We start from the raw sequence: 72,089 nt of genomic DNA, 5'->3' as shown, positions 1-72,089 counted from the left end.
GGCTATGTGTCCTAAGTCACAGCCTGAGAAGGATCGCATGAGTGGAATTCCATACGCTTCGGCTATTGGGTCCATCATGTATGCCATGATATGTACGAGACCAGATGTCTCATATGCTTTAAGCATTACGAGCAGATACCAGTCTGACCCTGGAGAGGGTCACTGGACGGCAGTCAAGACCATCCTTAAATACTTGAGAAGAACTAAGGATGCGCTTTTGGTCTATGGTGGGGTTAATGAGCTTACAGTGAAAGGGTTCACTGATGCCAGCTTTCAGAATGACAAAGATGACTGCAAGTCACAGTCAGGGTTCGTATTCACCTTAAATGGTGGGGCAGTATCTTGGAAGAGTTCCAAGCAGGAGACAACAGCAGATTCAACGACAGAAGCTGAATATATAGCTGCTTCAGAAGCGGCTAAGGAGGTCGTGTGGATCAAGAAGTTCATATCTGAACTTAGGGTGGTTCCAAGCGTGGATGAGCCCATACAGTTGCTATGCGACAACACTGGAGCCATTGCGCAGTCAAAGGAACCTAGGTCTCATCAAAGATCTAAGAAGTGCTCCGCAGATATCACCTGATTAGAGAAATCATTGATAGAATGGATGTAAAGATGGATTATGTTCTCACAGATGATAACCTGGCCGATTCTCTGACAAAGGCTGTTTCTCAGAGAAAACATGATAGTCATTATGAGGCTTTGGATATACAACTTAGGTTTGATTGGCTCTAGGCCAAGTGGGAGCTTGTTAGTATTTGGGTGTCCTAGAGACAATCTTATGATTAAATAAGGACATAGATGTAGACCTTTTTAATATTGTCGCAAATAAATAAAAGCACTCTTTATCTTGTTTCATAATTATGTCTCGATATTAATATTAATATATTATGAATAACTTGATAAACCCCGTGGAATAAAATAGGTATCTCTTGAGTATCTGTGATGAGATCACAATCATGAGGATTCAAGAATACCGGATGTTTATTCCTAATTTTATGTTCCTAGTCTAGAGATACTGAGAATGGGGTCAGTAATCTCGGGTAAGACTAGCACGACTTATCTACTTGTATATGGATACAAGGTATAGACCTCATGTGCTACAAATATGGAGATGTCTTAGCTAAAGTCGTGGGTGGACCTATAAGGGTATAGCTCGCACTGAACAGACCCACAAAGAGACTCTATGAGGAACTCTCACAGAGAGTATCATTAGAGTAATCTCTTTATATTTGGGTATGTCTTTCCTAAGACCAGAAGTTATTACCTAGACTGTGTTCTAGAAAGCGTGCTTTGATTGTGCACCTCGTCTGCCTGAAACATGGAGACTCATAGCTATACTGTTGGGCTTGTCCTGAAAGAACACAGGGCTAGGGTGATAAGCTGAAGGAATTCGTCAAATCTCTGTGAGAGATTAGGTTATCTGTAAACCGGAGAAATCGGGATGACATTTACAGGGACTCGGGAATCTATGCATAGTAAAAGAGATCATGAGATGATCTGCCTTTAGAGTCTGTAAATTGAAGATTCCCTATTTCGAATAAAGCTTACCCTAAACCCGCAGGGGTTGATACGCTTCCTTACCCTAGGTTTTATGGGAAGGTAACCGAGACGAAAGGAAATATATACGGCAACCAAATATGTGCAATAGGATGATCAAGTCACTAATCTAACTAGTTCTGGGGCAACAAAGCATTGCTAGTGCTCTGTGTATTCATTAGATGGGTTGTGGGCTTATTGGGCCCAAGCCCATTTATGTCAGTGGCTATGTTGGACCTAATGGGTCACACACTAACACCTAATTGTCTAGATGCTCTAGCATTAATGGTATTGGGCCTAACAATTGTTATTAGCCCAAGAAGTAGTTTGGAACTCCACAGATAGGGTGGAGGGCGCATGGATCTATGTAATGGGTTTGGATTGTCCAAGAGATTACTAATTAATTTAATTAGTTAAATTAATTATCAAATGTTTAAATTTTGAATTTTGAATTTGAAATTTGAAATTTGAATTTTGAATTTTGAATTTTGAATTTGAATTTTGAAATTCGAATTTTGAATTTGAAATTCGAATTTTGAATTTGAAATATGAATTTTGAATTTTGAATTTTGAATTTTGAATTTTGAATTTTGAATTTGGATTTTGAAATTTGAAATTTGATTTTTGAATTTTGAAATTTGAATTTGAATTTGGAATTTGAATTTGAATTTAAAATTTAAGTGTTTGAAAGTTTGAATTCAAATGTTTGAAATTCGAATTTGAATTGGCTATGAAAAGTTGTTTCATAACAAAAGGATAAGATTTGATCTTGTTGGAACATATCAAGAGGAAATCTTTTGGACATAATCTAAGAAGATTTGGGGTGCTGATTTTGCTGTTGGTTAGTCATCAGAATCAGCTCCAGAAGATACGATCTGTTGGGAGAATATTTAAGTGATTTGATTCAAGTTTGAATGCAACTACTCAAATGTATCTGGTCATTATTTAGGCTATATGGGGCGCACCATATAACTGATTATATGATGATTTATGATCAGATATTTGATTAGGTTTTGAACCTAATATATCATAAAGATATGATAGGATGTTGTTGGCAAGATTTGATGAGATTTGATTTGCAACAAATCCTATTCTCTCTCTCTTTGATGGAGCGCCCTTTTGGAAGGGATTTTTATTGATTAAAAATCTGATTTGTTTTTAACAAATAGGCTCCTCTTGTGCGCCTCTATATATATGTTTCTTGTAGGGTTTTTAGAAAACCAACCAAGCCATTCTCTTCTCCTCTCCTACGCCACTTTTGTGAAGTTTTCACATTGAAAGCTTCACTCTTTCAAACACTTTTATCTAGCCTTTCTCTTCACACAGTGTGCGCTTAGCAAGCCTCATTGTAGTGATCACTTGGCGGTTTCACAAGAAGGAGTTCTTGCACCTAGACGCAGTGGGTGGTATGGATCAATGTTAGAGGGTCTGAACCCTTCAGACCTACCTTGATCATCACGAGTTTTCACGAACAAGGTAACATCATGCTTTCCTAAAGAATGATCTTGAATGCATGTGTGTTCCGCAATGAAAAAGTTTTGTTTTTCCCTCTAGCATGCATCGGCCTTCAAGGCCATTTCCAACTTTCATTTTATGTCATTGTGAACTTCGAGGTTTGACGGTGACTTCCTTGTTTGAGGATGCACCTCTCAAGATTGAGACTGAGAGTCGAGAATGAGCTTTTGGAGAAGAACCAGGACGGTGTGTCGTGGAATGAGGATGGACATTGTTTTGTGTGTCTTTTGTCGTGACGTTTTAAGGTGAAGATAGAACACCAGAAGCCGTTTGGTAAGCTTCAACCTCTCGAGGTATCGCAGTGGAAGTGGGAAAGTATTTCCATGGACTCCGTGATGGGTTTGTCTAAGACTCAGGCTAGCTGTGACTCTTTTGGGTCATCGTGGACAGATTGTCAAAGTCTGCCTACTTTCTTCTGCGATAGGGACCCGAAGTTCACATCTCGGTTCTGGGAGGCACTGCAGAGAGCTTTTGGAACTCAGTTAAGACTGAGTACAACCTATCACCCTCGGACTGTTGGACAGACTGAGCGGACCATCTAGATCTTGGAGGACATGCTGAGACTTTGCACTTTGGGGCAGGGCTCGGCATGGGATATGTACCTAGCATCGGTTGAGTTTGTGTGAAAGTGTGTTTTCCTTGCTAGCCTGGACATGGAACCCTACGAGGCGCTGTTTGGTAGGAGGTGTAGAACTCCTACCTGTTGGTCTGAGGTTGGAGATAAAGAGTTGTTTGGCATGGACCTTGTCCAAATTGCCACCAACCGATTCAGATGGTCTGAGGAAAGTTGGAGCAGGCGCTGTATCGCCAGGAGAACTGTGTTGATGATAAGCATCGTCCACTGGAGTTCCGTAAGGGTGAGCACGTGTTGTGAAAATTTCACTGTCACCGGTGTTGGACGGGCACTCGGAGTGAGGAAGCTGAGCTCGCGGTTTATTGGGCCATACCAGATTCTTGGTAAAGTAGGACCTGTTGCCTACCGGCTTGCCTTGCCTCCGAACTTGGCCAACATCCACGACGTATTTTACGTGCCTCAGCTACGGAAGTATGTAGCGGACCCTTCGCATGTGGTGCAACCGGATGATGTGGAGGTTCAGGAGAACTTGAAAACTCCCGTCGGACCACTCAAGATTCGCGATCGTGGCAAGATGAAGCTGAGGAGCAAGACCATTTTGATGGTCATATTACGATGAACGGGAAGAATCCCCAAGGGTAATTCTGGGAGCGAGAAGACGAGCTTCTCCGGCAGTACCCGGCGCTTCGAGACAGGTATGTTTCTGATTTTGAGAACAAAATCCTAAAAAGGGGGGTGAATGTAAGAACTCACACCGTTAATTAAGAAAATTAATCAGTTAATTATGATTTTAATGAGATAATTTCATAATTGACCCTAATAATTATTATGAGGCTTTAATAAGTATAGTAAGTGAGTAACAATGCTGAAAGTCGCTTTTCGGAAGAAAAGTGCAAATAGCGGTTCTGCTAGTCGGTATAAAAGCGTACCGAAAAAGTATCCCAGAAAATTATAAAAAGTACATGATAATTACTAGAATAATATGTAGGACTTGTAAAACGAGTTTCAAGTTAAAATAATGAGAACTGGTGCCAGAAACTCGTACTGGCTATGAAAAGCGCGTACCGGAAAGGTGCTCCGAAATATATAAGAAAAATATGATAAATCTTGTAAAAATGAGTAGGTTAAGAATCCCGAGTTTGGGATTCAAATGCTAAACGTAGCTATAATTGCTAATAATGTGTGTTTAAAACTTAAGTGCCTATATATATGCATCTTGCACCAAACCCTAGGCCATGTGTGATGTGCCTAAGTGGGTTTTCTGATTTCTCTCCAGCCTTGTGCCTCCCATTGCCACCTTCACCTTCCTTCCCTCTTGTGAGCCAAAGGTGTCACATTTCTCCTTGTTCTTGCCACTTAAACACTTGAGTGTGTGTGGGGTAACCTTGGTGGTGAGTTGTGAAGCATTTCTAAGGATATGCTTGATGTTGGTTGGGAGTGTTAGGAGATGTTTAGTCTGAGTTTGTGTGAGTGGGGCTTGTTCTTGGCTTCTTGAGCTTCAAGAAGCCACCTTTTGGCATAAAGGGTCAAGCTTGAAGTGTATTTTCGTAGCCTTGTGAAGTTAGAACTTGGGTGCTGTGTTGGAGGCTTCCCTTTTGTTTTATTTTCAAAGTTTTGGTGCCTTGGAGGTATTCATGATCATCCTTTGTGTATTTTGAGGTCTAAAGCTTACTTAATCGGTTAATAAGTGAAACTTTAACCATTTGAGTAAAGGAATGTGTTTTTGGGTTCATAACATGTTGGTGGTTATCTGTTTAGGGAGTCATTGGACTCCCAATCGCTTTTGGATCCTTAAATTTGGCATTATGCAGAAGTTGGCTCGAATTTCTGCATTCTGTTGGAGAAGTATTCGAATACTTTCCGTGTAGTATTCGAATACTTGTCCTTGGTAATCGAATACTCCTTGCAGGAGTATTGGAATACTTTTCTGGGAAGAAAAGTATTCGGATACCTTTGAAGAAGTATTTGAATACTGGAAGGTATTCGAATATAGTGAGGTTTGGTATTCGGATAATGAGGATTCGGATACTAGGGGAAAAGTATTCGGATACTTGTGAGTATTCGAATACTTTAGTGAAAGTAATCGAATACTTTCTGGAGAGCTGGAGTATTCGAATACTACTCGTGGAGTATTCGAATACTTCCTGCAGAAACAACATGTAATGAGTTAAAATGAATAGGAAAGACTTAATCACTTAATGTAATCTGAGCTATGATTATTGATGAGTACTTATTGTATGGGCAGATTGTGATTGTGCTGTTTGTGGGCCTTGAGCTGTGTGGACTCTTGGTTTGGATAGCTAGCTTACAAGGTAAGCTTTCGTGTCCTCGGGTTATCCATTGTCTGTTCCACCATACTCCTTGGGGGGATGGCTTATATGCATGATGTGTTTTCATGTATTGTTTTTCTGAGATGCTAACGAACTGTTAAGTGCAAATGCTATATGATATGTATGTGGTTTTTCGTCTAAATAGGATGCCATGGGGTATTCCTGTGGGCGGGTACAGCATGAGCTGGCATTTATGTGGGTAATAGACGTATTCCTGCATTTCTCTGATCAGTAGAATTGTTATAACACACATAACATGAATATCTGTTGCATTGAGCTGATTTTGGAACTGATATTGAAATACTGCCTTTAGAACTTATATTGCACACGTAAGTGAGCTTGGGGTGGAAGATCTTTGAGGACCCCTTGTCTTACTGAGATTTCTTGTTTAGAGATCTCACCCCACGTTTGGGGAATGCTTATTTCAAGTTCAGGTAGTATGGGGATTGTTGCCTCTGGCGGCAGGAGGCCAGAGCTTAATTGATGATTATTGCTGTTATATTTATGCTGGCATGACTGGATTAGATGATGTTTATGTTTTCTGTCATTTATGGTTATTGAGTTGAGACTTATGTTGGGCTTTGTTGCCTTATTTGGGTGAGCATGGGAGTTGTCCATGCCACTATTTTGTTAGAACTTTTAGCTTGAGTTGTATAAACTACTAGTTGGTCCGGTCTACGTGTTGTAGTTCTGTGACTAGAGACATATATCTGTTAGTTCTATTAATGAGGTATTTCAGTTAGCTGTCTTTCGCAATTTACATACAGACATGGTTTTATTTAAATGGTTGATTAAGCAAGTTGGTAATGATAATGACGTCATAAATGAAAAGAAAAAGATATTCTGCATTTTTAATTAAGCGCAGCTTAATACGATGATATGATAACATTACCGGATATATACGGGGTGTTACATGAACCGAATAGGACGATGCTGGTTGGGCAACATAATTGTTTGGCTGTCGAGCGGAGGACATCACGCAGGAGTTTTGATGGAGTACAAGTTGTTGCGGGATAGAACTTGAGGAGTAAGAGGAGATAATGGATATGATTGGATATAGTTCATCTGAGGAGCAACGACCATTGAGAAGGCATGAGATCCTGACATTATGACATGGTGGCTATGTTATTGTATAATGGCTTAGTTTCCGATCAGTATTGCAGGGTCAACCAGAGGTAGTGTCTAGGCTATAAGGTTCCTTGGCATTTGTTGGGGCATTCTATAATGAGCTTGTGATAGGGCGGGTTGTATCGGTCATACACTTTCAGCTTGCACTTCTTCTTGGAGGATGGGTGGGAGATTCTGGCGAGCTGCTTGACACAGATACTGAATCTCCTTACTCATTTATTCCATCATGAGCTAAGTGGTTGGTCTATGACGACGGCTACGACCATGGTTGGACCACATATGGTTAGTCTTATGGGAGGAGTGATAACACATATTTTGTTACACTTATTTATTACTCTTGGCTGATATTTTTAGGTTTTATTTGAATTAAATAAAGGTCTTTTGGGTCAAATCAGAATTATAGATTTTAATTGAGTTTAATTGATTTTCGTCATAATTTTTCAGATTTACACTACTTTCGTATTTTGACCATATCTCACTCTACAGATGTCCAATTGACTCCGTTCTTGTTGTGTTTTGCAGCTAACAGATACGGTTACAATCTCTATTTCCGCTACTGAAGCCCAATTCGGACGGGAAGATGGTCGAAACCTGAGCCCAAGACAGACATGTTTTGCTGGAAATTTATTTTAACGTTTGGACTTAAGTTATAATTTTGAACCCAATGTACATGAAGCCGAGAGCCATTAATTCTGTTTTGTTTCCTTTTATTTTGGGTTGAATTTGTAGAGCCTGAAGCCCAGCTTGATTAGGGGTTAAAAGGGCGAGAGTAAGGACCTTGTGGAACATCTTTCATTTGAGTTTGAATTTTACAGTTTTGAAATTAATATAATTTCCGTCTTTGTTCTCTCCTCTTTTCTTTAATCAACCCAAGGGTTGAGGATTCTATGGTTGAATCCTGAGGACCTGCGCCTCATTTTGAACCAAATTCGTTTCTCTTTCCCACTCGGTTTGGCATTGTGCGATTGTGGGTGTTCAATCTGAGATACGCGATTGCGTTCTTAGGAAAGAGATTAACCATTAGATTGAATGGTTAGGTGGATTAAGCCAATGAACTCAAGTCGAAAGCGTTTATACTTCGCGATTGCGCGAGTAGACGCGTCGTATTCGACCAAACGCTAAGCGATCGCTTAGAGAAGGTTCTCAATTGGAAATAAGGATTCTGATTCAATTGAGATCAATCGCGATTTGGTAATTATTTGTCCAATGATGGATATCCTTGGCATCCTAATTCTTGGGTTGATTGCTTTTAATTTGATTACTTTTTATTTTATTTTATTTCTGTTTAAATTTACAATCATATTAAACCCCCCCTCCCCCCCCCCCCCCACATTTTAGTTTCCCTTTTTCATTAGTTTCTGTTTCTCCTTATTTTCTCTTTTCATTTAGTTTCCATTTTCATTTGCTTTCCATTTTATTTTTATTTTTATTTTTATAACTGAGCGATTAAGATCCTTGCAAACTCCATCAGAGACGACTTAGGTTGACGCTTTACTACAAATTTTTAATAAACCTAATTTAATTAATTTGCGCGAGTTCGACAGCTCGTGTTAAATTTGGCGCCGTTGCCGGGGAGTTTGCATCGTTCTCTATCGTTTGTTACCCTCTTCCTCCTTTTGTTTCAATTATGCAGAAAATTAATCATAGGGAGTGGTGTGATAAGTAGTCAGAGAGGATCTTCACATGTGGATGGACATTGTTTCAAGCCTTTTTATGAGGGACTCCAGCAGCAGCTTGTGGAGGCACAAATCAGGCTCACTGATGCCATTTACCTTCCCTAAGGAGGATAGGGAGTCTTCTTTTCCTTTTTCTTTATTTCCTTTTTCATTGCAATTTTTGTTTCAACTTTAATTGTGAATAAGTGAATTTTTCTTTTCTTTCTGATAATTGTTGAGTTATACATGGAATGAACTTGGACATATTTCTTTTGATAGATTATTCTGATCAGGCTTAATTCTTGACTCTTGGATTATATTACTTGTTGACTGATATTGTTATGCTGATTGCGTAATTTGGTTTTACCCTTGTGAGATTTTGGTCCTGTATGAATGGATTACATCTTTTGCCATTCTCTCTTTCTTGTGTGTTTCTGCTCATGATCTTTATTCTCTAGAACTTGATCTTATTCTTTTTGAAACTGCATTTTTCATTTACATGCATGAATATGATAGAGACATTTTTTTCTTTTATTTTTCACTTTAGCCAGATAGCCATCCTTTACATTATTATCCCTTGGTGAGCCCCTTTGAGCCTTTATATCCTTTATTTCTTAAGCCGCATTACAAGCCTAAGTGAAAAACCAATTAATTCCACACCCTGGAGATTTAATGAGCATTGGTTTCACTGTAATTTTGTGTTTAAGCGTGGAGGTTTCCCGGGACGTGCAATACTTTAAGTGTGAGGGAGGAGTATTCATTTAATGTTTTAATTTTTTACTGTAAAGAGAAAAAGAAAAGAAGCAAAGCAAAAAAAAAAAAAATTGAAATTAAAAAAAAATGAAAAAGAAACGAAGCAAAGCAAAAAAAAAAAAAAATTGAAAAAAAAATAGTTCTCATCTTTATGTTGTGTTTTTCTGTTTTTATTTCAGTTATGTTTTGTTAGTATAATTTTTATTTTGCTAGTGCTCTTTTAAGTTTCTTGGGTATTTAACCTTTCTTTTCCATATTTTATCCATACCTTCACCTTAACCCTATTACAACGCTACATAAAGTCCTCTTGATTTATGCATGCATTTGTTAGTAGCAGTGGAGAAGTAAAATTTGAGCAAGCCTATGGTAGAATAATTTTCTTAAGTAGATTTGAATGATACACTGATTACCTGATACACTGATTACCTGATACACTTGAGAGAAAAATATTGAGAGCATCCTGTGAAGAACCATTTTCTGTAATTGGCATGTGCAGTTGAAATTAGCAGGTCTTGTGATTTGAGATTAGGGAATTTATATCCTGCTTGGTTTATCTGTTGAAGATTTGTGATCTTTGTATATTTTATGTATCCTTTGTAATTGTTAGAAGGGATTAGTTGATCTTAGTCTTTGCTTTCAATTTTAGTTTTTGCCCAGGAGTGCAAAAAGATAAGTGTGTGGGAATTTGATAACACATATTTTGTTACACTTATTTATTACTCTTGGTTGGTATTTTTAGGTTTTATTTGAATTAAATAAAGGTCTTTTGGGTCAAATCAGAATTATAGATTTTAATTGGGTTTAATTGATTTTCGTCATAAATTTCCAGATTTACACTACTTTGGTATTTTGACCATATCTCACTCTACAGATGTCCAATTGACTCCGTTCTTATTGAGTTTTGCAGCTAACAGATACGGCTACAATCTCTATTTCAGCTACTGAAGCCCGATTCGGAAGGGAAGATGGTCGAAACCTGAGCCCAAGACGGACATGTTTTGCTGGAAATTTATTTTGACGTTTGGACTTAAGTTATAATTTTGAACCCAATGTACATGAAGCCGAGAGCCATTAATTCTGTTTTGTTTCCTTTTATTTTGGGTTGAATTTGTAGAGCCTGAAGCCCAGCTTGATTAGGGGTTAAAAGGGCGAGAGTAGGGACCTTGTGGAACATCTTTCATTTGAGTTTGAATTTTACAGTTTTTAAATTAATATAATTTTCGTCTTTTTTCTCTCCTCTTTTCTTTAATCAACCCTGTTAGTATTTGGGTGTCCTAGAGACAATCTTATGATTAAATAAGGACAGAGATGTAGACCTTTTTAATATTGTCGCAAATAAATAAAAGCACTCTTTATCTTGTTTCATAATTATGTCTCGATATTAATATTAATATATTATGAATAACTTGATAAACCCCGTGGAATAAAATAGGTATCTCTTGAGTATCTGTGATGAGATCACAATCATGAGGATTCAAGAATATCGGATGTTCATTCCTAATTTTATGTTCCTAGTCTAGAGATACTGAGAATGGGGTCAGTAATCTCGGGTAAGACTAGCACGACTTATCTATTTGTATATGGATACAAGGTATAGACCTCATGTGCTACAGATATGGAGATGTCTTAGCTAAAGTCGTGGGTGGACGGACCTATAAGGGTATAGCTCGCACTGAACGGACCCACAAAGAGACTCTGTGAGGAACTCTCACAGAGAGTATCATTAGAGTAGTCTCTTTATATTTGGGTATGTCTTTCCTAAGACCAGAAGTTATTACCTAGACTGTGTTCTAGAAGGCATGCTTTGATTGTGCACCTCGTCTGCCTGAAACATGGAGACTCATAGGTATACTATTGGGCTTGTCCTGAAAGAACACAGGGCTAGGGTGATAAGCTGAAGGAATTCGTCAAATCTCTGTGAGAGATTAGGTTATCTGTAAACCGAAGAAATCGGGATGACATTTACAGGGACTCGGGAATCTATGCATAGTAAAAGAGATCATGAGATGATCTGCCTTTAGAGTCTGTAAATTGAAGATTCCCTAATTTCGAATAAAGCTTACCCTAAACCGCAGGGGTTGATACGCTTCCTTACCCTAGGTTTTATGGGAAGGTAACCGAGACGAAAAGAAATATGTACGGCAACCAAATATGTTTAATAGGATGATCAAATCATTAATCTAACTAGTTCTGGGGCAACAAAGCATTGCTAGTGCTATGTGTTGTCATTAGATGGGTTGTGGGCTTATTGGGCCCAAGCCCATTTATGTCAGTGGCTAAGTTAGACCTAATGGGTCACACACAAACACCTAATTGTCTAGATGCTCTAGCATTAAAGGTATTGGGCCTAATAAGAGTTATTAGCCCAAGAAGTTGTTTGGAACTCCACCTAAAGGGGTGGAGGGCGCATGGTTCATTGTAATGGGCTTGGATAGTGCAAGACATTACTAATTAATTTAATTAGTTAAATTAATTATCAAACATTTAAATTTTGAATTTTGGAATTCGAAATTTGAATTTTGAAATTTTGAATTTTGAATTTGAATTTCGAAATTCGAATTTTGAATTTGAAATTTGAAATTTGAATTTTGAAATTTGGATTTGAAATTTGAAAATTTGAATTTTGAATTTGAATGTTTGAACATTTGAATTTGAATATTTGAATGTTCGAATTCAAATATTTGAATTTGAATTTGAATTGCCTATGAAAGGTTGTTTCATAACAAAAGGATAAGATGAGATCTTGTTGGAACAAATCACTAGTATCATGAGAGAATCTTTTGGACAAGATCCAAGGCCATATATGGCGCTGATTTGGGTTGTTGGTGAGCAAGATTTGCTCATCAAAATCAGCTCCAGAAGATTCAGTCAGTTGGGAGAAAATCTGAGTGAGTTGATTCAAATTTGAATGCAACTACTCAGATGTATCTGGTCACCTTTTTGGGCTATATGGGGCGCACCATATAGCTGATCTTATGAAGATTTCTGATCAGAATTTTGAATAGGTTTTGAACCAATTCTCAAGAGAATATTCTAGGAGACTGTAAGCAATTTTTGAAATAAAACAGCTCCACTTCTCTCTCCTATCTGGCGCCTAATGATCAGATTTTTAGGAGAAAAATCTGATTGGTATTTTATTTTAAATACTCTCCTCTTATGTGCCTAAGTGTTCAGTTGTTCCTCCAATGATCATATAGAGTATCGCGATATGTATGCTTTATGGCTTATGACGTCTAGTGTGCATGTGTTGGACTAAATCGCGTTTGTATGATTATTATGCAAGTCCAATTGCGACTAGTTTAAATCGTTAGATGTATGACATAGGTTACGACTAGCATGATAATATATTAATGCGTTTGATGAGACTTAATAAACCCTTAATAAAATGAACCCTTAAAAGGAATAAAATTATTACGCACATGATTACCTCCCACCACCAATATTACTCAAACCTCATCTAAATAGTGGTGCTCTACAACCCAGTTGGGACCCACTGTTTCGTTGAGTAAGAGTAGTATTAGAAGTGTAAGACACTTGGGGTGCTGGTTAGTGCTTAACTGAGACATAAGCTGCAGGCCCAGCCGGGCTTATGTGCTTAGGGTAATAGTTCTAGGTTGGTTGCATGAGATGCACCACTAAGTGACAAGGAGTTGTCAACCTAATACCACTAGTATCATGAGAGAATCTTTTGGACAAGATCCAAGGCCATATATGGCGCTGATTTGGGTTGTTGGTGAGCAAGATTTGCTCATCAAAATCAGCTCCAGAAGATCAGTCAGTTGGGAGAAAATCTGAGTGAGTTGATTCAAATTTGAATGCAACTACTCAGATGTATCTGGTCACCTTTTTGGGCTATATGGGGCGCACCATATAGCTGATCTTATGAAGATTTCTGATCAGAATTTTGAATAGGTTTTGAACCAATTCTCAAGAGAATATTCTAGGAGACTGTAAGCAATTTTTGAAATAAAACAACTCCACTTCTCTCTCCTATCTGGCGCCTAATGATCAGATTTTTAGGAGAAAAATCTGATTGGTATTTTATTTTAAATACTCTCCTCTTATGTGCCTAAGTGTTCAGTTGTTCCTCCAATGATCATATAGAGTATCGCGATATGTATGCTTTATGGCTTATGACGTCTAGTGTGCATGTGTTGGACTAAATCGCGTTTGTATGATTATTATGCAAGTCCAATTGCGACTAGTTTAAATCGTTAGATGTATGACATAGGTTACGACTAGCATGATAATATATTAATGTGTTTGATGAGACTTAATAAACCCTTAATAAAATGAACCCTTAAAAGGAATAAAATTATTAAGCACATGATTACCTCCCACCACCAATATTACTCAAACCTCATCTAAATAGTGGTGCTCTACAACCCAGTTGGGACCCACTGTTTCATTGAGTAAGAGTAGTATTAGAAGTGTAAGACACTTGGGGTGCTGGTTAGTGCTTAACTGAGACATAAGCTGCAGGCCCAGCCGGGCTTATGTGCTTAGGGTAATAGTTCTAGGTTGGTTGCATGAGATGCACCACTAAGTGACAAGGAGTTGTCAACCTAATGTTAAGAAAGGGTATGAGATACCATTTATAAAGATCAATCCATTATTTAAATTAATCTTGCGGTCTCAGACGGGGGTTAAAATAAATAATCGCATTCTTAATCCCACTAAGGTAAATTCTAAAAGTAGAATAACCCTAAGTCAAAAGGAAGGGTCATTGACTTAGATAAAATAGTGGGAGGGGCAAATTAATAAAAGTCTTTAATAATTTGTTTTTACTACATGTCCAAATATTAATTAATTTTTATCTTTACATTTTTCAGTTAATTAGTATGACTAATACACTATCACTGCGCTCCATACTTGATACGAACAAGCTGACCGGTCCAAATTTTATGGACTGGTATCGAAACCTAAGAATTGTTCTAAGGGCCGAAAAGATTGCTTACGTCCTAGATGCTGAATTACCCGTAGCTCCTAGGGAAGGGGAAGATGGGTTCGCGGAATTTGATTTCGGGGCCCACAAACAGCACATGGATGACAATGTGTTGGCTGTCTGCATCATGTTGGCATCCATGTCGCCTGAACTGCAAAAGCAGCATGAGCATATGGATGCTCCCTCTATTGTCTTACATCTCAAGGAGTTGTATGACATTAAAGGCAGGCATGAGAGGTATGAGGCCTCAAGAGAATTGTTCTCTTGCAGGATGTCTAAGAGCATGTCTGTTGGCAGTCATGTTCTTAAGATGATCGGTCTGATTGAGAAGCTAGGAAATCTAGGCTTTATCATGGATGCCGAACTAAGTAATGACTTAGTGCTCACCTCACTTCCACCTTCCTTTAGTCAATTCATCATGAATTACCACATGCATGGGATGCAAGTGAGCTTGCCTGAGTTGTTAAGTATGTTAACAACTGCTGAAGTGTCTATCAAGAAGGATAAGACACAAGCTCTTCTGATTGGTGGGCCTAGCAAGGCCAAGGGTAAGGGTAAGGGGCCTGCTAAAGGTGACTCCCTTAAGCCCAAAGGAAAATCCAAGAAGAAGAAGGGCAACAAGAAGGGTAAGAAAGCATCCAAGGACAAAGGCGATGCTGAGTGCTTCCATTGTGGCAAGAAAGGCCATTGGAAGAGGAACTGTCCAGACTACCTGAAGAGTGTGAAGGACAAGAAGCATGGTGATGCTTCTACCTCAGGTATTTTCATGATTGAGATAAATTATTCATGTGCTAATCCAACTTCATGGGTATTGGATACCGTTGTGGTTCTCACATCTGCAATATGTTGCAGGTACTTAGGAGCCCCAGGAGATTGGAGAGGAACGAGGTGGACCTTCGCGTTGGAAATGGAGCAAGGGTTGCTGCTCATTCTATTGGAGAAGCCGACCTCATTTTGCCTACGAGCCTTATTTTGCATTTGAATAAATGTCTTTATGTTCCAAGTATTTCTAGAAACATTATTTCAATTTCTTGTTTAGAACAAGATGGATTTATTTTTAGTATTAAGAATGGTACATTTTCTATCATTATGAATGATATTGTTTATGGTACTGCTACCTTAATAAATGGATTGTATGTTCTGGAAATGGGAACTGAAATGCTCAAAATAGATGTGAAACGACCTAGGATGGATAATCAATCATATCTTTGGCACTGTAGACTAGGGCACATAAATGAAACAAGATTGTCTAGGATGTATGCAAATGGATACCTAGATTCCTTGGATTTGGAATCCTATGGACAGTGTGAATCTTGTCTAGCTGGGAAAATGACTTGTCACAAGCCCAAGAGGCTAGAAAGTCATAGGGCTAGTGAGTTATTAGAACTCATTCACACTGATGTTTGTGGGCCAATGTCTATAGAGGCTAGAGGAGGATACTCCTATTTCATTCCCTTTACTGATGACAAATCAAGATTTGGGTACGTGTACCTAATGAGATATAAATCCGAAGCCTTTGAAAAGTTCAAGGAGTTTAGGAATGAAGTAGAGAAACAGCGTGGCAAGATGATTAAGACATTACGATCAGATCGTGGTGGTGAATATCTGAGCCATGAGTTTCAGGATTATCTGAGAGAAAATGGAATTCTCTCGCAGTTTACTGCACCTTACACACCACACCAAAATGGTGTCTCCGAAAGGAGAAACAGGACCTTGTTAGACATGGTCAGGTCTATGCTGAGTGAGACTCAACTTCCAAAATCGTTTTGGGGATATGTCCTTGACACAGCGGCATACCTTCTAAATAGGGTACCGTCAAAATCTGTTCAGACCACACCATATGAGATATGGAATGGTAAGAGACCCAACCTGAGTTACCTCAGGGTATGGGGATCGCCAGCTTATGTCAAAGCGTTGGCATCAGACAAGCTTAGTGCTAAGAGTACTAAATGTCTATTTGTGGGGTATCCCAAAGGTACTAAGGGATACTACTTTTACTCCATGGAAGAACACAAAGTGTTTGTGTCAAGAAAGTTGAGTTCCTTGAGAAGGATTTGATCTCTCAAAGAGCCAGTGGGAGTAAGATTGATCTTGAAGAAGTTCAAGAACCACATGAACAGATTGAGGAACCCAAGTCTGCTCCGCAGGCGACGTTCTCCAATGGAGAAGTAAACGCACAAATCCGTAGGTCAACGAGGGGCATCCATCCACCTGAGAGGTATGGGTTTGTGATTTAGAATCAGCAAACCGTCGAGGATGATGAACCAAGTAACTACGAAGAGGCAGTCAAGGATGTTGACTCTTCTAGATGGCTTGAAGCCATGGAATCTGAAATGGATTCGATGTAGACCTTTTTAATATTGTCGCAAATAAATAAGGACAGAGATGTAGACCTTTTTAATATTGTCGCAAATAAATAAAAGCACTCTTTATCTTGTTTCATAATTATGTCTCGATATTAATATTAATATATTATGAATAACTTGATAAACCTCGTGGAATAAAATAGGTATCTCTTGAGTATCTGTGATGAGATCACAATCATGAGGATTCAAGAATACCGGATGTTCATTCCTAATTTTATGTTCCTAGTCTAGAGATACTGAGAATGGGGTCAGTAATCTCGGGTAAGACTAGCACGACTTATCTATTTGTATATGGATACAAGGTATAGACCTCATGTGCTACAGATATGGAGATGTCTTAGCTAAAGTCGTGGGTGGACGGACCTATAAGGGTATAGCTCGCATTGAACGGACCCACAAAGAGACTCTATGAGGAACTTTCACATAGAGTATCATTAGAATAGTCTCTTTATATTTGGGTATGTCTTTCCTAAGACCAGAAGTTATTACCTAGACTGTGTTCTAGAAGGCATGCTTTGATTGTGCACCTCGTCTGCCTGAAACATGGAGACTCATAGGTATACTGTTGGGCTTGTCCTGAAAGAACACAGGGCTAGGGTGATAAGCTGAAGGAATTCGTCAAATCTCTGTGAGAGATTAGGTTATCTATAAACCGGAGAAATCGGGATGACATTTACAGGGACTCGGGAATCTATGCATAGTAAAAGAGATCATGAGATGATCTGCCTTTAGAGTCTGTAAATTGAAGATTCCCTAATTTCAATTAAAGCTTACCCTAAACCGCAGGGGTTGATACGCTTCCTTACCCTAGGTTTTATGGGAAGGTAACCGAGACGAAAGGAAATATGTACGGCAACCAAATATGTTTAATAGGATGATCAAATCATTAATCTAACTAGTTCTGGGGCAACAAAGCATTGCTAGTGCTCTGTGTTGTCATTAGATGGGTTGTGGGCTTATTGGGCCCAAGCCCATTTATGTCAGTGGCTAAGTTAGACCTAATGGGTCACACACAAACACCTAATTGTCTAGATGCTCTAGCATTAAAGGTATTGGGCCTAATAATAGTTATTAGCTCAAGAAGTTGTTTGGAACTCCACCTAAAGGGGTGGAGGGCGCATGGTTCATTGTAATGGGCTTGGATAGTGCAAGACATTACTAATTAATTTAATTAGTTAAATTAATTATCAAACATTTAAATTTTGAATTTTGGAATTCGAAATTTGAATTTTGAAATTTTGAATTTTGAATTTGAATTTCGAAATTCGAATTTTGAATTGGAAATTTGAAATTTGAATTTTGAAATTTGGATTTGGAATTCGAATTTTGAAATTTTAAAATTTGAATTTTGAATTTGAATGTTGGAACATTTGAATTTGAATATTTGAATGTTCGAATTCAAATATTTGAATTTGAATTTGAATTGCCTATGAAAGGTTGTTTCATAACAAAAGGATAAGATGAGATCTTGTTGGAACAAATCACTAGTATCATGAGAGAATCTTTTGGACAAGATCCAAGGCCATATATGGCGCTGATTTGGGTTGTTGGTGAGCAAGATTTGCTCATCAAAATCAGCTCCAGAAGATTCAGTCAGTTTGGAGAAAATCTGAGTGAGTTGATTCAAATTTGAATGCAACTACTCAGATGTATCTGGTCACCTTTTTGGGCTATACGGGGCGCACCATATAGCTGATCTTATGAAGATTTCTGATCAGAATTTTGAATAGGTTTTGAACCAATTCTCAAGAGAATATTCTAGGAGACTGTTAGCAATTTTTGAAATAAAACAGCTCCACTTCTCTCTTCTATCTGGCGCCTAATGATCAGATTTTTAGGAGAAAAATCTGATCTGATTGGTATTTTATTTTAAATACTCTCCTCTTATGTGCCTGAGTGTTCAGTTGTTCCTCCAAGGGTTTTTCTGAAAACCTAGCCTATTCTCTCCTCTCTCCTGCGCCACTTGTGAAGCTTTCACATTGAGAGCTTCACTTTTTCAAACACTTTCACCTAGCCTCCATCTTCACACATAGAGCGCCTAGCAAGCCTCTTTGTGGTGATCATCCGGTGGCTTCACAAGAAGGAGTTCTTGCACCTAGACGAGTGGATGGTGTGGATCAACGTTAGGGTCTGAACCCTTCAGACCGGCCTTGATAATCTGGTGATTTCACGAACAAGGTAACATCATGTTTTCCTAAAGCATGATCTTGATGTGCATGTATATTCCGCAAAGAAAAATTTTGTTTTTCCCTCTTGCATGCATCGGCCTTCAAGGCCATTTCGAACTTTCAAACCCAAGGGTTGAGGATTCCATGGTTGAATCCTGAGGACCTGCGCCTCATTTTGAACCAAATTCGTTTCTCTTTCCCACTCGGTTTGGCATCGCGCGATTGTGGGTGTTCAATCTGAGATACGCGATTGTGTTCTTAGGAAAGAGATTAACCATTAGATTTAATGGTTTGGTGGATTAAGCCAATGAACTCAAGTCGAAAGGGTTTATACTCCGCGATTGTGCGAGTAGACGCGCCGTATTCGACCAAACGCTAAGTGATCGCTTAGAGAGGGTTCTCAATTGAAAATAAAGATTCTGATTCAATTGAGATCAATCGCGATTTGGTAATTATTTGTCCAATGATGGATATCGTTGGAATCCTAATTCTTGGGTTGATTGCTTTTAATTTTATTACTTTTAATTTTATTTTATTTTCGTTTAAATTTACAATCATATTAAACCCCCCATTTTAGTTTCCGTTTTTCTTTAGTTTCTGTTTCTCCTTATTTTCTCTTTTCATTTAGTTTCCATTTTCATTTGGTTTCCATTTTATTTTTATTTTTATTTTTATAACTGAGCGATTAAGATCCTTGCAAACTCCTTGAGAGACAACTTAGGTTGACGCTTTACTACAAAACTTTAAAAAACCTAATTTAATTAATTTGCGCGAGTTCGACAGCTGGTGTTAAATTTGGCGTCGTTGCCGGGGAGTTTGCATCGTTCTCTATCGTTTGTTACCCTCTTCCTCCTTTTGTTTCAATTATGCAGAAAATTAATCATAGGGAGTGGTGTGATAAGTAGTCTAAGAGGATCTTCACATGTGGATGGACATTGTTTCAAGCCTTTTTATGAGGGACTCCAGCAGCAGCTTGTGGAGGCACAAATCAGGCTCACTGATGCCATTTACCTTCCCTAAGGAGGATAGGGAGTCTTCTTTTCCTTTTTCTTTATTTCCTTTTTCTTTGCAATTTTTGTTTCAACTTTAATTGTGAATAAGTGAATTTTTCTTTTCTTTCTGATAATTGTTGAGTTATACATGGAATGAACTTGGACATATTTCTTTTGATAGATTATTCTGATCAGGCTTAATTCTTGACTCTTGGATTATATTACTTGTTGACTGATATTGTTATGCTGATTGCGTAATTTGGTTTTACCCTTGTGAGATTTTGGTCCTGTATGAATGGATTACATCTTTTGTCATTCTCTCTTTCTTGTGTGTTTCTGCTCATGATCTTTATTCTCTAGAACTTGATCTTATTCTTTTTAAAACTGCAATTTTCATTTACATGCATGAACATGATAGAGACTTTTTTTCTTTTATTTTTCCCTTTAGCCAGATAGCAATCCTTTACATTATTATCCCTTGGTGAGCCCCTTTGAGCCTTTATATCCTTTATTTCTTAAGCTGCATTACAAGCCTAAGTGAAAAACCAATTAATTCCACTCCCTGGAGATTTACTGAGCATTGGTTTCACTGTAATTTTGTGTTTAAGCGTGGAGGTTTCCCGGGACGTGCAACACTTTAAGTGTGAGGGAGGAGTATTCATTTAATGTTTTTTTTTTTTTACTGTAAAGTGAAAAAGAAATGAAGCAAAGCAAAAAAAAAAAAAAAAAATTGAAATTAAAAAAAATGAAAAAGAAACGAAGCAAAGCAAAAAAAAAAAATTGAAAAAAAATAAGTTCTCATCTTTATGTTGTGTTTTTCTGTTTTTATTTCAGTTATGTTTTGTTAGTATAATTTTTATTTTGCTAGTGCTCTTTTAAGTTTCTTGGGTATTTAACCTTTCTTTTCCATATTTTATCCGTACCTTCACCTTAACCCCGTTACAACTCTACATAAAGTCCTCTTGATTTATGCATGCATTTGTTAGTAGCAGTGGAGAAGTAAAATTTGAGCAAGCCTATGGTAGAATAATTTTCTTGAGTAGATTTGAGTGATACACTGATTACCTGATACACTTGAGAGAAAAATATTGAGAGCATCCTGTGAAGAACCATTTTCTGTAATTGGCATGTGCAGTTGAAATTAGCAGGTCTTGTGATTTGAGATTAGGGAATTTATATCCTGCTTGGTTTATCTGTTGAAGATTTGTGATCTTTGTATATTTTCTGTATCATTTGTAATTGTTAGAAGGGATTGGTTGATCTTAGTCTTTGCTTTCAATTTTAGTTTTTGCCCAGGAGTGCAAAAAGATAAGTGTGAGGGAATTTAATAACACATATTTTGTTACACTTATTTATTACTCTTGGTTGGTATTTTTAGGTTTTATTTGAATTAAATAAAGGTCTTTTGGGTCAAATCAGAATTATAGATTTTAATTGGGTTTAATTGATTTTCGTCATAAATTTTCAGATTTACACTACTTTCGTATTTTGACCATATCTCACTCTACATATGTCCAATGGACTCCGTTCTTGTTGCGTTTTTCAGCTAACAGATACGGCTACAATCTCTATTTCAGCTACTGAAGCCCAATTCGGACGGGAAGATGGTCGAAACTTGAGCCCAAGACAGACGTGTTTTGCTGGAAATTTATTTTGACGTTTGGACTTAAGTTATAATTTTGAACCCAATGTACATGAAGCCGAGAGCCATTAATTCTGTTTTGTTTCCTTTTATTTTGGGTTGAATTTGTAGAGCCTGAAGTACATCTTGATTAGGTGTTAAAAGGGGGAGAATAGGGACCTTGTGGAACATCTTTCATTTGAGTTTGAATTTTACAGTTTTTAAATTAATATAATTTTCGTCTTTTTTCTCTCCTCTTTTCTTCAATCAACCCAAGGGTTGAGGATTCCATGGTTGAATCCTGAGGACCTGTGCCTCATTTTGAACCAAATTCGTTTCTCTTTCCCATTCGGTTTGGCATCGCGCGATTGTGGGTGTTCAATCTGAGATACGCGATTGCGTTCTTAGGAAAGAGATTAACCATTAGATTTAATGGTTAGGTGGATTAAGCCAATGAACTCAAGTTGAAAGGGTTTATACTCCGCGATTGTGCGAGTAGACGCGCCGTATTCGACCAAACGCTAAGTGATCGCTTAGAGAGGGTTCTCGATTGGAAATAAAGATTCTGATTCAATTGAGATCAATCGCGATTTGGTAATTATTTGTCCAATGATGGATATCGTTGGAATCCTAATTCTTGGGTTGATTGCTTTTAATTTTATTACTTTTTATTTTATTTTATTTCCGTTTAAATTTACAATCATATTAAACCCCCCATTTTAGTTTCCGTTTTTCTTTAGTTTCTGTTTCTCCTTATTTTCTCTTTTCATTTAGTTTCCATTTTCATTTGGTTTCCATTTTATTTTTATTTTTATTTTTATAACTGAGCGATTAAGATCCTTGCAAACTCCTTGAGAGACGACTTAGGTTGACGCTTTACTACAAATTTTTAATAAACCTAATTTAATTAATTTGCGCGAGTTCGACAGCTCGTGTTAAATTTGGCGTCGTTGCCGGGGAGTTTGCATCGTTCTCTATCGTTTGTTACCCTCTTCCTCCTTTTGTTTCAGTTATGCAGAAAATTAATCATAGGGAGTTGTGTGATAAGTAGTCTGAGAGGATTTTCACATGTGGATGGACATTGTTTCAAGCCTTTTTATGAGGGACTCCAGCAGCAGCTTGTGGAGGCACAAATCAGGCTCACTGATGCCATTTACCTTCCCTAAGGAGGATATGGAGTCTTCTTTTCCTTTTTCTTTATTTCCTTTTTCTTTGCAATTTTTGTTTCAACTTTAATTGTGAATAAGTGAATTTTCCTTTTCTTTCTGATAATTGTTGAGTTATACATGGAATGAACTTGGATATATTTCTTTTGATAGATTATTCTGATCAGGCTTAATTCTTGACTCTTGGATTATATTACTTGTTGACTGATATTGTTATGCTGATTGCGTAATTTGGTTTTACCCTTGTGAGATTTTGGTCCTGTATAAATGGATTACATCTTTTGTCATTCTCTCTTTCTTGTGTGTTTCTGCTCATGATCTTTATTCTCTAGAACTTGATCTTATTCTTTTTGAAACTGCATTTTTCATTTACATGCATGAATATGATAGAGACATTTTTTTCTTTTATTTTTCACTTTAGCCAGATAACCATCTTTTACATTATTATCCCTTGGTGAGCACCTTTGAGCCTTTATATCCTTTATTTCTTAAGCCGCATTATAAGCCTAAGTGAAAAACCAATTAATTCCACACCCTGGAGATTTACTGAGCATTGGTTTCACTGTAATTTTGTGTTTAAGCGTGGAGGTTTCCCGGGACGTGCAACACTTTAAGTGTGAGGGAGGGGTATTCATTTAATGTTTTTTTTTTTTTAATGTAAAGAGAAAAAAAAAAAAAGCAAAAAAAAAAAAAAAAAAATTGAAAAAATTGAAAAAAAAATAGTTCTCATCTTTATGTTGTGTTTTTCTGTTTTTATTTCAGTTATGTTTTGTTAGTATAATTTTTATTTTGCTAGTGCTCTTTTAAGTTTCTTGGGTATTTAACCTTTCTTTTCCATATTTTATCCATACCTTCATCTTAGCCCCATTACAACCCTACATAAAGTCCTCTTGATTTATGCATGCATTTCTTAGTAGCAGTGGAGAAGTAAAATTTGAGCAAGCCTATGGTGATTACTTGATACACTGATTACCTGATACACTTGAGAGAAAAATATTGAGAACATCCTGTGAAGAACCATTTTCTGTAATTGGCATGTAGAGTTGAAATTAGCAGATCTTGTGATTTGAGATTAGAGAATTTATATCCTAATTGGTTTATCTGTTGAAGATTTGTGATCTTTGTATATTTTCTGTATCCTTTGTAATTGTTAGAAGGGATTGGTTGATCTTAGTCTTTGCTTTCAATTTTAGTTTTTGCCCAGGAGTGCAAAAAGATAAGTGTGTGGAAATTTGATAACACATATTTTGTTACACTTATTTATTACTCTTGGTTGGTATTTTTAGGTTTTATTTGAATTAAATAAAGGTCTTTTGGGTCAAATCAGAATTATAGATTTTAATTGGGTTTAATTGATTTTCGTCATAATTTTCCAGATTTACACTACTTTCGTATTTTGACCATATCTCACTCTACAGATGTCCAATTGACTCCGTTCTTGTTGCGTTTTGCAGCTAACAGATACGGCTACAATCTCTATTTCAGCTACTGAAGCCCAATCTGGACGGGAAGATGGTCGAAACCTGAGCCCAAGAGGGACGTGTTTTGCTGGAAATTTATTTTGATGTTTGGACTTAAGTTATAATTTTGAACCCAATGTACATGAAGCCGACAGCCATTAATTCTGTTTTGTTTCCTTTTATTTTGGGTTGAATTTGTAGAGCCTGAAGCCCAGCTTGATTAGGGGTTAAAAGGGCGAGAGTAAGGGACCTTGTGGAACATCTTTCATTTGAGTTTGAATTTTACAGTTTTGAAATTAATATAATTTTCGTCTTTTTTCTCTCCTCTTTTCTTTAATCAACCCAAGGGTTGAGGATTCCATGGTTGAATCCTGAGGACCCGCGCCTCATTTTGAACCAAATTCGTTTCGCTTTCCCACTCGGTTTGGCATCGCGCGATTGTGGGTGTTCAATCTGAGATACGCGATTGCGTTCTTAGGAAAGAGATTAACCATTAGATTTAAGGGTTAGGTTGATTAAGCCAATGAACTCAAGTCGAAAGGGTTTATACTCCGCGATTGCGCGAGTAGACGCGCCGTATTCAACCAAACGCTAAGCGATCGCTTAGGGAGGGTTCTCAATTAGATATAAGGATTCTGATTCAATTGAGATCAATCGCGATTTGGTAATTATTTGTCCAATGATGGATATGCTTGGAATCCTAATTCTTTGGTTGATTGCTTTTAATTTGATTACTTTTTATTCTATTTTATTTTTGTTTAAATTTACAATCATATTAACCCCCCATTTTAGTTTATGTTTTTCTTTAGTTTCCGTTTCTCCTTATTTTCTCTTTTCATTTAGTTTCCATTTTCATTTGGTTTCCATTTTATTTTTATTTTTATTTTTATAACTGGGCGATTAAGATCCTTGCAAACTCCTTGAGAGACGACTTAGGTTGACGCTTTACTACAAATTTTTAATAAACCTAATTTAATTAATTTGCGCTAGTTCGACAGCTCGTATCAAGGAGAGAGGGCAGAGGGATTGTGTAACACCCCATCTCGAGCAGGTGTATTATCATATAGTATGGTATTAAGTGGTGTTACAATCGCAATAATTGATTAAAATACGGATAAACTTTTTATTATTTTCTTTTTCTATTTACTGCAATTAAATTATTTCTTATTCTTTTAATTCAAATACCTCAATTATAACTCATACATTACACGTAAGCATCATACATTAACTTAATACCATCAACCATGTAGTTCCCATACAGTAGCATGGTGTAAAATTTACTTCATAATTTCAATCTTAAGACTTTACTATACCTTGAGTAATGGGTAATCATATTGGGACGCTATATCATAGTGGGTGAGGTTATCTAACTCTCTTAGGATCCCGTACCCCTGAAATATATATTAATCGTACAGTAGAGTCTATAAGTCATTCCCATGAAGAACACTCAAAAGAAATAGACTCTATAGTCTTGCTCGGTACTAAATCGTTCTTATAATTTGCATGACTGAAACTATAAGGCTTCGTCATTAGTTTTAACATTTTATTATGTAAAACTAGAGGTCTTGGCCTTTCCAAAATGGTATAGTATTAATCATTTGGGTAAGTATAGCCTGAGTTATGAAACTTGCAAGGCCATTGTTTTAAATCGGACTTCCGAAAATAAAGCAACAATTTCCAAATAGAACTACTAGTAATCCACTCACCCAATGGATCTAAGATTTCATAAGGTTATAGCCCTATGTGGTATCTTCATATGGGTCCAAACCTCACTCAATTTAGAGCTATGTAGCTTAAGATATGGTTATTTTACCACACTATATTTTTTATTGCCATGCAGACATGCTATTGGTAATCGGTAACTGAACTAGGTAATCAATTACCATGCTTGGGTAATCGATTACCAGCCCAAATAGAAGCTGATTTGTGTCCCCTGTTATGTGTAATCTATTACTAACCTGGGATGCAGACGCGAGAATGGAGAAATTGGGTAGATTGTCTTACCACATCGACAGACACATATGAAGACGACCAAAGCCACCAAATACCACCCACAAATCCTTGAGCCTCTTCTAAGGCATATTTATCAAACCTAATTTTCTTCAATAACCGCTTGCAATTTATCCCAGAGGTGCGAGTCTCTACAAGAGCTAACAACCGAATCGAGTATTTGACTACTAAAATCTTCAGGTGCCTACTAAGCTCCTTCTTGGCAACCCCTTTCACGTTCCATACAAGGAATGAGCGCATCATTGAGACGGAGGAGTAGCAGGCTTGACGTGTGTAACACCCCGTATATATCCGGTAATGTTATCATATTATCATATTAAGCTGCGCTTAATTAAAATTGCAGAATATCTTTTTCTTTTCAATTATGATGTCATTAACCATTACCAACTTGATTACTTAACCATTTTTTCAAAACATCGCCTGTATGTATATTGCAATAAACAACTAACTGAAATACCTCATTAATTAAATAACATAAGTATGAGTCTCTAGTCACGGAACTACAAAACGTAGACCGGACCATCTAACAGTTTATACAAATCCAACTAAAAGTACTAACCACAAAGTGTTATGGACAAACCCCATGCTCACCCAAATAAGACAACAAAGCCCAACATCAGTCTCAACAAAAGCAACATAAGCATATAAGTGCAGAAAACATAAACAGCATCCAAATCCAGCATTCACACAGGTCAGCATAACTAACAGCAATAATCATCAACTAAGCTCTGGCCTCCTGCCGCCAGAGACATCAGTCCCCATACTACCTGAACTTGAAATAAGCAATCCCCAAACGTGGAGTGAGATCTCTAAACAAGAAATCTCAGTAAGGCAAGGCGTCCTCAAGGATCTTCCACCCCAAGCTCACTTACATGTGCAATATAAGTTCAAAAACAGTTCATTAGTATCATTTCTAAAACAGTGCAATGCAGCAGATAATCATGTCATGTGTGTCAATACTATTCTACTGGCCAGAGAAATGTAGGACGTACGTCTACAACCCCACAATAAGTACAAGGAATACCGCTTGCACCTCACCCACAACCTCACCCTCTTGTATGTACCACATACTCAGGCTTACCGTATAGGTGGAACACCACATGCATATTATAAAGGCACTCGCATATAACAGCTCAACAGCATTTCACAAATCAATATATCATGAAAAAAAGATCATGCATATAACTATACCCCCATGGGACATGGTGGAACCAACAATGGCTAAACCGAGGACACGAAAGCTTACCTTGTAAGCTAGCTATGCAAACCAAGAGTCCACACGGCTCAAGGCCCACAAACAGCACAATCACAATCTGCCCATACCATAATTACTCATCAATAATCATAGCTCAGATTACCTTAAGTGATTAAGTCTTTCCTACTCATTTTAACTCATTACATGCTATTTCAGCAGGAAGTATTCGAATACTCCACGAGTAGTATTCGAATACTCCAGCTCTCCAGAAAGTATTCGATTACTTTCACTAAAGTATTCGAATACTCACAAGTACCCGAATACTTTTCCCCCTAGTATCCGAATACCTCATTATCCGAATACCAAACCTCACTGTATTCGAATACCTTCCAGTATTCAAATACTTCTTCAAAGGTATCTGAATACTTTTCTTCCCAGAAAAGTATTTCAATACTCCTGCAAGGAGTATTCGATTACCAAGGACAAGTATTCGAATACTACACGGAAAGTATTCGAATACTTCTCCAACAGAATGCAGAAATTCGAGCCAACTTCTGCAAAATGCCAAATTTAAGGATCCAAAAGCGATTGGGAGTCCAATGACTCCCTAAACAGATAACCACCAACATGTTATGAACCCAAAAACACATTCCTTTACTCAAATGGTTAAAGTTTCACTTATTAACCTATTAAGTAAGCTTTAGACCTAAAAATACACAAAGGATGATCATGAATACCTCCAAGGCACCAAAACTTCGAAAATGAAACAGAAGGAAGCCTCCAACATAGCACCCAAGTTCTGACTTCACAAGGCTACGAAAATACACTTCAAGCTTGACCCTTTATGCCAAAAGGTGGCTTCTTGAAGCTCAAGAAGCCAAGAACAAGCCCCACTCACACAAACTCAGACTAAACAGCCCCTAACACTCCCAACAAACAGCAAGCATATCCTCTGAAATGCTTCACAACTCACCACCAAGGTTACCCCACACACACTCAAGTGTTTAAGTGGCAAGAACAAGGAGAAAGGTGACACCTTTGGCTCACAAGAGGGAAGGGAGGTGAAGGTGGCAATGGGAGGCACAAGGCTGGAGAGAAATCAGAAAACCCACGTAGGCACATCACACATGGCCTAGGGTTTGGTGCAAGATGCATATATATAGGCACTTAAGTTTTAAACACACATTATTAGCAATTATAGCTACGCTTAGCATTTGAATCCTAAACTCAGGATTCTTAACCTACTCATTTTTACAAGATTTATCATATTTTTCTTATATATTTCGGAGCACCTTTCCGGTACGCGCTTTTCATAGCCAGTACGAGTTTCTGGCACCAGTTCTCATTATTTTAACTTGAAACTCGTTTTACAAGTCCTACATATTATTCTAGTAATTATCATGTACTTTTCATAATTTTCCGGGATACTTTTTCGGTACGCTTTTATACCGACTAGCAGAACCGGTATATGCACTTTTCTTCCGAAAAGCGACTTTCAGCTTTTGCTATGTCATCTTTCCTTTCAAATTGTACAAGAAAGAAGTTATTCGCTATGTCTGTTACCAAATTTCTTCCTTCTTTTGCCCACATGCGTTCCAGCCGTTATTTCATAAAGTCATAAGACACTTTTTTCCTAGCAGATTCACGATCAATGTTTGCTGCCATTGTCACCAAGCTTTTTGCTTAAACGCGTTTGACATTTTGAAGTTGGCAACTCCGTTGTCGTTTCTACAAATCTGGATGTCGGGCTCTAACTTATGCCTTGCCTCCAATGGTTCTCCAATAATAGAAACATGATCATCTTCGTCAGGAATAATCTCATCCCATTTACTGTGTTGCACCCCATTCGCATATGGCCTCTTTTTCACAGCCACCAAATACTTTCCAACCACATTCTATTGATCACCATCTCTGTCTTTGTCGATTTCCGCTCTTTCTTTGCCTCCATGGAGATTGCCGCCAAACCCTAGCAGAGCCTGGTATTATGTTAGTTAATTTTGTTAAAAAGTTAAATTAATAATTAATATATCATTATTTTATATTAAAAATTATATATTTTAATCTACAGAATTTATATAAAAAATATGAAGTTTATGAGTCTGTGATCCTTCATTCAAGGGGGAAACCTCTACAATACCTTACAAAATTATGTATAGATTATATAGATATTTAATAATATTTTTTAAGATAATTATACTTATTTCATTTAAGTTAATGTTTATTATACCCAATACGAAGAGACTTCACTGTAGCAGTATAGCCCTACCTATAATTAATAATTTTGCATTTAATTTTGTATTGCGATTAATAGTTGACCCTAACCTTCAGCAACTTTAAAAGAAGACCGATCATAAGCAATATTGTTAAAACCACGATTCAGATACCAAGAAGAATCACATTCTAGTAGGATCGTCTATCATCGCTTTGCTAACTCCTAAAATCAGCGGGATAGTGTATCCTTATATTTCTGCGCTTTGATTAAAAAACCCCGAAATACTAAAATTTTAAACCCACAAACCCATGATCCGAAAATACCTACAACCTCTAATACTCGGACACACAATTTTTTAGAAAAAGGGCGTGTCGAACACGTGTACGATATGGACACGTTCCGACACGCGGTTAATATTTTGGGACACATGATCAACTCTTTCGACACGTTCGGACACATTTTTTGACACGTAATCAACTTTTTTCGACACGTGATCAACGCTCCGACACGTTTTTTTAGTCTTGATTTTATTTTATTAATAAAAAAAATTATTTATAAATTAATTTTTTTTCTGTTATAAAATTTGACATGAAAAATTAACAAGGTACGAAAAAATATTTTTGTGTATATTTATGTTATAAAATTTGAATATTTGATTAGTTATATAACTTATTATGAACTCTTATATGTATTAAATATAAATTATATTATATATATTAAAAATACTATTTAATATCACAACGTGTCAAAATATGTCATTTTTTAAAATTAACGTGTCGACTTGTCGTGTCCCATGTCAATGTCGGTACATCATAGCCTACAACCAAAAAACACTTATGAAGCAGAGGAAAAATGTTTGGGGTTTTAAGTAACATGTATTTGTGTTATTTTAATTGAGAAAAAGATATAATTTATTATTTTTATTTAAAATTTAAATTTTTAAAAAAAATTAACCACTCTTTATGCTATAATTTCGATTATTTATATTTTTCTCTCATTAAAATAATTAACTATAGGGAAATTATTTTCTCTAATGGTAGAATGTCACGTAGACATAAAAAGATATGCATATAATTTTTTTTCTTTTTTATTTTTCTTTAACTTATGAACTCTCCATTTTTTTATCAGTGTAGAAAAAAAAAAATTAAAGTGAAGTATTATCCTGCACTGTATATCCATTAAATAAACAAACAGAACCCTAAAACAAAAGCCCTATAGTCAGAAACTCTAACGTTTTATCCAAAAGAAAAAAAAAAAAATCTCTAAATGGCTCTCTCCTCCTTCTTGTGACGGATAACTGCAAGTCTGCAACTGCCTGCCATCTCCCTCTTCTTTCGACGAACGACTGTGGCTGTGACTGGACTGTGAATCTTCTGTCACCCCCTGCGCAAAACAACCTTCTCTTCCTCTCCTTATTGCGCGAACCAAAGGTGTTTCACTCTGCCATTCTGGTTCTGATTGTAGTTTTTGGAAGATATTTGGTGTCTTTTTAACTTTGTTCAGCTGACCATATCATTGGAATTTTTTTTTGAACGAAGGGAATATTTTATTTTTTAATGCTTCTGTCTGTAAAGCATTTTGTGTTGGTATTCTCCCATTCTGACCATAACTATGTTTGAAACCTTTTTTTTAAGCGATTCTATAATTTTTTAATTTTTTAATGCTTCTGTTTGGATTTTTCAAATTTTAAAGCATTATGGTTTAGTACTTCAGTGATTTTGATCTATTCAACAGAAGCTATATAGTATGAATTGTGATTTTAGTAAATAGAAAACATGAGGAATTAGGATTGTGATGGTTGATAAGCTATTTTACGGACATATATATGGTTGAATATAATTTGTTATGTTAGATAGTAGGATTTTGTAAACATGTAGAGACACTTTTTTTTCTTCAAAAGAGTCAATCAAAATGCACTTTAGATCAAGTTTACTTATTTATTTCTTTTTTTCTTTTTTCTTTTACTGCAAATGTAGATAGGTACATAGAAATATAATCTTTTTGAAGCTTACTGTATTTTTGGAAAATGTGTATAGAAAGTGTTTTCGTACAATTTGTGAAACACCTTTGATATTTCTACACTGTGGGTTGAGGTGTATTAGCCCTTTGTTCAATTGCTTCTGATGGTTTTGACTTTAGAATATGTGTAAGTCATTTTAAATTTTATGTTATTCACAGGTTAGAAACTGAGAATGGGGGAAGAGAATGAAGAAATGAAAACATTTAAGGATTTGGGCTTATCTGAGTCACTGGTGGAAGCTTGTGAAAAATTGGGTTGGATAAATCCATTAAAGATACAGGTAGAAGCGATTCCTCTTGCACTGGAAGGTTAGTATTTTTATGAGTTTTGTCATGTCAATACTGGTTTTCTGATCTTTAGATTTTTCAAATATAATTTTGTTTGCTACATGGAGACAGACAAAAAGAATGAATGCAAAATCATTATCATTGTTATACGACACTGATGATAATTGGATGTTGAACATGAAATTTTATATATCAATGTTATAGTGTTTATATTTGCTCTAGTTGATTGCATTATTTTTTCAGTAGTGTCCCATTCCAATCACAATATTTTCCCCTATCTATTGTTCTAGAGTATGGCATGACGATAGTGATTGTGAAACCTTTTTAAATTGCTGGTTATTCTTTGTGGTTTGTGTTTCTCAGGAAAAGATGTGATTGGACTTGCCCAAACGGGTTCTGGTAAGACTGGAGCTTTTGCCCTCCCCATATTGCATGCCCTCTTAGGAGCACCACGCCCAAAAGATTTCTTTGCTTGTGTGTTGTCTCCCACAAGGTTTGATACTTTGATACCTGATCATGGTTTTGATTTCGGTATACTTTAAATTTTACTGAATGTAATTGTTCTGACTGGTATATAACTGGTTTATTTCTTCTATTGTTCACCTTTTTCTTGATCTAGAGAACTTGCTATCCAAATTGCTGAGCAGTTTGAAGCTCTAGGTTCTGAAATTGGTGTCAAGTGTGCCGTGGTGAGTTTCAATCTATTTTTCTGAAATGATTCATTATGCATGAATTTTATGGCTTCCTGTTTACTGTATTGCTTTGAGCTTGTTTTATTTTCCTCCCTTGAGACTCTTGCTAGCATGATACTTAGTTTATCATATGATGGTTTGCTGGCACTGTGTTAGTGTTCTATTTATCACACACTTTGCTCTAAGCAATCTATTTGATTGGCATCTTTTCCTTTTTCTCTAGCTTGTTGGAGGGATTGACATGGTACAACAATCCATCAAGATAGCGAAGCAACCTCATATCATTGTAAGTGTTACTGTTGCTAACATTCACCATTCTCTGGATCTAGCTGTAAAACAAATGCCTGCTTAGCCTTTTCAAATTGATCCTATTTGTAGCGATAGTGACCTATGCCAACTCTCAGCTGCTGGGAAATTGGGATACACTTGCAATACCCTCATATACAACCCAAGTTAATCAAAATATCGTCATTGTTGTACATTTCAAAATAGTAGCTGTACACCCGTGCTGGACACTTCACAGGCACTTTGGATACTCTTAGCTGCATTTTACTAATATTTCTATTTATTTTTTGAACTTTTATACCAATACATAGGAGAATACAACATTAATCTGATAAATGATAGCATTTTATCATGTCTACAATGATTTGTGCTAACTTTTAAAACATCAATTCTCTCTTTCGATTTTAGATTTTTTTTTTTTTGTATTAATTTATACTAATTTTATATGTTGTACTATAGACGTGTTGTGTCATATAATTTTTAAATTTTACCATTTGTCCATAGCCTCGTTGAATCATATGTGTTTGGTGTGATATCTTTACTTTGTAGTCAATAATTATACAATTGACTGGTTCAAGAGAAAAGTGAACTTATGCACATTCTGTATGTACAAGATTGAAATTGTACTTATGATTTAGCAATGCCTTTATTTTTCATGTATTTCTTAGTCTTCTCATTTCATCAGTATTTTGTTTATTATTTATGTTGAATTCTTACGTTTTGCAGGTTGGGACACCTGGACGAGTTTTAGACCACCTAAAAAACACCAAAGGATTTTCTCTAGGTAGATTAAAATACTTGGTATGATTTCTACATTATTTTGATTTGAGCTCAAGTTTTCCTTATTTTTGACATCCAATGGCTGGGTACATGTCTTGTGTAACCAAATTTGTTGTTTATATATTGATATTAATTTCTGTATCATAAGGATATTGCAATATTTATATGTTAGTCTACTGTTTGTCGAATGCTTTATTCTTAGTTTCTTTTTTTTTCCCTGATGAATTCTGTGAATGTTTTTAATGGTTATGAATAGGCATGCTTTGATTTCATTTGTTATATAATAAATTCATTTCATTTGTTTCCTGTACTTTGATAGCATTCGGTAATAGTTGAGTTATATCCAAATGTTGTGTTTGTGGATAAAATATGTCATGCCTGACGAAATGCACTCTAATTCTTTGTTCTTTTTCATTGGTTTCCTAATCAATTTCTTGCTTATTTAACTCATCATGGAATATTGATGAGAACTTTTAATCAACATTGTGTTGATTATATGATTCATCTTTGATAGGAACCAAGATGTAGAAATAAGAAATGGAAGAAAAATCTGAAACGTGTGTACTATTGATTAAGGCTGGAATTTCAGCAACAACAATTCAACAGAGATAGGATTGATTAGTAACCATATTGTCCTATATTGTTACTATCTTGGATGCAGATGTACCCAGAGAGATATTATAATGTTTTGTAGTTGGTAAACAATCCATTAATGTTAATAGTATTAGCATAAAAAGATTTAATAATTCTATTATTGGATTGAATTCTTTCTGCTGGTTTTGCCTTCGTATATTTGTTAGCACTTTCGCTTTCAAATATTGTTGTTTCACTGTTTACAAAGTTCTTTTAACTGTTTCTTGTTGGCTGAGTATAGTTTTGTCCTTGCTAACATTCAACTCTTGTCTGCACAAAGCAAATAAATAGATCAAAGTATAGTTGTAATTCCCCCTCTCCCTTTTTAATTGCTCGAAACTTGTAAAAAGTTACAATTTTATTATTTTCATGCAATAAAGTGTTAGCGTTGTGGTTTGTGCACTTCTTGGCACCTGTATCTTGTACGAATCCTGACCTCTTTACTTGGGCTGTGATAGGAACCAAGTGGTTTATTGCAGAGAAATAGGGGGGGAACCCTGATTGCAAAGATCAAAATCACCTACAAAACAAGAAAACAAAGATAGAACTGCAGAACTGCAGAACTACCTCAGTGCCCAAAGGCCCCAAAATTCAACGATGGATGGTCCTCTCCCCTACCCTTCCCTCCCTTTTATCTTTGCTTCTAACCGTTTCCCCTTCCTTCCCACCCGTCTTGCCATGAAGCCAAGATTGTTACCATCCAAATTCCTCTTCTGCCCCTTATTGTGGTCTAGCCTAAGATTCACCTTGTCCTCTAGGTGAAGGTCAGCCAGCGTAAAACCTTCCTATGGATCCCCCTGCTTGAAATGTAAGGACCAAGTTATGCCTGCAGGCTGCAGCATAATAACTTCCGCCTGGATCCCATTGCCCTTCTTCGATTCCTACAGTAGAGTGACAACGAATGTGTTTCCTATTGTGACCAGACTTGGGTGATGGGTTAATGAGACAAAATACAAGGATTTTGTTAATGATAATTTTCATTATTTTTACACTTTTTTTTTATTAAAAGAATAACATGTTTCTTTTCCTTTAACTAAACCAAACAGGAGGATGATTCTCTTACCTTTAATTTCCTTCCCAACTTTTCTGATCACTATAATCCTTTTTTTGTTGTTGCGAAAAGCACAGCATAAGTTTAGATCGATTTGTGTGTTATCTGCCCACCCAATATGCTTCTTGCCTTAATAAGTTCAAGTGTCTACTGGGTTTTGTTTCCTTGAAGTATTTATTTAGTAAATATTTAGAGTTGTGAAGGATAATTTGTCATTCATGTGGCTAAACTGATGAATTGATTAGATGACTTGAATATGGTTATTCTAATTGACACAAGTTGATTTATTGTTGAAACATGTATTTTTCTGCTTTGTTTTAGATGTATCTTACATGGTTACACAGTTATGTTTATAGCAAATAAGCTGCTGATTTGCAACATGTCATTTAGATGTTGGATGCCTTGGATTTTGCATTAAGGATTTTTCAAAAAGATATATTTAAGTAATCTATTTTCTGTCTACCCTATCATATTCTCATCCTCATTTCCATATCATAAATATATTTGGACTAGCTTGATTTCTCTGCATTTTGAGCAGGTCTTAGATGAGGCAGACAGGCTGTTGAATGAGGACTTTGAGGAATCACTTAATGAGATTTTACAAGCTATTCCTCGTGAAAGGAGAACGTTCTTGTTTTCTGCTACGATGACCAAAAAGGTATATATGTAGATTTGGCACTTACTAAATATATCATTCATATGTTTAACATTATTTATTTCTTGGCATTAGCCTTATATAGGTATCTCAATTTGTAAGTGATAGGATCTTGGTCTTCTATTACAGAGAAATAGGGATAAATTTGAGTTATAAAGATCAAAATCACTCACAGCAAAGTTATAAGTTATAACATGATGGAACCCAGAGAAATACAAGACTGAATTCATTAACAATGGAGGCATAGCCTCTTTTTACATACACTGAGACAATATAAATGCAGAAAATAAACCCCAAGAAAGCCTCAACTCCCCTTCAAACCAAATACCTAGGCTCAAGAGTTCCCTAGAGGTCTCTCATTTTCCTCACTAAACATTTCTGAATACATGCATAATAGAAACATCACTCTAAACTTCTATTTATACTAATTCTAAAATACTAATGGGCTTGGATTATTTATTATAGGCCCATCAATACTCCCCCTTCAAAATTCACCTTGTCCTCAAGGTGAAGAAAGAGGACAGATAATGTGAGAAACATTCCACCTGGGTCCCATTGCTTAAAACATCTTGAGCCTGTTCCCTCCTTGACTGATTGAAACAACTCAGTGAATCTAGAAGGCAGTGTGGGCTGATCTTCCTCTTTAAGTGAGCCACAACTTAACTCCACATAACCCCTCTCTATGCCTTTACACCATGTCCAGGTCTGTTCCTTATGAGATATTATACTATGTGACAGTATTGAGTCCCCAAAAGTAGTGTCGAGCTGCATTTTCCATGCAACATTGAACATCAACTTCTTAAAATTAGCATGTATCAACCCCAACCCTTCATATCCCAGAATTCCCTCTACCTTTCTTACTGTGCAAACGAAAAAATCTTGAGCAAGCAACAAGGGGAAATTATATGAAGTCTTTTGGCCTTCGATGGCTCCCAACAATTTCAGCGACCCACTTGACATCATTCCAACCAGGTTCGTCTTTCTCTGGTCCGCCATATTTTCTGATGACAATCGCCGGAATCGTGCCCCCTCTTCGATCTCCACCATTTCCCTTTTCTATATGGCTGCCAAGTGCAAACCCTTGTTCCCCTCCCCTGTCATTTGTGTTTTGCCCGATACCCAAGCCATCCTCTGTTTCCCCATGTCTATGATTTGGACCCAAATTTTGTGAAATCCCCCCCACACTATTGGACCCTCGTTGAAAGTTAGTAGCCCCCAGGCGTGAGTTAAGGCCCAACCCATTACCTTTGTCCACACTTGTTGCCTTTTGTTGATTAATGAATCTGTTTGTTAGTACGGGTTGGATATAATGGTTCCCCTCCTCCTCTACTGGACCTTGGCCCATTTTGACCCAAACCCATACCCATGTTCTCTGAAACGTTCCATCCATCTAAGGTCCGCACCAGAAACTTCCTTTCTTTCACGATCCTCGTGGGCAGCAAACAGACCTTCCACCTCTGTGCATGGGTACTCCTTCGATCCAGATCTGTCCAGGAAAAGAGGCGCAACTCAGCCTTCATGTTCGCCCTTCCTCCATCTTCTTCCTCCTTTACTTGATCTTCTTCAACTTCTTGCACTTCTTCTTCTTCTTCTTTTTCTGTAATTTCTTCTGCTTCTTTTTCTGAGATTTGATATGCCTTAGCGTCTCCTTCTCCTTCGTTGTCTTCTTTTTTAACCTCTGTTTCACCTTCTCTTTCTGCAATCGCTGAATCTACGTCTTTTTGGTGGATGTTGTCTTCTGTTCCTTTGTTTGCTTCTTTTTCTTCTATTTTTTCTGATTTGGTATCTTTGGTTCCTTTTTCTGAGCTTGGATCTGCTCGTTCTCCTTCTTCTTGCGTTTCTTCCTCCACTGCGGCTTCTTTTTCTTCTTTGTCTACCAAATAAATCTCAGGTAGATATTTATTTATAAATGCTCTGGTAAAATCCCACAATTTTGCATTAGGATTAAGACAATTCCAACACTTATATACCAGAAAAGCGCGCACCTTCTAAGCCCACGCAGAGTTTCTGCTAGTTGTTCATCTTCTTCATTTATTTGCTTTTCTTGAAAATGTTGTTCCATAGCAATTTGCCATCCCCAAGCATCGTCTCCCTCTCCATAAAATGCTAGAACCATTGTATCAGATCTGGATCTGTTGCTCGATTTTTTCTTTTTTTTTTTTCTATCAGATCTGGATCAGATCTTGGAATTTGTGTGTGTGGATTTGGACCAGAAGCACTCCCTAGATCGGAAATGCTCTGATACCAAATTGATGGAACCCAGAGAAATACAAGACTGGATTCATTAACAATGGAGGCATAGCCTCTTTTTACATACACTGAGACAATATAAATGCAGAAAATAAACTCCAAGAAAGCCTCAACTCCCCCTCAAACCAAATACCTAGGCTCAAGAGTTCCCTAGAGTTCTCTCATTTTCCTCACTAAACATTTCTGAATACATGCATAACATAAACATCACCCAATGGCCCATCATAAAATACTAATTCTACAATACTAATGGGCTTGGATTATTTATTATAGGCCCATCATGACACTGCAGAACTTTGAGCGTCTGCAACTGTCCCCACCCAAAGGCCCCAAAACTCACTCAGTGGCTCAAACCCTCCCCCCTACCTTTCCCTCCCTTTTAACTTTGCGTCTAACCGTTTTCCCTTCCTTCCCACCCACATACTCAAGATTCTTACATGCAAGTGGAGCCTTTTTTTCCCCCTCATATTCTGAAACATGGAACCCTATTCGATACAGGTTCTTTATGAAATCCTTTTGGGATTTAACTTAAGTTCTGGTTTTTGGTTTATAATTTAATAGATTTTGAAAAGCATTTAATCATATTGTTATTAGGCCGAATCTCTTATTTTTTGTTATGTTTAACATGTGTTTGCTCCATTAAGGATATTATTATGAAGCCAATGATATTGAACAAAATGATTTTTATGGGCTGCTTTTTACTGTAGATGCTTCATTGTTTACATGTATTCATTTTTAAATTTATGATGCTAATAGACAAAGTTGCACACTCACTGTTGCAGGTCCAGAAGCTCCAAAGGGTTTGTTTAAGGAATCCTGTGAAGGTACAACTTTAATACTCGCAAGTATGTTTATATACATATTTTTTTTCTGATATTAGTCAATTTTTTTTATTCAATTTAGATTGAAGCATCATCTAAGTATTCCACTGTTGACACCCTGAAGCAGCAGTATCGGTTCTTGCCTGCCAAACACAAGGTTTCTTTTTCTCCCTTGTTCAATAAAATGTAGGATTTCAGAAAAACTTTGGCTGTCAATTGTACATTGAATTTCTCAATAAGCATGGGTGCTTGACCTAATGGAGGCTGTGTAAAGACTGTTTAAATGTTGAGGCAGAAGTTAATGTGTGTCATATATACTCTGATTTTGTTAACACAAGCATCAGTTCCCTGCTTCAAATGAACTCTATTATTTTGTTCCCCTAAAATGAGTTTTCATAATAAAAGTGTCTCGTTTAGGTTGTCAAAGATATGATATTACAAAAGAAATTTCATGAATAGATGGCCATTAAGTAAAAATCTCATGTTGGCATCATTTCCATTGATTATATATCTGCTGCTTGAAATGTACTGTTGACTGGAGATACGGTTATGGTTAGGTAGGACAAACTTTGATCATGAATTGATTTTGTTATGCAATAGATTCAGCGAAGAAAAAGTATTTTATTTAGTCAAGTACCAAATAAAATGTTGAGATATATAAAATCATTAATGTAGCCTCACCCAGTAGTTTAAGTTTTTGGGTTGATTTGGTTCTTTAAATGGTATCAGAGTCTCGGTGTACCGGGTTCGATCCTTACCGCCTCCTACTTTCTTTCAAGTGGAATTTCTTTCTTCACACAAGTAGGTGGGCCTGTGCATTGTCCACCCTTCAAGCCCAGTGGGCTCTCGATTGAGGGGGCGTGTTGAGATATATAAAATCATTAATGTAGCCTCACCCAATAGCTTAAGCTTTTGGGTTGATTTGGTTCTTTACATAAGATTATGACATTAGAGGTAGAGTTATGAAGAAAATGTATGTATTGAGCACTTATAATAAATGGGCTATTTGGAATGAAATTAATATGATTTCATGCTTCCTGACTTTTTTCTTTTATGCATGTGAGTACTGTGATCTTTTATTCAGTGTGTTTTTCTTGTAGGATTGCTACCTTGTATACATTCTCACTGAAATGGCTGGAAGTACATCAATGGTGTTCACCCGTACATGTGATTCAACTCGGCTTTTGGCTTTGATTCTTAGGAATCTTGGTCTAAAAGCCATCCCAATTAATGGTCATATGAGCCAGGTAACTGTACTAAAGATTCTTGTGTTATAATAGTAATTTGTTCTGAACTTGTTGTGTTTTCTTCTTTTTTATTGGAGAGGGGATGATGGGGTGGAAGAAATGGCTATCTTTATCATCTTTTTTTCGTTGTTTGTCGCTGAGCAATTGCAGAATCTTTAAGTTTTATCGTTATAATCTTTTGACAGCCAAAGAGACTTGGAGCATTGAATAAGTTCAAGTCTGGGGAGTGCAATGTTCTCCTTTGCACTGACGTTGCAAGTAGAGGACTGGATATTCCGACGGTAGATATGGTGATTAACTATGACATTCCCACAAACTCCAAAGTAAGATGTGCTATGTATTTCTTTTATATTTTAATTCACGTTTTATTACTGTTATAATTGATCACAGTTTAAAGGGGGCGAATCGGAGCAGTCGTAAAGCTGTTCTTTCATGACTGGAAGATCATGGGTTCGAATCCAAGAAACAGTCTCTTTGCAATTATGCAAGGGTAAGACTGCGTACAAGGATTGCCTCCACTCCACACTCGCTAGTCGGGTTTCCATGGGGAGTGGTTTTTTTTTTATTTTTAATTTTTTAATTTTTTATAATTGATCACAGTTTGCAGTTAGCCTTGTGCAATTTTAGGAATTTATTAGTAATCTCACGGTTATTCGTGAATGACACATCTAAATTGACATGAAACCTGGAATCATAGAAGGGGATGAACATTTTAAGAATTTTCTTTATTATTATATTTCACTAGATTTCTAATATTGTGAGCTACAGGATTATATACATCGTGTGGGAAGAACTGCTCGAGCAGGACGCTCCGGAGTTGCTATTTCCCTTGTGAACCAGTATGAGTTGGAGTGGTACATTCAAATAGAGAAACTTATAGGTATATGCTCTGCCTCTGCTTTGACATTTTAAGGAGCTAAAGTTTCTTAATTAATAACAAATGCAAGTTTATATCAGGCAAGAAGCTACCAGAATATCCAGCACAAGAAGAGGAAGTTTTGCTTTTGGAGGAGCGTGTTAGTGAAGCCAAAAGATTAGCAGTAATGGTAAAAAAATTATTCATTGTAGTTATATTTTTAGACAATTATTTTTGTCTATTTTAATTTAAAAATAGAAAAATAAGGAAGGATATTTTCTAGTAAGTTGATTTTGTGATGTGCTTTATTTACCTGTTCCAATTGAATTTAGTTATCATTCGGTATAATGTGTATTTTATAAATTTCTAGTTTCAGAGAGGTGATACTGTGATAAAAAGCAACTAGTAGCTGATGTGTATGTAAAGATGCAAGTGGTGTGGTTATATTCCTGGAAATTGTAAATTATGAAGGATTTGAAATCACCTAATGTTTATGTGCTTGAGTTTAGTTACTTTTTCTAAGTGCTTTACTTAACTGATTATAATTTTGTTTATGTAGAAAATGAAAGAGACCGGAGGGAAGAAGAAACGAAGGGGCGAAGGAGATTTTGATGAGGAGGATATCGACAAGTACTTAGGTCTGAAGGAGGGAAAATCGTCCAAGAAATTTAAAAGAAGATGAGATCTATTATCACACTGAGTAAGTGATATTTTTGTAACAGACAGAGATGAATGAGACAAAAGATGCCATGAAAAATTTATGAAAAACTGAGATTTTATGCCACTTGTGATCTACTTTGAGATGCTGCTGCTGCTGCTGTTTTTTTTTTTTTTTTTTTTAAAGTTTCCCAATGCATTGAGCTTTAGTTATAAATTTCCTAGTCATAATGCAAAACTATAAATTCAAACTTGAGGTTTAATTAATAAAAAGTTTGATTTTAATTCATTGAATTCAAACAAATCGAGAGCTTAAAATGGGCTTTTTCACCCTTTTGCCCTTCATTAATTATTTAATAATTATTTTGTACTTTATTCAGAACTATCTACCAATCTGTCTTTCTTTAATCGATTAAGCCAAAAATTTAATCGATTAAATGGTCAAAATAGGCAAAAAATTGTTGACTTGAAGATTTAGTCGATTAAATCTCTCTATTTAATCGATTAAATTTCTCATGCATAAGGTTGTTCTTCTGATAAAGACGAAGATTTAATCGATTAAGTTGAAGATTTAATCGATTAAATCTTCATTTGACCATTTAATCGATTAAATATTCAATTTAATTGATTAAAGAGGGACAGATTGGTAGATAGTTTGCAATAAGGGACAAATTGATTATTAAATAATTAATGAGGGGCAAAAGGGTGAAAAAGTCGTTTAAAATGAACTAAACTTGAGCTATGAAAATGAACTCGGTATTAGATTTACTATTTATTCTAAATTGAAATGGAATTTGATTAAAACAAAAATATAAAATAAATTAATTTATAATTCACAATTTGAGGTACATTTTATATATTTTTTCATCAAATTAAAAATTCACAAATAAAAATTTAAAATTAAATAAATCATGCAACACATAGATAAGAGTAAATATCTTTTTTGGTCCCTAACAAAAAATACGATTTTTACTTTAGTTCCTTATAAAAAAATTAGTTTCAAAGTCCCTAAGAAATTCAAAGTGGACTAATTTAGTTAAATCGTGGTTCCTCACGAATTCAAAAAATACTCATATTAATCCCTCAAAAGGATTAAAATAGGTTCACTTTGAATTTTATAGGGACCAGTCGACTAATAATTTTTTGTAGGGGACTAAAGTGAGAACCGTATTTTTTGTTAGAGATCCAAAAGTTTATCGTGGTCTACTGTAATTGAACCATATCCAAATCAAATTATTTATGCGCCTATTTAAGCAAGATAAATATATGGAAAAATATTTTTGTTTTAAATGCAGAAAATTTTATCTGTAGTTTACTATACTATGTTTTATTGGTAAGACATAGTGTATCGACTTTTTTTTTTTAATTAGTGAGTTCTACTTTTTTTTAAAAGATGTCTCTGGTAGACACCCTTCTCTACCATAACTGCAGATCTGATGAACCATAAATATATATGAAAAAAAAACAACTTTTGGCAAATAAACATGTTCAGTAACTATTTTGTATGATTAAAAGTTTTTGGGAGATCAAACCAATTCTAGTGATATAAATGTATTTGTTGACCAAATAATATATTTAATTTATTTTATAAATATGCACCACCGGCAGTAGCAAGATTCCCTGTTTTGTTGAGAGTACACAACCAACACAAAGGGTGGGAAGACGAGTGAAGACAATTAGGCATAGGAGAGGTGAAGACAATTTGTTTTATTACTTTTTTTTTCCTTATTTAAAATATATAAATAAAGGTCAAATAGTTAACGCAAGCATTCAAAGCTAAAATAAAATTAGATTCACTTAAATCTAATTAAATTTAAGCGAACTTTATACACCAAAATTTTTTTGATTGAAAAATATACATTTTAAATTAAAAGAATGTCAAAATTGAATCAATTCCCTCTTCAAATCTTTTAGAATAAAAGCCTTTATTTATAAATTGTTAGAGTAGTTGTTAGAATAGTCCAGTGTATATAATAGAATAGCCCCACATCTTGTGGGCTTAGCCCATTAGGTCTTTTACTTTATTTAAATAAAGAGCTATTGTACATTGTAACACATAATTATCCAATATACAATTATTCAATCTCAAGTTGGTACCAAAGCTGGTTGTTCTGGGGACCCTTCCTTCCGCTAAAACCCTAAGCCCACTGCTTAGGTATTTTCTTCTACTTTTCCATACGTCCTTCCGGCAGGCGCGTCCCTCCGGCTTGGTTTTGCAACTGTTCACGCGGTACTGTTCTTCGCATCCGTACGGTTCTTATTCTTCGCGTCCACACGGTCACTGCTCATCGCATCCGTACAGTCACGGTTCATCGCGTCTGCACCGGTAATGTTCACGTGTCCGTACGGGGTACTGCGCACGTCCGTACTATCATTGTTCACGTCGTTGGAAACATTGTTCAAGTTGCCGGAGTTACTATCGCTGGAAACACGTGTTCCTTCTTGTTTGACTATCTAGTTGTTCCGATTTGCTTTGTTCTACAAGTTTTTATTGCGTTCGTAATGGCAGAATTATCTGCTCCTAATTCATCTTCTGTTATTTATTCCACTGCTCTTGATTCTCGTACTGACTCTCGCTGGAACAGTGGATGTAGTCAAAGACCTTGTTGTAGTTATTGTCAGCAATTTGGTCATTATGAGGAATGTTGTTACATGAAGTATCCTCACATGCGACCTTCTCATACTGTGAATATAGTTCAGTCGGATACTCCTTCATCTAGTTTAATCTATCTCTCTCCTGTAGATTATGCAGCACTTCAGACTCTTCTCAGGAAGGCTTCTCCTCAGTCTTAGCCTTCTGCTCTAGATATTGGTAATCCCGTTGCTTGTGTTTCTTATTCTACATCACTTGGCCCTTGGATATTTGACTCAGGTGCTACCGATTATCTCTGTGGTAATAAGAAACTATTCACGTCTCTTACTTATTCTGATCATTTGCCTTCTTTTACCATTGCTGATGGAACCAAAGTCCCAATTTGTGGGATTGGACAAGCTCGTCTGACCTCTACCTTAACCTTGACATCTGTCTATTACATCCCTGGCATCCCTTATAACTTAATTTCTGTTAGTAAATTGGTCCACTCCCTCACTTGCACCATTACTTTCTCTAACCATTCTATTTCTGTGCAAGATCCGGGTACAGGAAGATGATTGGAGAGGGTCGTGAGTCACAGAGGCTTTATTATCTGGTTGTACCTCGTCCTACAGTGGCATGCTCTCTCACAGAATCTCTATAACTTATCCACAGTCACCTCGGTCATCCAAATTTTTCAAAATTACAAAAGATGGTTCCTCTTTTATCTGGTATTCAATCTTTAGATTGTCTGTCGTGTCAGCAAGGGAAGCACACATGCTCTTCCTTTGCCAGTCGAGTCAATAAACGAGCTGATGCTTTTTTCTCCCCTATTCATTTAGATATTTGGGATCCAAGTCGTACTTTGTTTGTTTTAGATTTTCGGTATTTTTGTTACTTTTATTGATGATTATTCCCGTTGTACCTGGGTTTATCTAATGAAAAATCTTTCTGAGTTATTCTCTCCATTTATAAAAAGTTATCTGCTGAGGTTCATACTCAATTTGGTGTTTCTATTCGTATTTTACGTAGTGATAATGCTAAGGAATATATTTCTTTTGATTTTCCTAATTTCTTGGCTACTTAGGGTGCGCATGACAACCTTCCCGGAATCATTTCTTTTTTAATTTATGTTTCCGGAAACAGAAATGGATAGGAAACTCGTTTAGTAAAATTCGTTTATTTTTTTGTTCCCGGGATGAACCGGTTTAATTTTTGTGCTGGGGAACAGAAAAAAGAATCAAAAAATTTCTGCTTTTTTGTTCTCAGGCTCAAAATGAGAAACACTTATCTCTCTCAATCACTCTCCACCTCTACCATCACCACCACCACCATCATCCCGACACGATTGTCGCCACCATCTTCGCCGTTGCCATCGTACCACTAGTGCCGCCGTCACCACCACGATGTCACCGCCACCATTACCACCACCTCCACCCATCACTACCACCATGCCACCACCACCACAACTACCATCGCCGTCGCCACCACCACCACCATCAACCACCACCACCATCATCGCAACCATTGCTGTCACTGCCACCATCGCCATCACTACCACCACCACGACGCCGCCACTACCATCACCACCACTGTCACCAACCACCACTACCATTGCCGCAACCACTACCGTCTTCACCACCGTCGCCGCCTCTGCCACCAACCACCACCACCATCGTCACAGCCATTACCGTCATCACCACCACCATCACCACCATTACACCAACGCCACCACTACCATCACCAAGCCATCGCCACCATCACCACCACCACTGTCACCTACCACCACCGCCGCAACCACTGCCACCACCACCACCATGATGCCTTCGCAACCACCACCACCATGATGCCTTCGCAACCACCACCACCATTTCACTGCTACCATTGTTGCCGCCACCAACCACCATACCCATCACCATTGTCGCTGCCACTGCCATCACCTCCACCACCACCACCACCATCACCACCACTACCACCGTCGCTGCCACCATTATCACCGACATCGTCGCAGCCACTGCCGTCACAACCACCACCACAATCTTCACCACGTCACTGCCACCACCACTACCGTACCGCCGCCGCCACCACCACCACAACCACACCATATGGAAAGGAAAGAGTTGATCTGAATTTTTTTTATATTTAATAGGAATTATTTTTTATTATATTATTTGTTGTGTTATCAAACACAATTCTCATTCTCGGAATAAAAATGGAACATGTTATCAAACACATTTTTTTTCTCAGAAACTGTTCTAAGGCACAGAAATAGAAAAGAATTGTTTCTTTTCAGAAACAGTGCTCAGGAATAGATTGGTTGTCATGCACACCCTTAAGGTACTTTACATCAGACCACCTGTCCTCACACTCCACAAAGAAATAGGGTGTTCGAACGTAAAAACAGACATCTCATTGAAACTGCCTGTACCCTTCTTATTCACATGAAGGTTCCTCTTCACTTCTAGGTGGATGCCGTACTAGCCTCTTATTTTCTCATCAATCGCGTGCCTTCCTCTATGCTTAACAATAACATTCCCTATAACCTATTGTTTCCAAATGCTCCTCTTTATTCTCTATCTCCACATGTTTTTGGTTGTACCTGTTTTGTTCATGATCTTACTCCGAGTAAGGACAAGTTAACATCCAAAGCCTTTAAGTATATTTTTCTTGGTTATGCTCGTCTTCAAAAGGGTTATCGTTGTTATTCTCCTGATCTTAAGCGTTATATTGTTTTCGCTGATATCACTTTTCTTGATGAACAACCCTTTCATTCTAACCCATCTAAGTTGTCACAGGTTGATCAAGTTCTTCTTGTTCCCTTTCTTGACTTGTCTTTACCAGCTATAGGTGACTTTCTTCTAGAGAAAATTGCCTCCATCCTTGAGGATCGTCTTTTTCTCACCTATCAGCGTCGTCAGAAAGTACTTCTTAGGGAATCGCCTTCTCCTGTCACCTCTTCCCCTCCGGCTCCTACACCAAAAGGCTCTTCCCATTGCCCAAAGAAAAGGTATATGTACTACTCGTAACCCTTATCCTCTTTATACCTTTATAAGCTATGACCATTTTTCTATTCCTCATTTCACCTTTGTTTGTAGTTTTTCTTCTGTTTCTATTCGTAAGACCACATGGGAAACACTTTTCCATCTAGGTGGCGCCAAGTGATGCTTGATTAGATGACTGCTCTTCATTCCAATGGCACTAGGGATCTTACTCCTGCTCCTCCGGGGAAGTCTATTGTTGGTTGCCGGTGGGTTTTTAATGTCAAGGTTGGGCCTGATGGCCATGTTGATTGTCTTAAGGCACGCTTAGTCACCAAGGGTGTACTCAGATTTTTGGTCTTGACTATAGTGGCACGTTCTCTCATGTTGCTAAGATGGCGTCTGTTCGCATGTTTCTTGCCCTCGCTGTTGTTCGTCACTGGCCTCTCCTTTAACTAGACACTAAAAATGCTTTTTTTCATGGTGATTTACAAGAAAAGGTTTACATGGAGCAATCAACTGGGTTTGTTGCTCAGGGGGAGTCTGGGAAGGTATGCAGACTTTATAAGTCCTTATATGGCCTCAAGTAGTCTCCTCGAGCATGGTTCAATCGTTTTAGTTCTGTCGTTTAGGCTTTTGGCTTAATCTGCATAAGGTCAATCATTCTGTGTTTTATAGTTTCACATCTCCTGACAAGTGCATATATCTGTTAGTCTATGTTGATGACATTATTCTCACTGGAAGTGATCAAGCTGGGATTCACCAGTTAAAACAGCATTTGTTTAGTCAATTTCAAACGAAGGATCTTGGTAAGTTTCATTACTTCTTAGGGATTGAAGTGGCACAGTCTAGATAGGGAATTTCTATATGTCAAAGGATTGCCTTGGATATCCTAAAAGAGACTGGTATGTTGGGGTGTAAGCCGGTTGATACACCCATGGATCCTACTATCAAATTATTACTCGGATAGGGAGAGCCATTATATGATCCTGGACGTTATCGGAGGTTGATTGGGAAGCTTAATTATCTCACTGTGAGTAGGCCGAACATTTCTTTTGCTGTTAGTATGGCTAGTCAGTTCCTTGACTCTCCTTGTAATTTTCATTGGGATGTTGCTATGAGGATCCTCTGGTACATTAAAGGAGCACTATGAAAAGACTTATTATATCCAGATTAGAGAAATACAAAAATTTGTGGTTATTCAGATGCTGATTGGGCAGGATCACCCTTAGATAGGCGCTCTACTTCAGGCTATTGTGTCGTCTTTGGAGGAAACCTGATTTCTTGGAAAAGTAAGAAACAAACTATTGTTGCCCGCTCTAGTGCAGAGGCTAAGTATCGTGCATTGGGAGTTGTTACCTGTGAGCTAACTTGGTTAAAGCAGTTGATTTGGGAGCTTCATCTTTGTGAACAGAAATAACTCATGACACTCATTTGTGACAATCAAACTGCGTTACATATATAATCTAATCCTATATTTCAAGAGAGAACCAAACATATAGAGATCGATTGTCATTTCATTCTAGAAAAGATTCAATCAAGAGAGATCAAAACGACATTTGTCAACTGCCTCAAATGTGTAAATGAACATCTGATTAGGAAGTTATTGGACTCCAATCCGTGAGAGGGCCATTAAAATGGGAATTATACAGAGAATGCACGAATTTCTACATTCTGTCTGATAAGTATTCGCATACTTTTCGTGTAGTATTCAAATACTCATCAGGAGGTAGTCGAATACTCATTGAAGGAGTATTGAGATACTTTTCTAGGAAGAAAAGTATTCGGATACCTTAGTGTAAGTATTCAAATACTAGGTAGTATTCGGATACTATGTGGTATTCGAATACTTAAGTGAAAGTATTCGGATACTTTCTGGAGACTTGGAGCATTCAGATACTCATCGAGGAGTATTCGAATACCTCATGCAGAATTAGCCTAAAATCACCTAAAGCAAGTTGGAAAGCCTTAAACACTTAGTGAAACCTTGGGCTGTGAATAATAATGATTGTTTCTGCTATAAAAAGACTGTGAGGGTGTTGTTTGGTGACTTTGGGCCGATGTGGACTCTTTGATTGGATTGTTAGCTTGCGAGGTAAGCTTTCGTGTCCTCGGTTTTGCCCATGTTTGGTTCCACCATACCTCATGGAGGGATGGTTTATATGCATGGTGTGCTTTATGAAATATTGATTTATTGAAATGCTATTGAGCTGTTAAGTGCAAATGCCTTATGATATGTATGTAGTGTTCCACCTAGACGGTAAGTCTGAGTATGTAGCGTCATACAATATGGTGATCCTGTGGGTGGGTACAAGTAGCGTCTTATACTACTGTGGGTTGTAGACGTATGTAATTCCTGCATGTTCTCTGGCCAGTACTGACACACATTACATGATTATATGCTGCATTGCACATATTTAGAACTTATACTGTTGACTGTTTTAGAACTTATATTGAACATGTAAGTGAGCTTGGAGCGGAGAGATCCTTGAGGACCCCTTGTCTTACTGAGATTTCTTTTTAGAGATCTCACCCCACGTTTGAGGCACATTTTCAGGTTCAGGTATCTCGGGGTTGATACCTCTGGCGGCAGAAGGCCGTAGTTGAGTTGAGACATATGATGTTGTGCTTTTATGCCTGGCTGTTTATCGTGACTTATGGCCATTATGTTGCTGTTTGAGTTTAGACTATGTTGGGCTTTGTTGCCTTATTTGGTGAGTATGGGGATTGTCCATGCCACTTTGATTGCTTTGTTTATTTAGACTCGTGTTGTGTAATGAATCAAGATTTTGTCCGGACTACGTGTTGTGGTTCCGTGACTAGATACACATTGGTACTATGAGTTATTCCAGTTAGTTATTTATTGCAATTTACATACAGGCAATATTTTGAAAAAAAGGATTAAGTAATCAACTCGGTTAATAATAATGACGTCATAATTGAAAAGAAAAAGTTAGCTTCCGCATTTAATTTAGTTGCGCCATTACCATTGTATGATAATACACCGGGTGCACACGAGGTGTTACCACAGTTGTCATTAAATACCATTATATTATTCACGCAATTTGGAACCCTTAAATTGAGATTTTGGTTTTGGTTTTCCTTCAGCCTCAACGACTTATTATATAATTAGTGCTTCTAAACTTTAAATGTTTAATCGTTTCGTTGATGAGACTCAGTGAGTCAGAGGGTCTACTGCCACTGTTACCACCGCCTCTGCCGCCACCACCACCTACTGAGACTCCCCTTTGCCAAAATGAAAATGCATTTGGTTAAGGGTAGGTTATCTTAGTGGACTTTTCAGTTTTCACGTTGTTCTGAAACTAAGGACCACCAGCTTTTTTTTGTTTTGTAACAATGTATTTTGCATTGCCTTGATATTCATATAATATTATTTCTACCTCATTTGATTGAAATTGATATATAGGTAATGTATGTTCAGGTTGAATCAGTGTTGTTTAATTAGGCTCTTCCAATTGTTTGAGTATTTTTTTATAGGATTATATCTGTTGTTCTGTGATGGAGTTGAATATATCTAAACCAGAAACATAACAAAATAGGCATGGGAGAAAGAAATCTAATGTGTGGGAACACTTCACTGTGAAAACGGATGGAGTCTGTCAGAAGAATCAACAAACCGCATGTTATAAAATTGGTGTCGATCTACCAAAGAAACCGACAAGAACAAAACCTGACTTTGCTGCTATCTCATTTGATCAGAAGAGTTGCAACAATAAGATGGCTAAAATGATTATTTTGCATATTTATATCCACTTTACATAGTGGAACACCAAGGTTTCATTTATTTTGTGCGGGCACTTCAACCCGAGTTCAATCCACTAAGCTTTAATGTTGTCCAAGAGGATTGTGTTGCTATGTATCTTGGAGAGAAGCAAAGCCTGTTGAAGCTTATCGATGAGATTCCTGGGCGAGTCAACCTCACTTTGGACATCATATGAAATTCAAACCAGACATCGGTCTATGTTTTTCTTCGGGGACACTTCATTGATGGTGAATGGAAGTTGTATCATCCCATTCTTAATGTTGTGATGTTGTCATTTCCTGATTCTGACGGTTCCTTAAATCAAACCATAGTAACCTGCCTAAGTGATTGGCATTTTCACTCGATAAATTCTTTTCCAATGAGGCTTTGAGGAGAAATCTGAGAGATCTCCTCCCTCCTAGAAGCTCTTCGATCCTCAGGGGCCTATTATTAAGCCAAAACCGTTATGCTTGTGTGCTTATATAGTCGCCTTACGTTAGATGCGCTAGGGGCAATGAGAGAAACTATTGGTGAAGTTTGTGAGAGTGTGAAGTACATGAAATCTCATGAAAAGAAGTTCTTTGAGCCGAGGCAACAACTTCAAATCCCTAGTATGGTGGACCTTTCAATTGATGACCAAAATAAATGGGACACGGTCTACCATATGCTTGTTGCTGCCTGTGAGTTAAAGCAAGTATTTGATTGGTTTGATGATGCCTCTGATCTTGATTACAGAGTGACTCTGACAATGGATGACTGGAAGCAGGTAAAAATTCTCTATGTATATTTGAAGTATTTGTATGATGCGGCTAACATTTTAACTATCCAACCATACCCAACTGCAAACTTAATTTTTTCCTCAAGTGTCAAAACTTCTGGTAGAGTTGACTCATGCAGCCTTCAGCTAGGATCCTTTATGCAGTAGTTTGATTATGCCTTTGCAAGAGAAGTTTGAGCAATATTGGAGGGAAAACTGGTTCATGTTGGCAGTTGCTGTAGCCATGGATCCGAGGTGTAAAATGAAACTTATGGAATCCACCTTTGCTCAGATATTTGGTGACAATGTTGAGTCATGGATAAGAATTGTTGAGCATGGTCTTAATGAAATATTCGATGATGATTATATCAAACAAGTGCTTCCTTATACAGAGACAAATGATGATGATGATGAAGGGAATGAGGCTATGATAACGTCCGAGTCATTTGAAGAAGGGTCAGTTGATGGATCTCTTTTCCTTGTTGAAGATGGACTAGTGATATATATGACTTAACAGGTAACCAGCAATGGAAGATGGAATTGACTGAGTATCTGGAAGAGCCTCTAGAGCCCAGTACTGTATAGAAATTATATATTCTGAACTAGTGGAAAGTAAACGGATTGAAGTACCCAACATTGTCTAGAATGACTTCTGATATTTTGTCTATACCGACGTCTACTCTCACTACAGATGTTGTTTTTGATACTGAAATTAGAGAAATGGATAGCTACCGGAGTTCATTAGACTCCCTGACTCTTGAGGCCCTTATTTCTATCAGGGACTGGTTCCAGAATAAATCATTATCCATCGATGTTTCTAATGCACTTGTGAAAGTGGAATATTAGATATAGGTTTCTTCTTTTAGGATAGATTCTCAAGTAGTTTTTTGTTATTGAAATTTTGGAATTGTAATTCAGGTCAATTAATTTCTGTGATTTACAGTCAGTTTTTTTAATTAATTGTTTATAAATTCAGGTCAATTAATTTCTGTGATTAACAATCAATTTTTTTATTAATTGTTTATAATATAGTATTGATTCTATTCTAATCTTTTTGTCAATACTGTTTTGTATACAAAACATCAATTGTATTCACAGATTCAATAAAAAACCTTCCCAGGCTTTTATTGCCATATAAACATTGACCCATTATATTACACTGAGTTGGTGTGCTTAATACGAAAAGATTTTCTTATTTGCAAACCAGTATTGAGCCGTCACCTTTTCACTTTTTTTGATTGGAAAAATATAGAGAGAATGTGTTGGAATGTTTTATTTTACAGAATAATATTTCTGCACTTAATGCAGATAAATTATCTGTATTTATTCTCAAAACGACGTCGGTTTGGAATTGAAATATTAAATAATTATAATTATAAAGACTATAATAACCCTGAAATAAATTAAAATTATAAAAATACCATGATTTTCGCCTCAAAACGACGTCGCATTAGACTTACTGCAGATAACTTATCTACAGTAGCTGTAGAAAAAATGAACCTTTAATTTTATTCTATTATATAAAAATAAAAGTAGTGTAACAATATTGTAACATTTTTTTTTTTTTTTTGCAAATAACATAATTATAGTGAACATTGGGTACTTTAGAATTAGAATTAACTTAAACTGTCTGTGCAATTTTCAGTTTATTTATTTTTTATTGACTATATTATAATTTTATATATTTTTTATTTTAATTGCATTTTAGGATTATTATGTACTACATAAAAGGATAGTTAAGACTTTTTTTTGTTGTAAATAGTTAAGACTTTAATTGGAAAAAAAACCACTCCTCTATTTCATGAATTCGAACCCATCACCTTTCAGTCATAAAAGAACAATTTACCGGTGCTCTGATAAGAGTTTGTACCCTTAATAGAGGAAGAGAAACCGAATAACAAACAAGAAACTTTATTTTTCTCAATGAATCGTATCAGTTACAATAGCTGTCATTTTATTACAAGGACAACAAGACATGAATGTCCAAACAATGCCACGTCACGTTTTTAATGACTATATCAGTAGCTACAATATTATTCCCTTAACCTTCTACTCCCTTCTAATACACTCACTGTAACTCTTTTATACAATTGTATTATATCTACCACTTATGTCCCTAATGAATGTTAACAGCAAAGTCTTTAGCCCAGCTTGGAGCTCCTCTTCTCCTCTTCGTAACATTTCCCCCATCTTGCAAAGCAACCTTGTCCTCAAGGTTCAATTGAGGGTAATACAATTTAAGATCAGCCTCATCCTCCCAAGTAGCATTTTCTGGTAAAGCATGGGACCGTTGAATCAACCATTGAGTCCCTACTGTATTTTTACCTGGAACCTTATGAGACATGAGAACAGCCACAGGCTCTTGAACAAGGAAATTTCCATGATTAAGTGCAGGTAAGGTTGGAACTAAATCAGGGTGATCACCCTTAAATGGTTTCAAAACTGATACATGGAAAGAGGGGTGTATGATACACCCATTCGGTAGCTGCAATTGGTAGGCAACTGGACTCAGAATTCTGGTCACAGGAAAAGGGCCAAAATACCTTTTTGCCAACTTTTGATTCTGCCTCTATGCCACTGAAATTTTCCTGTAAGGCTAAAGCTTCACAAGGACTAAATCTCCCATAGCAAAAGAGATGTTCTTCCTGTGTTTATCTGCTTGCACCTTCATTCTATTTTGGGCTCCTTGCAAATGATTTTTAAGTTGAGCCAATAATGCATTGCGTTGAATCAAGGTTGAGTCTAATGCTTCCACTCGAACAGGCCTTGCTAATAATAAAGTATCATTGTTGGCAGCTTCCCATACAGTGCTTGGAAGGGACTCATGCCAATAGAAGAGTGACGGGCTATATTATAATGCAATTCAGCCCACCCCAAATAAAGTGACCACTTGTGATTCTCATCAGAACAAAAGGCTCCAAGATATTGTTCCAAATATCTATTTGTAACTTCAGATTGTCCGTCCGATTGAGGATGATATGAGGTGCTTGTATGCAGCTTGGTGCCACTAAATTTGAACAGCAGTGTCCAAAACTGACTCAAGAATACAGTGTCCCTGTCAGATACTATGGTTTGTGGAAACCCATGAAGTTTCACTACCATATCACAAAACAATGATGCTACCTTTGCTGCTATATACGGGTTTGCTAATGCACCAAAGTGTGCATATTTTGTGAGGTGATCCACCATTACAAATATTACAGAAAGGCCACGGGACAATGGAAGTCTAGTTATAAAATCCATACTAATGTCTTCAAAGACTCCATTTGGAATTGGCAAGGGCTACAACAACCCAAATGGAGGAGTGGTGGCTGTTTTAACAAATTGGCAAGTAGAACATTCTTTAATATACTTAGTCACGTCTCTTCTCATTTGTGGCCAATAAAAAGAGGCTGATAAACGAAGGAAGATGCGTGTCACACCAGCATGGCCTCCTAATGGAGTAGCATGAGCTTCAGTTATTAAATCTGCCCTCAGTTGAGAATTTGAGCTAATGAAAAAACGATTTTTATGGAATAAAATTCCATTTCTCACAGAAATACACAAGTCAGAGCATTCACCATTTTCTAATTTGGAGTGAATAAGTAACAAATCAGGATCTTTCTGGTTCTCCTTCCTAATTTGATCAATGATGTTAAATGAAATTTCTGAGACAAGAGATAAGCACTTACCAGGATCATCTTCCTCGTCTCTTCTAGACAAGGAATCAGCTACAATATTGGTTATACCCGGTTTGTATTCAATGGAAAAGTCATACCCCATCAGCTTGTAGGCATATTTTTGTTGCTCCAATGTCTGAATAGTTTGAGAAAAAAGCTCCTTTAGAATCCTATGATCAGTTCTAATAATGAACCTGGAACCTAACAGATAGTGGCACCATTTTTTTACAGCCTCAGTTACAGCAAGAAGCTCCCTTACATATGTTGATGCAACTTTCATCCTAGGGCCCAACTTCTTACTGAAAAAAGCTACATGTTTATTTCTTTGCAACAATACAACACCAATACCAAATGAAGATGCATCTGTTTCAATAATAAAGGGTAATGAAAAATCAGGTAAGGCTAAAATTGGTGTGGAAGACATTGTTTTCTTCAGCAACAAAAAAGATTCCTCTGCATCAGCACTCCATACAAAAGCACCAGTCTTCAAAAGGTCAGTAAGTGGGGCTGCCACAGAAGCATATTGGTTAATAAAACGTCTATAGTAACCAGTGAGGCCTAGGAACCCTCTCAATTGCTTAATGTTCTTGGGTTGAGGCTATTGCATCATTGCTTCTATCTTCCTTGGGTCGACCTTAACTCCTTCCCTAGAAACCAAGTGCCCCAAATAGTCTATTTCTGATAGTGCAAAGCCACACTTGCTAAGCTTGACCATGAAATGATTTTCCTGTAAACAGGCCAATGTCAACCGAATATGATCTAGATGTTGTAAGAAGGAACCACTATATATTAAGATGTCATAAAAAAAAAACTATGATGAACCTTATCAAGTATGGTCGAAACATTTGATTCATGGAAGATTGGAAAGTAGAAGGAGCGTTGGTCAAACCAAACGGCATCACCATGAACTCATAGTGACCATCATGAGTGCGAAAAGCTGTTTTAGAAGTATCTCATGGAATCAGCCTTATTTGATACAATAGCATCCTTTAACTCATCAAGTAGTTCATCAATTGTCGGAATTAGGAAACGATCCTTCACAGTGATAGCATTCAAAGCTCGATAATCTATGCACATCCTCCAAGAATTATCCTATTTTTTGACTAACAAAACAGGTGAGGAAAATGGACTACAACTTGTTTTAATCAAACCCGATTGTAACAATTCAACTACCTGTCTTTCAATTTCTGTTTTTTGATTGTGCCCATACCTGTATGGTTTCACATTCACTGGTTTAGAGCCTGGAAGTAGATGGATGGCATGATCACAGTCTCTTAAAGGAGGTAAGCATTGGGGTACTTGGAAAACTGATTGATGGTGTACCAAAATATTCCATACTTCCAAAGGAATTTTTTCTTTCAAAGCTGTCAACTCAGGCAACATGGTCCCTGACTCTTGCAAAGCTGCATCCTCCACTGCTAAGGACAGACATTCACCTCTAAGTTGCAACATCTGCTCCCTGTTTCCTTGACCACACAGTAAGACTCTATTCCCCTTTCAATTAAACTCCATGGACATCTCACTGTAATCATGGATTACCCTTCCCAAAGAGCTCAGCTATACTATGCCCAAAATGACTCCCAAGCTTCTCAATTCAATTACCCACAAATCAACCTTAAAATCGCACCCTTGAATATTCAATTCCACAACATGGCATTTTTTTTCATAAACCAAAAATTCCCCATTGCCCAAGAAAACTCTCATTCTGGAAATTCTGACCATCGGTAGGCCCATTTTCTCTGCTAGTTCTTTTTGTACAAAATTATGAGAGCTACCTGAATCAATCAAAATTGAAACTAACCTGCCACCCATTGCAACTTTGAATTGTAAAGCTCTGGGATTCTGATCACATTCAAGAGAATGGAGAGCTGCATCATGACACTCCTGCTGGCCTTGTTCAGGTTGCCATACGATGTGCTCATCCAAGTCCTCTTCATCATTATCAAACTCTCCTACCATCATCAGCAACCGAGCCTTACATCTGTGCTTGGATGTCCACTTGTCATCACAAGTGTAACAAAGTCTTGCCTCTCTCCGCTTTTATAAGTACTCATTGGAAATTTTTTTGATAGGGACATTCGAAGGTAAAGCTGGAAGGAATGGTTTCACTGATTGCACTGCCTCATTCGGTGAATTATGTTCCACAACCGAAATTGGCTTAGGAAAAAATTTCTTGGTAGGAGGGGTGTAAGAACCCGCACCGTTAATTAAGGAAATTAATTAAATAAATGTGAGAATTAGGAAATAATTCCATAATTGACCCTAATAATTATTATGAGGCTTAAATATTTATGGTAAGTGAGTAATAATACTGAAAGTCGCTTTTCCGACGAAAAGTGCAGATACCGGTTCTACTACTCGGTATAAATGCGCACCGATGAAGTATCCCGGAAAATTATAATAAGTGCATGAATATTCCTAGAATAATATATAGGACTGGTAAAACAAGTTTGAAGTCAAAATAATGAGAATTGATGTCAGAACTAATACTGTCAGTGTCAAAACGCGTACTGAAAAAGTGTTGCGAAAAATTAATATAAAAATATGACAAATCCTAGAAAAATGGCTAGGTTCAGAATCCCAAATTTGAGATTAAAATGCTAAGCGTAGCTATTAACGCTAATATTGCGCGATTAACTTAAGCTCGCCTATACATACAAAGGGCACACACTTCTAGGTCAGATTTTGAGGCCTTCCTACGTGACATTCTGAGTCTCCTTGGCTGCCACCTTCTTCTCCATTGCAAGGTTGGAGCTTTTCTTCATTTTAAGCCAAAGACTCCACCTTTCCTTCTTGAAAACCCTTCTCCATCCTTGTGTGAGCTTGTAGCAAGCTTGGGGGGAGGGGGGAGAGTGTTCTTGGGAGCTCTTGATTCTGTTTTCTGAGTGTGTGTAGGTTGCCTCCTTGGTTGTGGGAGTGTGAGTGCTTTCCACCTCTATTGGAGCTTAAAGAACCAATCTTTTGAGGAAAAGAACTTACCTTTGAGTAGTGATTTTCCTGCATCACTAAGGCAGAGGCTTGGGGCACTTCATTGATCATCAAAGGCTCTTCTTTTCCTGAGTTCAAGGACCCCATAGGTATACCTTGAAATTTCTCTTTGAAATTTCATGAAAATAGCTTGTTTGTGTTACGAAATGAGATAACTTTAATCATTCAAGCTTAGGGTTGTTAATCTAGGGTTAATAAGTATTAATGAACATCTGTTTTAGGTCAAAACTGAACCTTGGATCATTGGGAGCCATTTTCACTTCGGTTTATGCAGAAAAATTCTGCAGAAACTGTTCTGCCCGCGTGGTAATCGATTACCTTTTGTTGGTAATCGGTTACCATGTGCAGTAATCGATTACCATGTTTTTAGTAATCGGTTACCATGTGCAGTAATCGATTATCATGTTTTTGGTAATCGGTTACCTAGTTCAGTAATCGATTACCATGTGCTTGGTAATCGATTACCACCTGTGAAAATGACCAGAAACCAGTTTTATGCGTGGGAAAGTCCCCTTTTGGGCATGATGGCCTAGGAAGTTGGTGTTACTGTTGGGAAACAGTGATACCTTTAATTGAGGGACTTAATGCTTGATGATTATGAACTAGAAAAGATGTAATCGAATAAGGAAATATTGTCATAATAAAATGAACCTTTAAAGTATGGTTATTGACGATATTTCTGATATAAACAGATTGTGATTGTACTGTTTGTGGGCATTGAGCTCGTGTGAGCTTGGCTTGGATAGTTAGCTTGCGAGGTAAGCTTTCGTGTCCTCGGTTTAGCCATTGTTTGTTCCACCATGTCCAATAGGGGGATGGTTATATGCGTGATGTGTTTTCATGTACTGCTTATTTGAAATGCTATGTAGCTGTTAAGTGCAATTGCTTATAATATGTATGTGGTGTTTCGCCTAGACAAGAGGCCATGGGGTGGTCCTGTGGGCGGGTACAGCATGGGCGTGTACCGTGTGGGTAATAGACGTATTCCTTTACTTCTCTGATCATTAGAATAGTTATAACACACATGACATGATTATCTGCTGCATAGTGGTTTTGGAACTTATATTGTTAAACTGCTTTTGAACTTATATTGCACATGTAAGTGAGCTTGGGGTGGAAGATCCTTGAGGACCCATCGTCTTACTGAGATTTCTTTTTAGAGATCTCACCCCACGTTTAGGGCACATATTTCAGGTCCAGGTAATGCGGGGGTTGAGACCTTTAGCGGCAGGAGGCCAAAGCTTAGCTGATTTATTTGCTGTTATGCTGATTATGTTGGATGCTGGATTATGTCTGTTGTTATTTTGCTATTAGCCTTATGAGTACGATGATTATTGTTGAGACTATGTTGGGCTTGTTGCCTTATTTGGTGAGCATGGGGATTGTCCATGCCACGTTGACTTGACTGTATGTTTTTAGTTGTTTCAAGTTGTATAATTGTACTAGGATTATGTCCGGACTACGTGATGTAGATCCGTGACTTAGATACTCCGTTATTTATATATTGAGGTATTTCAGTTAGCTGTATTTTGCAATTTACATACAGGCGATGTTTTTATGAAAATGATTAAGTAATCAACTTGGCTAAGTATAATGACGTCATAATTGAAAAGTAAAAGTTATTCCGCATATTTTAATTAAGCGTGGCTTAATACGATGACATGTTAACAAACCGGGTTAACAAGGGGTCAAGGACGAACGTAGCTCTATGAAATGGGCTTCATAAGTGATGGCTAATTGCATAGCCTGATGCAGGGTTGTGGGTCTATGTGATTGTATAGCTCTTCTGAATTCTGGTTGTAATCCAGAAACGAAAAAACACATTAACACTTAATGCATGTTTAAGATCTTCCCAATTCTGAATTGTTCCTCCGCTAAAAAGCCACTGGAACCACGGACCTGCCACACCCTCTATCTTCATGCCTGCCAACTGGACCTTGAGGGGCTCAGGTATTTGCTGCAAACCGAAATACAACTCCATCCTAAAAATCCAACTGGTTGGATCCTTCCCATCAAAAGAGGGAAAATCCATTTTTACTGACTTCATCACGTTTCTGGAATCATTTGGATCGAATCGAAATTGATTGGATCCTAGAGATTCATTGTTGACTCGCGGTGGAACGTTCTCACCCCCTCGATTCTCCGCTCCCACCACCGCTGCATGGATCTGTTGCAGTTGAACGGTGATTCTCGTGAGCTGGGTTTGATGGTCATCGAAACGTTGTTGAATCTCCTCCAAACTATGGTCCACCCGTGCTTGAAAGGAACCCAATTCTTCTGCTAACTTTTGGATTCTCATCTTCGATCTTCAAGTTTGATGGAGAATGAAAGCACCAATGATAAGAGTTTGTACCACTACTAAATAAATATGAATTAGGGACGAATTTTAGGGATGAAAAATATTCCATCTCTAATTGAAATGGAATTAGAGACAAAAAAACAATCTGTCCCTATTTGGGACAGAATTAGCAATGAAATAAGTTTTGTTTCTAATAGGGACGAATTTTGAGATGGAAAAATATTCCGTCCCTATTTGGGACGAACTTGGGGACGGAATACTGTAAATTTATATAATTTGTCCCTAATTCCGTCCCTTGCATAGGATTTGAAATGGGCAGGAGAAAGACACATGGATTAAGGATGACGTTTTTGCTAACATGAAAGAAATATGGTCTTCAGATGAATGGCAAAAAAAGTCTCAAAAAAACAAGCAAAATAGAGCTTGTTTTGAAGGAGCTTCCCATGTTGGAGGCTCCATTACATTTAGTGAGCACAAAAAAAGATTGGTAACTAATTTAAATTTTAAGTTTCAATAATTATAAACAATTATTCAATGTTTCTGTCATGTTTCATTGGATGAATTTTTGTATTGCAGATGGAAGACCCTGCAATAGATCCAAATTCAGTAGATTGGTTGCTATATGAGATGATGCATATAGTTAAAAAGGATGGTTCGTGGACTTCCCAGAGATCAAAGGAAGTTGCTGTAATTTTCTTTCCGTTACCTATAAAGTTATGGACATTGTTGACTTTAGTCACCTTTAGTATACTTGATAATAGTATTAAATGTGTGTCTACTTAAAATTATGATATGATTAAATTTTGCCTTATAAAGCAAATTTGGTTTCAGACTTGTAATCTTTGTAAGGTTCATTAAGTGATGTTGATAACTTGATTATGTTCGTTTAGTTGCTACCTTGAAAGCAACGTAAATACGTTCATTTGTAATTTATAGTTATCATAATGCATGATATTACTTGGTAATTTGCATAGATATGTTGGCAGAAAGTTATAGGTATGTTGCTACCTTTTATTGGAACACCCTTTTTTGAAATATCTATATGTTTATAGAATTGCCACATGTATTGATGACTAGTGTAATTTGTTTATTTTCAGGATAAATTCTTTGAGCGGAGGAATGAACATGATATGGTGATTGGAAATGATGCATCTACTGGCCAATCTGATAATGAATTATTCCTGCAGACGGTTGGAGGTATGAGCAAAAAGGGCCGCATTTTTGGTTTAGGTTCAGAGGCGAGTAAATACAAGGCTTCACAGAAGTCTGCTAGTTCGTCTCAAGGAGTCTCTGCAAATGAGTATAATCGTATGAAAGACCTAGTGACAGCCATTTCCACCCAAAATCAAGAATTGCACACAGAGATGGCTGTTATGAAAGAGCAGTTGAAGACTTTGATGGCTCATGTCTCTATGCCCACTGCTACACCTCCTGCTCGTGAGGCACACAATGAGGTTCAAGTTGGTGATGATGCGGAAGATGATGTCTATGATGCTGAGTTACATGAAGATAATTGATAGTTATTTTATGATCTTTAAATATATTTTGTGATGTTATAAAAAAAAAAAATATTTTGTGAACAATACTTATTAGTTGATTTTGTAGTTTGATACATTTGTTATTTTTGCTTTTATGATACTTTTTATCATTAAGACTTTTTAGCTATTTCATTATGACTATGATGGCTTGTATGGTTATAATTGTTATAAGTTGCAAACTAGCTTTGATTGGTTATATAACTTTGATGATTTATATTATCATGATTATTAGGTATAAATTTAGTTAAAAAAATTCGAAATATTTTATTAAATATATTTTGAAAGTAGGGATGTAAATAGGGACGGAAAAATTTTGTTCCTAATATTTTGAAAGTACGGATAACAATAGGGAGGGACAAAATCCGTCCCTAACAGGGACGGACAAAAGTTTTGTCCCTACTAGGACGGACAAAATCCGTCCCTAATAGGGACGCACAAAAATTTCATCCCTAATAGGGACAGAAAAAATCTGTCCCTAATAGGGACGCATAAAATCCTTCCCTAATTCTGTCTCTATTAGGGACGGATTCCTACCTTTTACAACTCTCCATTGTTGACAATATTAGGGATGAAAAACACATGTCAGGGACGGATTTTACTCCGTCCCTATTAGGGATGGAACTAAAGTTACATCCCAAAATGTAACACCCTCCCTTGTAGGCCTCCAAGAGAGTTGTTTGCTAAGCGGATTATAGTTCTTTAATCATATATTAAGGACTGAAAAATTATTTTTAAAAGGCCAATTAAAAACTTATAATTGAAATCGGGTTCCTTACAAAAATCAGAGTACGCAAAATTTCTTAACTTACTAAAAATATAAATTTCCTGACAGACCTTGCTGTCTTTAAAAATTCGTATAAAATCCATTTCAACGATTCAAAAAAATATTCTTTGTAGTCTAGAAACTAGACATCTGGGGCTTTACGTTCATATAAAATAATAGTGATTTGAAATTCAGTTGCCCCTCGAAACATAACTCGCAAAATAAGGGGTAAAACAGTGACAATATCACAAACGTCCTGGCTGGTAAAATTCATAATAAATCGAGCTTTCAGAATTTCTTTGAAAGGTTTATATGAAATGAAACTAGACACCTGGGGCTACGCGTGCATATAAATTATAGGAAAATCGGAGGTCCGTAGCCCCAGCACGCTAACTTGCAAAGTGCTCGCAAAACAGTTTACACTTAGCTTTCAAAACATCAGAATTCAATTTTCGTAAAACGTTTCTAAAATCCGTTTCCAAGATACTTGCTGGTCATAAAATCATAATGCAATAATAAAATCATAATTCACAGTAATATAAGCTTCTCAATTTCATACAGTCATCCATAAAATTAATACAATCACAGTAACATGCCCAACAGTAGAAACCAACAGCAAATATCCAAGTCCTCATACGCTTTTGCGTCCTCCTGCCATTATATAAAAATAGCAGCCCCAAAGGGGTGAGAGAAATCCCAGTAGTGTGGCAACAAAACCAATAATGCAACAGTATTAAACTAGACACAAAATTATAAACAGTCGCTTCAAACATGAAATCCTTTTCATCATATATCCTTTTCATCATATATCATATTGCGTATATAACGCCTTCATCACGCTCATAGCACTGTCGTGCGCGTGCCATCACAGTGGAAATTCCATGCACGACACCATCATTTGGGGAATTACACTGTGGCCTATGCGGACTGACGCCAACTGTCCCAGTACCCTGATATCAAGGGATGCCTATATGATGCGTGCTCAATCACATGGTCCTATATATATAACTATTCTAAGACTCAAGAATAACATGAATTTGGTACATGCTATGCTGTCACACACAAACAGAAAGACAAGTGCGGTATGATGTACGGTGCATGCATATATCATCATTTCATAACATATACTTCATGTACATTGGATGCCATACTGCCAAGCCATTCTTTCTTTTCATAACAGAATTTCCATAATCATAACATTTCCATAGGCAGAATAATTTCATCATTTATGGCAGAATAATCATAAGGCACATGTGAGCAACAATTCACAATTCATACACTAGTCAATAGTCACATCAGGTAATATCGCCTAACACATACCTTGTGTGCCCAAATATAAATCAAACAACAGCGAACTCAGTCCACATTCAAGGTTTATGCGCACCTAATCAAGTGCAAACCAGTCAGAATTTTATTCAATTTTTCTATCATTCATATGCCATTTCTATGCCTTCCAAGTTCTTTCATTTTAATTGGTTTAACATGCTTTTTAGACTAACCAATTCCTAACTTCACATTAATGTACTGATTTATTAACAGTAATAAAATCCTAGGTCCCCACACATGCAGATTCGGTTTCTTAAGGAGAGGAGGTGGTAGTGATATTTTTGTCACACAACCATTTCTTCAAAACCTACGGTTGTATTAATTAGGGTTTTTAGACATGCTGCCCCATTGAATTTACAATAGGCAAGGCTAGATGCAACACATAACCCAACACAACAGCCCAACACTTACACCAAAGAGCTATTTTCCAAGCTCACCCTTCGGTTTTCATGGTTCCTAACTTAGATTCCATTTCTGACTCAGGTTTAGCTTTACCAATTGTTAACTAAATTAACACTTCTTAGGCATACAATTTCGGCTTTGAGCAGCAGCAACTAGGAGTTTATTATTTAGTCATTCATCTACCCTTTTCTACAAAGGCCCAAGGGCGCTAGGATAATCCAAAAGCAATGCTGTCTTCGTTTGTCATAACACCTGCTAAGCCTAATTACTCTTCTTAATTCAAGGCCAGTTCCAAATCCCACGATGAGTCATACTTCTAGTGCGCAAAAGTTTCAGTTTTCAGACTTGCACATATTAGGACCGTGGCTGTTCAAGGGAGCAGAATTAATAAAATAAAACAACACAAGGCTACTCCTTAACACACTTGCAAGCTAAGAACGGCCGGAAACTAGGGGCACACATTTTACTTATTCACCAACTAATTCCTACAAAGCTCAAGTGGGATTAAACAAGGTCTAAAACTGGCGGACCATACAGTTTTAATGCAGTCAAATTTTAACCAAATATTCCAATTCAAGGCTGGTCTAGCACCATAGGGAGGCCATGGTTCAAGTCTACAAATTTATTTTTAAGCTTACAAGCATCCAATCTTAATGTGGTCCTAAGGGATCAGACTTAAAAGGAGAGGAATAACCAAAATATCATCTTCTCTTACATGAAGGTGGGAACCAAAACATTAAAACAGGGAATAAAATGGCAACACCATTATTCTTCTAAATCATTAATATAAACCGAGCAGTGAGGGAGTAAAAATAGCAACAACAAAAAATTTGTCTCCCATGAGTCCCATGCCAGCCGAAACAATGAGGAAGGGGAAAAGAAACTTGAAGCTCACTTACCAATTCCCATACGCACCAATGCCCACAACCAACAGAGAGCAGCCCCATTACTTTTCCTATATTCTAAAGGTTTGAATCCAGTTACATGCAAGGGAAAGGATGGCTCTGGTACGGCTGGTACAAAAACATGCAACGAAAAGAAGAGTACACTTCAGGCCAATCGAGTAGAAGGGGCAAGAAATGAGATGTACGACCTACCTCCTTGTGTGTGGTGTCCAGCCGAACAAGAACAAAAGAAAGACCAGATAGTTCCCCCTTGTTCGAAAGCTCACGGCCCAGCCATGAAGAGGAATGAAACTTGAAAGTTGGAAGATGAATCTGCCCCTAGTGGAGGTCACGGTTTTAGGGGACGATGAGGATAGGGTAGTGTTTCTGATTTTTCTTTGTTAAAATGAGACACAACCGATTTGTCTCTTTTTGTTCTCTACCTCACGCCTAGAGAGATGGTGAGGATGATGACCAGCTTTCTCTTTTTCTTTCACGGTTCAGGGAAATGTGAGTGAATCAATTTGAGCCATCAATTCCTTGTTCAAAAAAAATATTCAGCCGTGACACAGCTTGGAGAACAAAAAGCTTCCCTTAGCTTAGATGCCGAACATGCAAGAGGAGAGGGGAGATTTTGTTTGACACATGCTCAATATTCATTGGCTAGTTGGGTTTGGAGGATAAGACATGAAATCAGAATTGTTTACTCCATCTTATGCGCATGAAGGGATAAAAGGAACAAGTGGTTGATTCTAGACCAAATATAGGCTAACACGTAGGTTTTGTTTGGGATAAGATAAATAATCATGTGGAGAAAGTATTTGGGGCTTGGGCCGTGGCCCTTAATGGGAATGAGTTCAAACTATATAAGTCGCATTGTTCTCCTATTTTGAGAATTAACCCTTGCCTTGTTATTTTATGTACCTCCAATGGTTATCTAAAGGTTTTTTATGTAATAAAATTACTCGCATACCTTTAATGAGTAATCATATAATTCTAAGTAGAGTTATGCCTTCTATGTGTTATAACTAAATTATCCCCATACTTATAATTAGAATTTCTCATGCATAAAATAGGTACTCACCTTCCATGGTAATACCAATAATTCCCTAATTTAATGTAACTTTGTCCTAAAGCAAACATTTATATAATCCGAAGGCAAGTACTCTACCACATTCCTAATTGCAATTTAACTAAATTCTTAATTAGACGGGATGTTACACAAAACATTAGCGAGGAACGATTTAGGGACGAAAATTGTTCCGTCTCAAATTCCGTCTCTAAATAATTTAGGGACGAATTTATGGCTTTTAGGGACAGAATTTGTCCGTCCCTAATACCAGTTTTTTTAGTAGTGTACCCTTAACAGAGGAAGAGAAACCGAATAACAAACAAGAAACTTTTTTTTTCTCAATGAATCGTATCAGTTACAATAGCTGTCATTTTATTACAAGGATAGCAAGACATGAATGTCCAAACAATGCCACGTCACGTTTTTAATGACTATATCAATGGCTACAATATTATTCCCTTAACCTTCTACTCCCTTCTAATACACTCACTGTAACTCTTTTATACAATTGTAGGCAAAAAAATTAAAATATTGTATTTAAATAAAATAATTACGCATTTAATGTTGTTTCGTAAAAAATTACACATCTACTGCACAATGTGACACCAGTTTTGGGCGTCACATGTGACGCCCCATTGGGGCGTCTTATCCATGGGAGAGACGCCCCAATGGGGCATCACATGTGACGCCCAAAACTGGCGTCACATGTGTGCTCTATATATTTCCTCACCCCCTCCATTCAATTCACACCTCTTCTCTCACTCTTCATATCTCTCTTCTCCACCAACATTCCTTTATCTTTAATTTAGTATTTGAATTTTAGTTGTAATTCTATTTAAAAATGAGTTCAAATCCTGATTCTGTTCGTGTTGTGTTATATTACAATGGTAGGAAGGTAGAAGGTCGACGAGGTGTCATATTCGAAGGTGAAAAAAGGCCGACACGTATCCAACGCAACACAACCATTGGCGAATTGCATCAGAGAGTTCGGCAGAAGTTAAGTCTTCAAGACAACCAATGTATCACTGAGATCACGACAATGGTGTGGCAAGGTGATAAATACATTAGTTTGAAAGTGCTTGACGATGAAGACTTGGAGATGACAATGGAAGAATTTTGCAACCAGTCAAGGACAGATTTTCTAGAGTTGTATGTCGACATCGTTGCAACGGAGAATGCTCGCATACCGGTGAGGTCAGTTTATTTAAATTCTCCCCGTCTTCCAGCTTCTCCTGCCGCTCATGCGTCTCCAGTTGGTATCTTTTCTGAGGGAGATGAAAATGATCCGACTTGGGAAATGCACGACGAAGATGACGATGAAAATATGGCAATGGAAGAACATCTTCTGGCGGAGGATGCTAGTGCTTCAGAAGGAGATGAATCTCGTGAGATGGGTGCGTCTGAAATTCCAATATTCCATCAACCAGTCGTCGCGCAAATGCCGCAGTTGAATGACGTTGCGTCTGCTCCGTTTGGTATTCCACAAGAAGGTAATTGTTCCCATTTGTATACTGCGTGAATAAATAACTGATTTAATGTTGCCTGAATTAGTAGTAAGTTCGTATTAAAAAATTATAACCCGCAATTGCAGGTGACACAGATGTTATTCCTTTTTGGGAAGGAATTCCGCATTATTCTTACATTGATTGGAGTTATCAGAGCGAACAAGAATCATGTACTGATGGTTCGGTGTCTGGATCGGCTTCAATACAAGGTCCGTGGCAACTGGGTGACATGTTATTTGTCAATCAAGAATTTGCGACAAAAAAAGATGTCCAAATGGCACTTAAGCACAACCTTATTAGGGAGCATCAAGAAGCCATTGTAATTGAGAGCACGCCTGCAAAGTTGTCCATGAAATGTTGTGCGTACGATCAAGGTTGTCCGTGGCGCGTAAGGGCGATCAAACCGGTGTTTCGTGAAAATTGGAAAATAACGAGATGGGGTGGAAAACACGAATGTGTGAATGAGCACATTTCCCAGGGTCATAGACAGCTTGATGCGGACGTTATTGCAGATCTCGTGATAGGTACCTTTTTGTATTTTAAATGTGTGATTGACCACAAATGTGTAATTAAATTCGTTCGATGTTATCGAGGCACTGATATCCTCTTCAATGCAGGGATGATAAAGTCTGAACCATCTGTGTCAATCTCTTTGGTGCAAGAAAGGATAACTGCTAAATATGGCTTTCAAGTTTCGTACAGAAAGGCGTGGTATGCGAAGCAGAAAGCGATGGCAATTCTGTACGGTGATTGGGAGGAATCGTATGCTTTTTTACCAAGGTGGTGCGAATACATGCTTCGCTTTTCTCCAGGTTCATTTCATCATATACAAACTAATGATCTTTATGCCGAGCAGAGCTTAGTTTCTGGAAAAAAGATTTTTCATCGCATTTTTTGGACGTTTAGACAGTGTTGTGAGGCGTTCAAATTTGCCAAACCCGTCATCCAAATTGATGGAACACATTTATATGGAAAGTACAAAGGGAAGTTGTTGGTGGTCACAACCCAAGATGGTAATAATGAATGTTTACCGATCGCATTTGCCATCGTAGAAGGCGAAACTTTGGAAGCATGGGATTATTTTCTCGTTAATATTCGTGCTCATTTGACTACGATGTCAAACATATGTTTAATATCCGATCGGCATCGAAGCATAATATCTGCTGTGGAAAATAACCCTACTTGGCAGCCGCCAAATGCGTATCACGTATTCTGTATTCGTCATATTGCAAGCAACTTCAATCAAAAGTTTCGAAATGAAGATTTGAAGCGGATGTTAAAGAATTTAGGTATACTCATTGACTGAATGCTTAATTATTTCTTTCCATTATGACTGTCAATTTATGTTTAATTCGTTTATGTCCAATTTGTGCAGGTTATACTCCAGCAATGGTTGATTTTGAAAGGAATCTTGCGAGTTTCCGTGAAAGTAGTCCTCAAATTGCTGAGTGGATAGATGCGATTCCTAAGGAAAAGTGGTCGCGTGCCTACGATATTGAAGGACGGAGGTACGGTCATATGACAACAAATTTGGCTGAATCTGTCAATAGGGTTTTGAAGGGGGCCAGAAATATGCCTATAACAACATTGGTTAAGCATACATATAGCAGATTGGTTGCATATTTTGTTGAGAGAGGAACAAATGCTCTTGCACAACTTCAATCAGCTCATCATCACTCCAAACATGTTGTTGAATTGGTCAAGAAGAACCAGGTAGATGCAACAGGCCACCACGTTCGTGCATACAATGTTGAACATACTGTATTCGAGGTTGACGCAGGTTGGGAACGTTCATATTCTGTCAACCTCCCACAGAGATACTGTCAGTGTGGAAAGTTTAAGGCCTTTAAGTATCCATGTAGTCACGATGTTGCTGCTGCGTTAAGTGTTAGGCAGAGTGCGTTCACTTACGTTGACGACGTCTTCTTGATAAATAACTTGGTCGAGGCTTATTCTTTTCCGTGGGAGCCAATCGGAAACGAGGAAGCAATACCTGAAATTAGTGGTGCAAAGATTATTCCTGATTGTACTATGTTGCGTGCAAAAGGTCGTCCAAAGTCAACTCGCATCCGCAACGAGATGGATGAAGTTGAGACAAGCCAGAGCCGTATCAGGTGTGGACTTTGCAAGGAACGCGGCCATAATCGTTGGCGATGTCCAAGTCGTGGGAGAAACGAATGATTTGCATATTATGTTCATATTGTTGCTGTTGGTTATGTTATTGCATGAATTGTAATGTCCGTTATGTTGGACTTTTTACTTTCCGTTTATGTATGTTTTTAAGCTTGAATTATTAATTAGCTGATGCTGTTAGTTACCGTAATATAAATCCGCAAAGAACGATAACCAAAACATAGTGAATAGTCCAAATAATATAATAATGTAGCGTCCACAATATAACAACATGCTACACTCATATGACATATACAAAAGAACAAAATAATAACAATATGAAACAGTCCACAACATAATGAATAAACAAAATGTCAATGAAACTAGGACCACGGTGGCCATGGCCTATGTCGTGCATCCCTATCTGGTAGTATACGTCTGTCCCAGACTGGGTCACCCTGATGGTCCTGTGGAGGTGGAGTGTGGAAGTCATCCATCGCCGCACGGATGAAATCATCTGATGGTCCTGCACTGCTGCCCGGCACATCAAAAGGGGTGTGTCCCTGACTGTGAGAATCCGTGGCTAGAGTCTCCCCACTGTCATGGCTCTCTGCAACAAGGCCTACAGAGCGATACAACTCCATCGTGTCCTCTGCAGACCAAAAGGGGTAATCGGCATCAAGTCCCTGTGAATAGGGCTGGAAATCAGGCTGTGAGGATGCCGGATCCGCTCCTGCCATAGCCATCGGACTAGCCTGGAAAACTGGCTCCTGCCCGCTCATGTAAGGGTGCTCAGACGCCGCCTGACTAGGACCTGCCGCATACTGCGATCCGTGATGATAAATCGGCTGTGACCCGTAAGTAGGACCAAATGCTGGAGGTCTAAACCATCCCTGAGTCTCGACCACTGGTCTAGGTGCTATAATCGGGACAGGCTCAGCAGCAACTCTCTCACGTGTACGTCCTAATCCCCGTCCCTCCCGTCTATTACGAGGAACATCCACGATCAACTGAGGATCAGGCTGAGTCTGCACGGGGGGTGCCTCAGGTCCAGGCTCATCAACTCGTGAACTCTCACGAAACATCCCAATAATTCGGCCTATCTCCTCGTGGATATACTGTAGTCCAAATCGAGGAAACTCCTCCGCCGTTGTTGCATGATACAGCATTTCAAGACCGTCAATCTGCATATTACGAAAAAATGTTAGTTGTAATTTGAAACAAATGTAAAATAAGTACAAAACTCACCATGCGCCCTATCTTTGCTGCCCTCCGTGATATGTAGCGCTTTCCCCTCTCTCTGAACCACTCCATGTACTCATGATTAGGTGACATCAAACCATATAATGGAGGTGGCAGTACAATATGCTGAATCCTAGTATTCCATCGATCAATGTGAGCCCTGAGCTTACGTCTCCAGTTCTCTTCAACCTTCCCCCGTAGAGTATGATCATGTATTCCTCTCAATTTTCTAGATTTTTCTGGGATGGGTTGATTAAGACCAAACTGTCGCATGCACCTATCCGGTTGACATGCCTCAACTGTGTGGAAGTAGATAATAGGTGTGGGAGCTAGCCACAGATACTGCTGCTCTGGAGTCACGTCAAGCCA

The 72,089-nt window shown here is 37.4% G+C and overlaps 3 protein-coding genes and 1 long non-coding RNA gene across 4 annotated transcripts; 2 read left to right on the top strand and 2 right to left on the bottom strand.

Annotated features, from left to right (window-relative positions):
- Positions 1 to 30,843: 30,843 nt before the first annotated feature.
- LOC133293825 (DEAD-box ATP-dependent RNA helicase 10-like) lies at positions 30,844 to 42,059 on the top strand. Its single transcript, XM_061492425.1, has 14 exons — positions 30,844 to 31,056; positions 31,805 to 31,954; positions 32,297 to 32,426; positions 32,553 to 32,622; positions 32,849 to 32,911; positions 33,637 to 33,711; positions 35,913 to 36,032; positions 39,062 to 39,103; positions 39,183 to 39,257; positions 40,201 to 40,347; positions 40,533 to 40,670; positions 41,116 to 41,227; positions 41,305 to 41,393; positions 41,763 to 42,059. The coding sequence occupies exons 2-14, from the start codon at positions 31,819 to 31,821 to the stop codon at positions 41,883 to 41,885; spliced, it is 1,320 nt and encodes a 439-aa protein (XP_061348409.1). The 5' UTR covers positions 30,844 to 31,056; positions 31,805 to 31,818; the 3' UTR covers positions 41,886 to 42,059.
- A 9,628-nt stretch (positions 42,060 to 51,687) lies between these two features.
- Positions 51,688 to 52,776, top strand: LOC133293827 (zinc finger BED domain-containing protein DAYSLEEPER-like). The gene is made up of 3 exons (XM_061492427.1): positions 51,688 to 51,939; positions 52,124 to 52,426; positions 52,537 to 52,776. Exons 1-3 carry the CDS (start codon positions 51,688 to 51,690, stop codon positions 52,774 to 52,776), a joined length of 795 nt encoding a protein of 264 aa, XP_061348411.1.
- Positions 52,777 to 63,653: 10,877 nt separating this feature from the next.
- Positions 63,654 to 66,479, bottom strand: LOC133293826 (uncharacterized). Its single transcript, XR_009749120.1, has 4 exons — positions 66,003 to 66,479; positions 65,805 to 65,918; positions 64,498 to 64,561; positions 63,654 to 63,828 (listed from the first exon to the last, which is right to left on the bottom strand). It is a non-coding gene; the product is annotated as an uncharacterized LOC133293826 (long non-coding RNA).
- Positions 66,480 to 70,857: 4,378 nt separating this feature from the next.
- LOC133293824 (uncharacterized) lies at positions 70,858 to 71,858 on the bottom strand. The gene is made up of 2 exons (XM_061492424.1): positions 71,727 to 71,858; positions 70,858 to 71,662 (listed from the first exon to the last, which is right to left on the bottom strand). Exons 1-2 carry the CDS (start codon positions 71,811 to 71,813, stop codon positions 70,862 to 70,864), a joined length of 888 nt encoding a protein of 295 aa, XP_061348408.1. The 5' UTR covers positions 71,814 to 71,858; the 3' UTR covers positions 70,858 to 70,861.
- Positions 71,859 to 72,089: the final 231 nt, after the last annotated feature.

Source organism: Gastrolobium bilobum, unplaced genomic scaffold, assembly GCF_033153095.1.
Source record: "Gastrolobium bilobum isolate Gb01-03AN ecotype WA unplaced genomic scaffold, APGP_CSIRO_Gbil_v1 utg64045, whole genome shotgun sequence".
In the NCBI taxonomy this organism is placed as follows: domain Eukaryota; kingdom Viridiplantae; phylum Streptophyta; class Magnoliopsida; order Fabales; family Fabaceae; genus Gastrolobium; species Gastrolobium bilobum.
This window is presented reverse-complemented; position numbering and strand designations above follow the sequence as displayed.

Coding starts and splice junctions, on each gene's coding strand:
- LOC133293825 (XM_061492425.1), top strand. CDS start 31,819: ATGGGGGAAGAGAATGAAGAAATGAAAACATTTAAGGATTTGGGCTTA. Junction 33,712..35,912: donor TAGGTAGATTAAAATACTTG/GTATGATTTCTA, acceptor CATTTTGAGCAG/GTCTTAGATGAGGCAGACAG. Junction 36,033..39,061: donor CTGCTACGATGACCAAAAAG/GTATATATGTAG, acceptor TCACTGTTGCAG/GTCCAGAAGCTCCAAAGGGT.
- LOC133293827 (XM_061492427.1), top strand. CDS start 51,688: ATGAGAGAAACTATTGGTGAAGTTTGTGAGAGTGTGAAGTACATGAAA. Junction 51,940..52,123: donor CAATGGATGACTGGAAGCAG/GTAAAAATTCTC, acceptor TTGCAAGAGAAG/TTTGAGCAATATTGGAGGGA. Junction 52,427..52,536: donor TCCTTGTTGAAGATGGACTA/GTGATATATATG, acceptor ATTCTGAACTAG/TGGAAAGTAAACGGATTGAA.
- LOC133293824 (XM_061492424.1), bottom strand. CDS start 71,813: ATGTCACCTAATCATGAGTACATGGAGTGGTTCAGAGAGAGGGGAAAG. Junction 71,663..71,726: donor CAGCAAAGATAGGGCGCATG/GTGAGTTTTGTA, acceptor CGTAATATGCAG/ATTGACGGTCTTGAAATGCT.